This window comes from Diadema antillarum, unplaced genomic scaffold (genome assembly GCF_040938485.1).
Source record: "Diadema antillarum isolate AM-2024a unplaced genomic scaffold, OU_Dant_1.0 seq00000785_RagTag, whole genome shotgun sequence".
NCBI classification, from domain to species: Eukaryota; Metazoa; Echinodermata; class Echinoidea; order Diadematoida; family Diadematidae; genus Diadema; species Diadema antillarum.
The window spans coordinates 495,282-567,370 of record NW_027271673.1 but is presented as its reverse complement, the minus strand read 5'-3'; the positions used below and the strand labels follow the sequence as shown (position 1 = coordinate 567,370).

General features: G+C 40.2%; 1 protein-coding gene across 1 annotated transcript; it reads left to right on the top strand.

Annotated features, from left to right (window-relative positions):
• Nucleotides 1–29,959: 29,959 nt before the first annotated feature.
• Nucleotides 29,960–56,066, top strand: LOC139739172 (transforming growth factor-beta receptor-associated protein 1-like). Its single transcript, XM_071649787.1, has 18 exons — nt 29,960–30,048; nt 31,747–31,879; nt 33,552–33,604; nt 34,403–34,496; nt 35,971–36,069; nt 37,426–37,455; nt 38,612–38,668; nt 40,818–40,922; nt 41,568–41,702; nt 43,645–43,805; nt 44,699–44,831; nt 45,273–45,368; nt 46,172–46,276; nt 48,807–48,998; nt 49,928–50,121; nt 51,760–51,828; nt 54,156–54,228; nt 55,850–56,066. The coding sequence occupies exons 2-18, from the start codon at nt 31,802–31,804 to the stop codon at nt 55,994–55,996; spliced, it is 1,821 nt and encodes a 606-aa protein (XP_071505888.1). The 5' UTR covers nt 29,960–30,048; nt 31,747–31,801; the 3' UTR covers nt 55,997–56,066.
• Nucleotides 56,067–72,089: the final 16,023 nt, after the last annotated feature.

The following is a 72,089-nucleotide window of genomic DNA, read 5'->3' as shown; positions in this document are numbered from 1 at the left end:
AAAAGAATGCAAAAGCTCCATAAGGTGGGAGGGGGATACCTCCACCCACATCCTTCCCTCGAATCGTCTCCCTCCATCGATGGCTGACTTACGACACCTCTCTGATACAAATTTTGAGATATTCCTTCAAAAGTGCATGTGCGCCAGATCGTTGAATCTCATTTCTCAAAAGACAAGAGCTCTTTCGAATAGGAGTGGAATACCCTACCCTCTCCAACTCTGCCCTTGCTGGGTTCCCATCCATGTAGACTTGGTACACTTTGGCGATCCATGATTTTCCAAATATTCCACAAAAACTATGCATCAGATTCTAAAAATTGAAAAACTTCGTCTTCGAGAGAGAGAGGGGGGTGAGATGCGCCCACACCCCATTAACTTCTATATAAGTGATGACGCACACGTCAGACAAGAGCTGCACTAAATCACTGATTTCAGGTCTAAAACTGCAAAAATCTAATCCCCAACCTATACCCTCCCCCTCCGCTCCACTCTGCACCATGGACTTATGCTTACACATATTTTCCAAGCCTCCCAACCAATGAAAACAGATCGACACCCCTGTTCTGTGCACACACGATGTAGATAATCACCTGAAAAGTTCTGCGGAATGAGCAGCCACTTTTTTGGTCACAGAAATGCATGGTTTGTAAGCCCTACATTATAAACAATTAACTATTAACTATCGCAATATCAATATTAATATCCTCACATTTCATTTGAGGTCTTCGACCTTGCATGATTTTCATAGGTGAAAGGTAATGGCTCGTTAAATAAGCAGGGCCTACGAATGCTCTCTAGAACATCATCATGTTTACCATTAATCAATGATGCCAAACTATTCTGATATTTTGAGCTCTCGAGATCATCAGAGGTCAAAGGCAGAAACTCGTCTGTGTGCCTTGGAATATGAAGACAATGTCATTGTAAAACAAATACGCTTGTTTTGTACATCTTTACCATGTTTATCACCCACCAATGATGTCATAGTTCAATATTCTGATATTCTTAGGTCATTGACCTCTCAAGTTCATCAGAGGTCAAAGGTAGAAACCTGTCTGCTCTATAGAATATGAAGACAATTTCATTGTAAGAAAGATATGCTTGTTTTGTACATCTTAACAATGTTTACCATTAACCAATGAAATCACAGATCAATATTATATTTTGAGGTCAGTGACCTCTAAAGGTCATCAGAGGTCAAAGGTTCAAACCTGTCAATGCTCTGTGAAGTCAGAAAATAGTTTCCCTAAAGTATAGATGCATGTTTAGTGCGTCATAATCACATATATCATTTACAAATATATCAAAACATCGATATCCTGCTATTTAAAGTTCATCGACCTCTGGAGGTCATCAGAGGTCAAAGGTAAAAACATGTCAATGCTCTATTGAATCAGAAAATGATTTCTCTGCAGTATAAATGTATGTTTATTGCAACATAACCACACATTGTAACCTAACCACATCTATCTTTCACAAATGTCTCCAAACATCAATATTCTGATATCTTAAGTTCATTGACCTCTGGAGGTCATCAGAGGTCAAATCAGACTTACCTCCCGATCTTAAAATAAATCTTATGGTATGTACTAACACTGGTGAAAGTTTCATGCTTTAGTCAAATTTTGCACAATTCCCGTGATTTTGAGGGCTTAACCGCTCTACTATGATTTATTACCGTGGCCGAGACGACTACGGCAGGCCAATTGTGCACAAACGTAGATTACTAGTACATACACTGTATATAACACAACCAATACTGGCGCTTATTTCAGAAAAAATTCAGATTTGGGAGGACCTTAGGATTAAACTCAGAAAAATAACTCATAGACCCATTTTATAAAACAAATGATGCACAGGATTATTTCGTGGCATGCGCCTCGTGCATGTTGCACCATTGTCAATATACTCTCGAGTGCGCCGCACCTTCACTAACGCACTCTATCCTGTGCATCATTTGTATATTAAAAAATGGGTTCAAGAATGTAGCCAATTGGAAGCGCTGAAATGAGTCACGTGTGCTTGTATTAATTTCTCACTGACATGCACGGCCGACGTCACAATGTTTGCACTATCAGTGCGCACTCAATCAGTTGTTACAAGTGCGTCGCGCGCTAAAAAAAAAAAACAACAACAACAACAAAAAAACGCGCTGTCAATCCTGTAAACAACTTCTAGTTCGGGCTGCCGGCCGGCCTTTCTTGTGTGCATAACATGTGTATGGCGTACGTATACTCTTATACGTACAGTACTTATATGTGCGGGATTTCCGAGTGCGACGTGCGTAAATGTTTGGGACATCTTGATCCACAAAGATACGTGAAAAATGCTGTTAGTTTTCGACCCATTTTATAAAACAAATGATGTACATGATTATGTTTCAGACATCTTGATCCACAAAGATACGTGAAAAATGCTGTTAGTTTTCGACCCATTTTATAAAACAAATGATGTACATGATTATATCCTGTGCATCATTTGTATACTAGCGCTTGAACCTTGATATTAAGCAAGTCTCAGATCAAAGTTGTATATCTAACTGTTCGATCAGTTCAGATTTTAAAGTCCCCTAGTTATGCAGTGCAATAAAGAATTATGTATTTATTTACTAATTTACATAAATTCGAAGGAAATAGTCCCTTTTTCAGTCACCACGTTTCCAACTCAACGACAGAAACATGCAGCTCTCATGCGAGAGATTTTACCTGTAGACGTACATACGCACACGTATTAAGTATTCGCGCGCACACAAGCAGCGCGGGGCTACTGGAAAATGCTCGAAAATGCATTTTCTGAGTGCCTGCATGTTCAGAGTTTGGATTAAAAGTAAACATTTCTTCAAGAAAACTAGAAATAATATTGACGCATTCAATTAAAGAAGCATTTGTAGTTTTATAAAACATTAAATTACTTTTGGAAGATCATCTCATTAGCTTGGAAAAACAGACTTTGCAGAACGTTAATTAATCTGTGGATATTATTTCGAGAAAACAACACCCAAACATTTGAAAGCCCCATATATGGCTGTACAAAATGACTTTTTAAAATGCTTAGGAAACACATTTAAATTGCAATTTCATTAAAAGGGACAATTGAAACTCATGATCTTTCAAATATCAATTGATTGCAAGCAAAAAATAAAAATCGTGATTTTTGACATGCTTCTGAATTTTGTTCTAAAAATGACATTTTTCGGCAAAAAACGCGCTTGACATCCGGCCGTACGCTATTCCTTAGTATTTTTTGCAAGATTTTCAGCATGAGAACGGAGCATTAACCAAAAATGCCGTCGAATCTTTATATCTAGAGCCTTTTTTGAGGTTTGGCTGGTCTACTATATTGAAAAATTCAATATCCGAATTCAATGGAAAGAGGCATTTCAAATCGTCAGGGTGCACTCTATGAAAAATAGAGTCAACTTTGAACTTTTACCAGTGTTACATGGGAACATCTTTACTTGTATAACTTTGCACCTTTAAAGGTGAACTTTGCGTCTTTTGGTCTGATACTCTGAAACGGTGCCCAAGTTGAATGTTTTATTTCTTAGAGTGCGCGGAGGGATGGGTGTCAAACGCAAGATTTCACCAAAATGAGGGATATTTAATGAGGCTACGCTATTGAACCAATGATGAACACATTTAATTCTACCGTAGACAGTTCTGCAATCCTACACACAAACGTTTGAATGCTTTCTTATATTTCACAGGGGCCTGTCTGATCAGGGAAGCACGGAAAATTGAGATCTACCTGGCAAAAACAGAAGCGCGTTCATCACTCCAAGAGCTACTCCTATGTCCGTCGGGGTCGCCCCAAAACTGTGCCTCATGCCGGGGAAATAAACCCCAATCAACTTGTAAGTCCCAAGCAGATTGATACTGAACACAAACAGGAGAGTCGCACAGGCCACTCCGCCGATTCTCCAGCTGACATCCGCCATGTTGATAGTCACATGAGTGCTAATTTTCGCTTTTTACCACGCAATTCTAAAGGCGTTTGTGCTACCCATGCCGTTAGCTTTAAATGTTGCATTGGAGGACTTACCAAATGCCTCACTATTTGCGGTTGATCATCAGTCCACATGGATTCATTTTCCAGCTTCGTTATTTTGATTACAATGGGTAACGGCAGAGCTTCTATCCGCGCTTTGTTGTTTGGTGGCTGACTTTTTTCTCATTTTGATATAGGCTAGGTGAATTTCACTTTTGAGTGTGAGTATTTAACCGTCACAGAACACAATAACAGTTCGTGATCCATTATCCATCACGTTCCTGTCCACAGCCCCGGGTATAAAGCAGCTTGTATTTCAAAGCCATTGCCACGAAATAGCCCTGAAGTTAATGAGGGTCGAAGAAGGCTGTGAAGCAACATAAGCAAAGGAAAACAATTTTTTTGCACATACTGACATGAGTGTGTGCATGTTTGTGTGTATGTGTGTTTTGTTTATGCCCCTGTCACACTTTATTTGCCGGATAAGGGAAAGGTATGAGAATCGAATGTCGATTTTTGGCATCCGCTGTTCCTGAAAGGGTTGTACAGTTCTGGTTGAGGTGAGGATTTAGCTTTTAACGTTTTGCGAGATATTCAGAAACCACTCTGATGAGATGTCAAGGAGCATGCCATTCTAAGGGGTATCAAATGTTCATTTGATGAAAATCGGATTTGAAATGGCTGATATATCCAAAAACAAGGTGAAACAAAGAGATCCTAATAAAAGGTGTGGCCTGTCGCCTTTTATTATTATCACTTTGTGGATATCTCAGCCATTTGAAAAACAATTTTCTTCAAATAAACGTTGAATCCTTCTTAAAATTACATGCTCTTTCATATTTCATATGTTTCTCAATATCTCACTTAGGAATGTTCAAAACATGAATCCCCACCTCAACCAGTACTGTACAGTTCCTTTAAAATGTCTTTTTGTTCTTTCGATGGACGCTTATCTTCCGATGATTTCAGTCAGAGCGACCAAAAAACTTTGTGCATGCACAAAGTTGTTGTGTTTTTTTCCTCCCCAAAACGGTTAGCGCGCTCCGACCCTTGTCCGATAGTACCATGCATGTTTTCTCCTTTATCTCTATAAGTTTGTTGTTTTCCACACGTTTCCATCCGCTAGGCCTACTGTACAGTCCGTTGTTGCAATAGATGGAACGGCGGATGGAACGGCTATGTACAGCACATCAAACGCACACCCACGGAATAGCCACAGGACGACCTACCGGGCGACACGTTTGTAGTTACGAATAACAAATGGACAGGACGGCCATAAACGATGAGTTACAGCATAAAGACAGGATATCTAGCGTACATCCGCAGTATTAACAGAACAGTAACCTGAGGTTTAACGAGTAGGCTATGTAGCGGCCTTGCAACAACGGACTCCTGCAAGGACAAAGAAAAACGTCGTAGCACCTCGCACTTCTCATGTAATGCCCCTCTGTCGTGATGGACTGCCGCTGTCTGTATCATAGCTCCAAGCTAATGCATCGATACAGGGCAGCCATATACTGCAGGTAAATCTGATTCTGCGGAATGCCAACATGGCCCTCCCGAAGTATATTGCTGCCCGGAGGAGGCAGCTCAAGCCACGAAGGCAGGTTTAGTCCAAGAAGTACATTGCAGCTTATATTCTGTATTGGTCCTCAAATACGCGCATGTCTGTATGACCAATTATTGTCATAGACACAATTATATTTGATAAAGGCGAAACAAATTAGAACCCGTTTGCTAATTTGCCCCCAATTAATACAATGCAATACAATGCAATCGGAGGTTTCACAGCACTTAACAACAAAATTCAGTCACAGACTAGCATTAAAAAGGAAAGTCTTAAGATTCTTCTAGAAGACATCGAGGGATGGGGAAATATGGACGAACCGAGGAAGATCGTTCCACAATCGCGGCGCAGCCGTCACAAAAGCATTGCCATTAATCATACAAATGTTGTGTTTCAAGTGAAAATCAAGGTGAGATGCACATCACAGAGAAAGACAAGGCATCATGCTTCCAGGACCATCCTATAGGGAAGTAACCTTGTCTGGTGCACGTCACGAGACCGACACCCACGAGTCATACAGTCCACGAGTCACACAGCTCACAATTAAGTCATACAGCCCATGAGTCATACAGCCAATAGTTTCACACAAAGCTAACAAGGCCCACGAGACCGACACATTAAGCCCCGTGTCGTATCTGTCGAACTCGTGGGCTGTTTTTACCTATTAGAGTGTCGAACTCATGGGCTTTATTTGCCTAGTATCGAACTCATGGGCTGTATGACTCGTGAGCTGTATGACTCATGGACCTGTTTTCAATGTCGAACTCGTGGGTGTCGGTCTAGTGAGATATGACCCCACCTTGTCACCCCACTGTGACAGAATAACAAGTCCTTTGGGAGACAAGATTAAATTTAAAAAAAAAAAACTCAGTTTACAATCGCGGCTGGTGTAAGAATGTAAGAGGAACTGCAGAGATCTGAACAAATTTAAGTAAGTATCATTATCACCTTTAATACACTATAAAGTTGTATCACAAGAATAATGACAGCCCTGATCAGATTTGCTATCATAGGGAGATGACGCACATTGTTACAATCTGACTTGACATCGACTGAGATAAACTACTGGATACCCCATAGGTTAAAGGGAGAGAGCATCATTGCTCTGATGTCAGAAGTGGCGAACTTCGAGTTGAAATTGAAATATCAGAGGAACATTATGTCATCAAAATTAAAACCCATGATGACAAGGTTCGAAGAGCATTAGGAAATCTAAATGAGCCATCTTACTGTGAAGCGATTGATTTGATTTAGGCCCTATCACAGAAACTGAGAGAAAATAGAGACTGCTTCAAACGTTGAGTCCGTGTCCAACTTGAAAAACTTGAAAAATGTATTGCTGGCATTGATGTTCTGAAGGCAGTTAAAATGTTGTTTGACTTCAGGATATTCTAATACAATGGATGAATTCAATGAATCAGAATATGTGCTTTTTCATGAGGATATCAATGTTAACCAAAAAAGTTGTTAATCATCATAAAATCATCTGAAAAAAAAATCAGAATAAACTCAGATAAGTCTAAATTTCTGAAGTAAAAACCGGGCATGTGAGGAAGTGACTTTGTGTGATGTGATAAACTTTTAGATAAATCTTGTAAGTGATAATTTTGGGACCAAAATGAAGAAAGTGGTGTAAGGGTGTAGAAAAAGAACCCACCATATTGAGGGGAAAAACTCGGTCTTCAGTCCCTTTGGCATAATTGGTGGAGGCTGATATGTAGTCAGATATTAGAGGCAAAGTAAGTGGCTGAGTGGTGGACGCTCCAAGATGATCCAAGTATTATTTTTAGCCCGATAGCCGTCACGTGTATGGTTCTTTGACGTTCAATGTAGTTTATACCTGTACGTGTCATGCGTCACCCATTTGTTTTCGTGCTTTTTGTCCTGCGGGGTTGCGGTTCTTATTCGTTTTTCATGCCTTTGCGCACGTTCCACTCTCCTGTACACAATCACCCCGGGCACTTCGTTTGTTTCTTTAGACCGGCCCTAGACCGTGCATACCCCTCCAATATTACCTATTAAAAGTGCTGAGGTATACATACTTCATGTGGTATTTCTGTGGTACTCCTGTGACACAAATTTTTACATAGCTCATGAATATTCATGAAAAGCAATCGAAATCTTACAAAATACATAAAAGACATCTAAATTCAGAGTATTTATGATGGGACTTACTTTGAACTTTATTAGAAATTGTCTAATAATGTTATGTTATACCCATTGTCATAAACTTTTTATGGAAAGTTAATTTCATATCTTAATTATACAGTGTTATCTAGTCTGTAACCGTGCCTTAATGCATTACAAATATGTGACCTATATATATGCATTGATCCACCCGATGACTACCTAGGAATATGATGTCCATAATGATAGACATGGAATGGTACTTTATAGGTACATAGGACATGAGACTGTTGTTTGAGGTTTCGTATTGGGAGTAGGCTGGTTATTAGGTAGGGTCATGCATGTCCTGAAATCCATCATTCGCCTATCAGATAAATTTTGTGATATATGAATATTGATTGTACCAGATTTTTTACCGACTGGGGTTGATAACACAGTGTGAGAGACTGTGGTAGATAGCACAGTATGGGATGCTTCAGTTTGACATGCTGTGTTTCCTACCACCATCACAGTGTGATATTAAGTGTGGGCAGTACTACCTAGATGGGGATTATGTGAATGTGACACACTGTGACATTTTCAGATAATGTGATAATGACACCCGTAACCACAATATCCACCGTGTGATTTTCCACAGTGTGATAATAACACAGCATTACCACACGTCCCGATTTCACAGATAACCATGTATAGTGTGACATAACACACTGTGAATCACAGTGTGTTTTACTATGTGACAACACTATGACGGTACAATAAGGGTGTACTCTCCTCTAAAAAGGAAACTTCACACTGTGTCCACAAGACTGACGATTTGAACAACGCGGATGAGCACCTCGCCTCGCCCGTGTCTTGTATGGTGGGCCCATCGGCAAAGAGTGGCAGTGGATTATACATCCGCCACGAAGTGCATCCGGAGGCATTGGCCCGAATTAACGAAGGTGGTACAAATGAAACCATGGTTTAAACCATGGACAAAAACCATGGAGCGCCGAGTGTCGCACGGAATATTTCATTACGAAATTGCATGGTCATTTCGACATTTCGACAAAATGACCGTTTCGTTAACGAAATAATCATTTCGTGGACAAAATGTTCATTTAGTTCCAAAATGTTGCCATTTTGTTACACAATAATCAGTTCACTGACGAAATGATTGATTTCGTAACGAAATATTCCATGCTTCACTTGGTGCTCCATGGTTTTTGTCCATGGTTTAAACCATGGTTTCATTTACAGTACCACCTTCGTGAATTCGGGCCATTATGGCAGGACCCATTGGACCCAGTTTCCACGATGTTCAACCCACTTATCTCGAGGAGTGGTCCAATGGGTCCAACCAGGGAGGTCGAGGTCGAGACGCGTCGTCGTGTATCTAAAACTCGCTGATAAAACGGCACTCTTTCGCGTGTAACCGTTGTTTGTTGTTGTTGTTGTTGTTGTCGTCGTCGTCGTTGGTTTTTGTTGTTATTGTTCTTCTGGAAGTTTATGGCGATTTTATTTTTTAAGCATGCATTTGAATATCATTAGCGACAGCTGTTTTTTTAATTAACAATATTGTAAAAACTTCCCTACTGTGATATCGATGTGTGTGTGTGAGTGTGTGTGTGTGTGTGAGTGTGTGTGTGTGTGTGCGTTTGTTTGTTTGTTTGTTTGTTTTTCATTTACACATGGAGGGTTGTTAAAGTGGGCAAATTATCATTATAATTATTTCGGTAAACCTGTAGTTTAGGACTTTCAAAATATTTTCCCGTTTTTCACTTTCTCCTGTCCCTTGGCCTCGTCTACCACACCACAGACCATCAATGTATTTGGGACTAAAAATATATCTTATCAATGGAGTATAGGCCCTTTGATTATGTCAAAGTAAATTTCCTGTCCAGCCATATACACCGGGAAATTGAGACTAGGGCACAATTGCGTTTGAACTACACACACACACACACACACACACACACACGCACAAACAAACAAACAAACAAAACTGAAAATGTCATGTTATTTAATGGACAAGTTCACCTTCATTAACATGTGGATCGAGTGAATGCAGCAATGTTTTAGTAGAACACATTAGTGAGAGTTTGAGGAAAATCGGACAATCCAATGTCAAAGAAAAATTGGAAATTCTCTTTACAATTTCCTTGTATCGTTCTACGCATGTGACGTCACTCTGTAGTAGTCTTCTTATCCAGCAGTACAGTGACTGCATGCGCGGATACATGTAGGGCCCTACTTTGAATATATTCCTAACTACGTATCAGATTGTCTGATTTTTGCCAAACTTTTACTCGATTGTTCTACTAATATTGCTACATTCGACAAATCCACTTGTTTATGAAGGTGAACTTATCATTAAAGTCCGAACTACATCACGTGACTACTGTGACATGAGGTGATGACATCATCATTGTTGTGAGGCGGAAAAAAAAATGCGTGTATACTGTATATGCATGCACATGAAGCGGGTCTCCTTTGCAACCTTTCATCAAATAAGATATTTTTTGAATATTTCACTCAAAGTGTGCACCAGATCGTTGAATTTCAATTCAAAATATGCAAAATCTCTCGTGCTTGGGAGGGGGATACCCCCTCCCAAACCCTCCCCCTCTGTGCCTCTTTCCCTAGCTTAGTACACTTTTTAGATTTACAAAAAATTATGAATAATTCTGAGTGCACAAGACTTATCACTTATATTCCGAAAACTCAAGGTTCCCTCATGTATAAGGGGAATTTCCCCTTTTAATCGACTTTTTCCTCCCTCAGCCCCCCCCCCCCCATCAGTTTTTTGTGTGTATGTGTGTGTGATTTCCCAAATGTTGATTCCATCAAAAATGCGTAGATGAGATATCTCAATTTCAACCTTAAAAAGGCAAAAGCTCGATCGGAAGGGAAGGGTGGGGATAACACTCGCCCACGCCTTCTCCCTGCTCCCCCGCCCCTCCCCCCTTCCACCATGCATAAGAAGTATAGACTGTGGCTATATACCCAGATCGCTTTATTTCAATTCTAAAAACGCAAAAGCTCCGCGAGCGGGAGGAGGAATCCCCCTTCCTCTATATACCTCACTAGACTTTATACATACACACAGATGGTGCACATTCGGAATAAGAGCTAAATTCCGTGATTTTATCACTTCGATGAAAAAGTATTGCACCAAAAATTTGCAACAGATCGCTGAATTTCAGGTCTGAAAACGCAAAATCACCTTCGTGTGGGAGGGGATATGCCGGCCCTATGAGTTCTACACCCTCGTGTGCATGCTTTTTCTGTTTGACTGCTGAACAGACGGTGTTCATGATATTCAGTGTAAGAATTAATACAAGAAGATTATTTAAATGATACCATTTTATATTGAATTTTATTGAAATTGTTCAATAATAATATACACTAAATTATACTGCAACTTTAAACAAGTGGGACTGTTTCATCACGTTAAAACACGCAAAAAACATGCATCAAATTGCACCATTTGCAACATCAAAATGCAAAAAGTTCTCACCGTGGGAGGGGGTACACCCCCATCCCACACCCTCCCCTCTCCCCTCGCTCTCTCCGCTCTCTCGGGTTCAGTCGCGTTCATGATATTCAGTGAAAAGAAGTAATACAAGAAGCGTATTTAAATGATAGCATTTTATAGGCAAATAATTGTTCAATGATAATCTACATCAAAATATACTGCAACCTTAAACAAGTGGGACTGTTTCACGTCGATAAAACGCGCAAAAACATGCATCAAATTGCACCATTTGCAACATCGAAATGCAAAAAGTTCTCACCGTGGGAGGGGGGACACCCCCTCCCCTCCCCCCTCGCTCGCTCTGCTCGCTCGGGTTCAGTCGCGTTCATGATATTCAGTGAAAAGAATTGATACAAGAAGTGTATTCAAATTATACCAGTATATAGGCAAATTGTTCAATGATAATCTACATCAAAATATACTGCAACCTTAAACAAGTGGGACTGTTTCAACTCTTTAAAACACGCAAAAACATGCATCAAATTGCACCATTTGCAACATCAAAATGCAAAAAGTTCTTACCGTGGGAGGGGGACACCCCCTCCCACACCCTCCCCTCCCCCTTCACTCGCTCCACTCGCTCGGGTTCAGTCGCGTTCGTGATATTCAGTGAAAAGAATTAATACAAGAAGTGTATTTAACGTATGCCATTTTATATGCAAATTGTTCAATAATAATCTACACTAAAATATACTGCTACCTTAAACAAGTGGGACTGTTTCACGTCGATAAAACGCGCAAAAACATGCATCTAATTGCACCATTTGCAACATCAAAATGCAAAAAGTTCTTACCGTGGGAGGGGGACACCCCCTCCCACACCCTCCCCTCCCCCCTCCCTCGGTCCGCTCGCTCGGGTTCAGTCGCGTTCATGACATTCAGTGAAAAGAAGTAATACAAGAAGTGTATTTAAATCATACCATATTATAGGCAAATTATTCAATGATAATCTACATCAAAATATACTGCAACTTTAAACAAGTGGGACTGTTTCAACTCGTTAAAACGCGCAAAAACATGCATCAAATTGCACCATTTGCAACATCAAAATGCAAAAAGTTCTCACCGTGGGAGGGGCACACCCCCCTCCCACACCCTCCCCTCCCCCTTCACTCGCTCCGCTCTCTCGAGTTCAGTCCCGTTCATGATATTCAGTGAAAAGAGTTAATACAAGAAGTGTATTTAACTTATAGCATTTTAAAGGCAAATTGTTCAATAACAATCTACATCAAAATAAACTGCTACCTTAAACAAGTGGGACTGTTTCACGTCGATATAACGCGCAAAAACATGCATCAAATTGCACCATTTACAACATCAAAATGCAAAAAGTTCTTACCGTGGGAGGGGGGACACCCCCCTCCCACACCCTCCCCCCCTCGCTCGCTCCGCTCGCTCGGGCTCGGTCGCTTCGCTCCCTCGCAGACTAACCGCCCCCCCCCCCCCCCTAATCACTACCAGCACTAACCGTGGTACTTACGTGTTGAAAAAGCATACAGTTTTGCTGTAGGTTGGTACTGAAAAGGTTGTAAAAAAGTCGTAGTTTTGCCGTTGATTGATAGTAGACGATAATGAGCAAGACCTTTTGTTACTGTAATCCTTCCCTTTGTGCTTGCTCCATACAAATTCAAACAATAGGAACTATAGGCGATTTCCAGCAGAGGGGCAGACTCTGGTGTCCTAATTACCTTTTGTCTTGGTGCATCGACGTGTGCGTAAATTTCTAAAGATGATGGGAATAGGATTCACTATCGGTGTCACCAATTTTGTGGAGCCACGCTTCGCGGTCGCCGATCGGCGGGTTTGTTGAACAGCGCGAAAATCTCGTGTCTTTCGAATGCTGGTAGAACATAATTAATGTCTGTTAACGTCAAGAAAATAAAGTCGATAAGGCGTCGTATGTGATGACAGGTGGGCAGTTACAGCTTCCTTTCAAAACTTAGATATGTTTGCATCAGAAATAGGTTGAGGAATATCCCGATTTTGTAGTAAGATATATTTTCTTTGCGGGAAAATCGGCCACCAAAAAAAAGTCGGATGTTTGCCTTTACTTTTGGAAATGAACAGCGGTAACTATCGGCTCCGTAAGATGCTGAAATAAATGTCAGATGCTTGCTTTTAATTTTGGAAATGAACAACGGTAATATGCGACTCCGTATGATACTAAAATAGATGTCGGATGTTTGCTTATACCTTTGGAAATGAATAACGGTCAATATTCATGCAGCTCCGTACGGTGCTAAAATTAATGTCAGACTTGATTTTGCGTTCGGAAATGAATAAGGATAACATTCGGTTCCAGACGATGCTGAAATAAACGTCGAATGTTTGCTTTGACGTTCGGAAAAGAATAGTAGTAATATTCAACCCCGTACGATGATAAAATGAATGCCGGATGTTTGCTTTTACGTTCGAAAGTAGATAGCAGTAACATACAGCTCCGGAAGATGATAAAAAAAAATGTCGAATGATCCCTTTGACGTTCGGAAATGAATAAAATAATATTCAACTCCGTACGATGATTTAATAAAACATATCGGATGCGCTTTTACTTTCGAAAGTAAATACCAATAACATTCGACTCCGGAAGATGCTAAAATAAATGTCAGATGATTGCTATACGTTCGGAAGTGAATAACAGTAATATTCTGCTCCATACGAGGCTGAAATAACTGTCGGACGTTTGCTTTTACATTTTGAAATGAATAACAGTAACATTTACCTGCGTTCGATGGTAAAATTAATGTTTGATGTTTGCTTTGACGTTCGGAAATGAATAACAATAGTATTCAACTCCGTACGATGATAAAATAAATGCCAGATGTTTGTTTTTACGTTCGAAAGTAAATAGCAATAACATTCTGCTTCGGAAGATGCAAAAATTAATGTCGAATAATTCCTATGACGTTCGGAAATGAATAACCATAATATTCAACTCCGTACGATGATTAAAATCGGATATTTTCTTTTAATATCCTTTCGAAAGTAAATAGCAATAACATTCGGCTCCGGAAGATGCCAAAATAAACGTCAGATGATTGATTTTACGTTTGGAAGTGAATAGCAGTAACATTCTGCTCCATATTCATGATGCTAAAATGTCAGATATTTGCTCTTATAATATACAGTTCGAAATGTAACATTCAGTAACATTCAGCTGCGTTTTATGGCCAAGTTAATGTCTGATGTCTGCCCTTACGTAACATTCGGTTCTGCACACGATGCTAAAATAATTGTCAGATTATTCATTTCACTTTCGGAAGTGGACAGCAATAACATTCGGCTCCTTGAGATAATAAAATAAATGTCGGATATTTGCTTTTAAATTTGGAAATGAATAACGGTAATATTTTGCTCCGTACGATGCTAACATGAAAAACAGATTGTTGTTTTTACATTTGGAAATTATTAATGGTATCAATCGGCTCAGTTAAATGCTGAAATAAATAGCGGATGTTTTCTTTCACGTTCGGAAATGAATAAGGATAGCATTTCGCTCCGTAAGATGCTAAAATGAATGTCGGTTAATACATTTGAAAATGAGGAACGGTAACATTCGGCTCCGTTAGGTGTTAAAATACAAATGTTGGATGGTTGCTTTTACAATCAGAAATGAATAACAGTAACTTTCGGCTCTTTACAATGCTAAATCAAATGTCTGATGTTTAAAAACGTCTGCAAATGCTCCCACTTTCTCATTTCAAACGTAAGTTTTGACCACCTAAATATAGGCACAATTTTTATAATGATCAATAAGCCTATACTTGAAGAGTTTGTTTGCAAAAACCGATAAGTCCATTTTTGAAGATTTTGAAGTACGGCCTCTGTCATAAAGTACAAAATAATACCTTTTAAATGATATATTGGTCAATACATATAAAGGTATAATTTTGAAGTTATGGTCAAAAGAAGCAAAAAATTTCTTTTTATTCTCTTTATTTTTCTTGACCTTTAATCTCAAATATCTCCATTTCGCAAATATGGACTTATCGGTTTTTGCTAACAAACTCTTCACTTGCTAAATCTTAGAACTCAGAATATCGGTAAGATGATTGAATGTTCTATTCATTTATTTTAGACATGGGTACCTGTATCACTTCAGTAATACTTAATATGCATTTGTCTGTGTTAAGTGGGACCGATTTCGTTTTTCTTATGATATGTTTTTCTTTATTTTTTTTCGTTCCACAAGAATTTTCTTTCGGGCCACCGAAAGATAAAAATCAATGATTTTTGTGACGAAAGTCGGATAACGAAATTGTCACTGCATGCGTGTTTAGAATGAGATTAGAAAATGCCATCAATTACTAGACTTTGACCATAATCGTCTAAAATGGATATCAAAAGACATAAGATGCCCTACATTTTTCCCCCTCCGTTCGGCCTATTCAAAATATGAACATAACTGACAAAAAGATGTGATGTTTGAGTTTTCTGCAAAAACGTGTGACTGAAACTATCGAATCGTTTTACTAGATTGAAAACAGCAAAAACAACGTTTTTATGTCTCTTTCCACCACTCTTACATATGTTTTTGATTCAAAAGTGACCAAAAAAAAAGGGGGTTCGCATGCCACCGATGTCCGTTTTTACCTTTACGATTTTACTTTACGATTTACAAGCTATCGCAGCCATCAGGCATTATGCCATATACATTGCGTCTTGCATGAACTTCAAATGGTTGGATATCTGTTCCTGATGCCCTTCCTCCTAGCTATAGGTATAAGTATACCACCATCAACTATTTTTGAACTTTCTAACAACGACTTCATTCACTCATTATTTGTGGCACTTTTCTGACAATGGCCACCCTGGTTCGAATTGAGTGTTGTTGCGTCGGACAGACTCTGGAAAGCGGCCCATTGTCGTACGTGTTGTCTCTCCGTATAAAGGTCATCTTTCTTTTAGCGGTCAAACCTTTCATCCCATCGAACGGTCCTGACCTGGACCCTAATCTTGCCGGTGCTTATACGCACATAGAGGAGAAAAAATTCCTTTGTCCTTAATTCGTGCCGATTTCTGTGGTGATGATGAGCCAAACACGAGCCAGGCCTGTAGGCCTAATAGGTCCTATTATAATAAAGACAGCAAGCAATTACGATGTCTGTAGCATACATCCGCTCTTTCTTGCCATTCTTAAGTTTGAATTCTTTTGTTTAGTTCAATTGCCCAAGCTAGTGACTCATGCTAAGGAGATTTAAACTTTGATGGTTACTCATCTTCTCCTTTATCTGCATGTTTTCAAACTCTTGAAATTATAAGCATATATCGTAATAAGGTGAAACATGGCTGTAGGCCTATACCATTCCTCTATATATCGTGACACTACACGTGGGGAAAGAAACTCAGCTTTTAATTTTTTTTCACAGAAAGCATTTTATTTATTTATTTTTTGGTTTGTTTCAGAGACGTTTTATCCTACGTACTGAAATCTGTCTGGGGAAATATAGGGCCTAGCCGTTATCGCGCTGTTGCTGTGCGTGAAATGTTCGCAAACACGTGCTTCCACTTTTCACCGCGCCACGTGTTGGCTTCGTTGCCAATATTGCGACGGACGCTACTTCATTTTTCGTATGCGTTCGATAAGGAAGGAAATCAAGTCCTCTGCCGAAATCGTAAATAGCGATGGCCTACTTGAATAGTGTTGTGATTAATACTGCAAGGTTGCAAGTTCGAATTTCTTTCAGTTTTCAGAAGTAATATACATTTTGTTTTTGTTTTGTTGTTGTTTTTCTGAGCATTAGATTACAAGAGAGTTGCATTGCCACGATCATGCCGTGTAAAGTAGTTGGCAGAATTCACCTATCTGCCGCAGAGCCGCTGTCTACCACCTGAAACATTCAGCATGTTTCCACAGAGAATCCGATTTGGTTTGCTTGCGCGCCATGCCTTGTGTATTTAGCACAACAGCAGCGTCGCTAAGCTACATTTGCCTATAAGAAGCATACGGCCACGTGTATTTTCGTTGGTCATGTGGAATGTAGTTACATGCTAGTCTTTTTGCAGGGGTAGATTGATATGATTATGTGTGATGAATTATTGGCTACCGGTATTCGCTGGTTTATGTTACAAACGTAAAAGAAAGGAGAATAGAATAATTTCGTATTGCAATGCCCGAGGCCTTTGACTCGAGACTAGCTGGGAAGACTGTTCATTCCTCCGCTGTTTCCCAGGCTGTTTTGTCAAAGAATGATAATTATGCGCGCGTGTTCTTCTGTTTGAACGCCCCCCCCCCCCCCCGTGTTCGTAAGAAATGTCCAGTACACCTGTATCTTTTTTTTTTCTCTCTCTCTCTCTGCTTGCCTATAGATGAATGTACAAAGTGTATTAATTGTGAGTACTTCACATCGAACCTCGGTGTTATTCTTGCGTTAGCCAGCGCGCTTCGTCCTCGTCTGTACCAGTATAAGGGCCTTTACAAAAAAAAAAAAAAAAAGGGGGGGTGGTAGTTGTCGAACCTTCAAAACTACGATTAGCATTATCGACCTACAAATAGGGCATATAGAAATGAGTACAACTTTCTTGAAATTACTGCAGCAAAATGGAAAAAAAATTACGAATATGAACACAGAACACTCGTAATAACGATTTTACTTTGAAGTGGACAGGAAAAAGATTAAACGCAATAAAGAAAGAAATCAATGATGATGATGATGATGACGATGATGATGATCAACAGCATTTGTATGGCGCCATATATCTTTTATAGAAACATTCAAACGCGCAGACTCCTTAGCAATTGAATGCCTGGTTAAAAAAAAAAAAAAAAAAAAAAATCAGAGGCTTTGAGGCGATCCAGTTAGTCAATTTCACGTAGAAAAGATGGGAGGGAGTTCCATATCACACATAGGCGAGGAGCACTATCTTAAGGAAAATGCCCGGTCTCACCAAAAGACGTATATACTACGTTGTTTTTTTTTTTTCATACAGTTTTCTCAATATTTTAGATCAATTTCGTTATGTATAAGCATTTTGTTTTTGGTTGTATTTAATTTGTTCTGATAAGTTATCGTATTTGATTATTTTATGGTTGTATTATACGGTATACTAGCAGCACCCGTGGAAATCCACGGGTCTGAGGGGTTTTATTTTTTTTCTCATAATACGATTTTGCACATTTTATTGAAGAAATAAAAAGAAAAGTCTTCTCATTCTTTCGTTAATTGTGCTGTCTTCTAAATGACCACCCTTCCCAGAAATTTTATAATACATTTTTGTAGTATATGCCCGGCGATCCGGTCCATTGGTAGGGATCATTCCCGCCACTACTTGCTTTTATTATAGAACTTGAGTTTCGAGGGGTTATTTGCACCCGTTGAAGTCCAACAGTTGTCTTGTTGCCCCTCACCCCTCCCCCCCCCCTCACGCACACACACATTTCCACCTCCGCAGGGCAAAAAAAAAAAAAAAAAAATTCAGGGAAAAATTACCAAAAACGCAAATGAGATTCCCCGAAAGTTCTGCCCACAGGTTGTTCCCGTCGAAACGGGAAGATATTAACACAATGACTTTGATTACCCCCTGCTCTTGCATCCACGCGGGCACCCGCGGGAATCCACGGCTGGTCTCAAGGCCTCGGTTTGTTTTGTGGTTTTTTTTTTCATGTTTCTTTTCCCCACGTTATGAGAGAAAAATAAGATATTTTCGTCTTCATAATTTTGCTCCCTCCTTTTTGTTTTTGATCACCAAAACTTGGCTTGAACTACATCTGCTTCAGACTGTACATTATCATAATCAATATTAGGCCTACAATTATTGCTCCTATTATAGTTATTATTATATTATTATTATCATTATCCTTATTATTATTATTATTATTATTATTATTATTATTATTATTATTATCATTATTATTATTATCATTGTTATTATTTGGGGAGGGGGAGATCATAGTCATCAGGTTTCAATAGGCACCCGTGGGAGTAGGGTCTCACGACCTCGTATTTTTTTTCTTTAATATTTTTCCCGTGTTATTGAAGAAAGAAGAATATATACATCACTGCATTCGTCTTCATTTGCTCCCTCTTTTTTTTTGTCACCAAAACTTGGTTTGATAGACCATAGAACCACACATTCTATTTCCACTTGCAATTTTAAAAATAGGCGGTCGGCAAAGCGAGGTTTTCCTCTACGTCCGCTCATCTTATGAATATGTATGATTACAGCAGCTCTGCAGTAAACGAATGGACACAGCTGCGCGTGTAATCTGATATGGAAGGGTACGATCGGCAAATATATTTAGCCGCGTCCTAAACAGTCTGCGTACAATGACATCGGACTTGAGAGCAAACGGCGAGCAAACTAAATGATGTACCTGAGCTGCATATAGTATTCTACAGTTGTGCAAAATACAATTACATAACAACGTTCGTTGTTTTCATTTGGGGACGCCAATAATGGCGAACTGTACGTAAATGCCCTTGTAGTCCATATCACGCACACACAGATTCGTGTAACCATCGTCAATACATTCAGTACACGTAACAGGCGGAGGCAAAGGTACATCACAGAACTATACACACAGTGTAGAGTGTGTAGAGTTCTGCGAGGTACATTGTGTGTGTGCGTGCGCGTCCGCCGGAAGATGTCAGAGATTTCGCTGCACCATCATCTTTAGTATCCCCCAATGTCTCTGCAAGCTAAAAGATGGAAGATCGAGAAAGCAGGAGGCCAGCGCAGGTTCCGTGAATATTGAAACGCTCGGCTCTTTCGTCACGCACAAAAATGCATTATGCATGTAGCTAATTAATTTTTCTTTTTCGTCCTCGACGTCGACACGGAGGCGGAGAGGGGACGAAACCCGCGCCATTCGATGTAGGATACTCTCCTGCGGCCGACGGCACCGGTCGCAGCTGCCCGGAGCCGACGGCTCGGGAGGAGATAGACAAACCAGCAACGCCGAAATAAAACAGGAAATACATAAGGCCGCGACAACAACAACAACTTCGAGTATTATAGTAGTAGACTAGCAGCACCCGTGGAAATCCACGGGTCTGAGGGGTTTTATTTTTTTTTCTCATAATACGATTTTGCACATTTTTATTGAAGAAATAAAAAGAAGAGTCTTCTCATTCTTTCGTTAATTGTGCTGTCTTCTAAATGACCACCCTTCCCAGAAATTTTATAATACATTTTTGTAGTATATGGCAGGCGATCCGGTCCATTAATTGGTAGGGATCATTCCCGCCACTACTTGCTTTTATTATAGAACTTGAGTTTCGAGGGGTTATTTGCACCCGTTGAAGTCCAACAGTTGTCTTGTTGCCCCTCACCCCTCCCCCCTCACGCACACACACATTTCCACCTCCGCAGGGCAAAAAACAAAAACATTCAGGGAAAAATTACCAAAAACGCAAATGAGATTCCCCGAAAGTTCTGCCCACAGGTTGTTCCCGTCGAAACGGGAAGATATTATGACTTTGATTACCCCCTGCTCTTGCATCCACGCGGGCACCCGCGGGAATCCACGGCTGGTCTCAAGGCCTCGGTTTGTTTTGTGTTTTTTTTTTTCATGTTTCTTTTCCCCACGTTATGAGAGAAAAATAAGATATTTTCGTCTTCATAATTTTGCTCCCTCCTTGTTGTTTTTAATCACCAAAACTTGGCTTGATATATCATATTAATATAGAACTACATCTGCTTCAGATTGTACATTATCATAATTAATATTAGGCCTACAATTATTGCTCCTATTATTGTTATTATTATATCATTATTATCATTATCCTTATCATTATTATTATTATTATTATTATTATTATTATTATTATTATTATTATCATTGTTGTTATTTGGGGAGGGGGAGATCATAGTCATCAGGTTTAATAGGCACCCGTGGGAGTAGGTTCTCACGACCTTGTATTTTTTTTCTTTAATATTTTTCCCATGTTATGGAAGAAAGAAGAATATATACATCACTGCATTCGTCTTCATTTGCTCCCTCTTTTTTTTGTCACCAAAACTTGGTTTGATAGACCATAGAACCACACATTCTATTTCCACTTGCAATTTTAAAAATAGGCGGTCGGCAAAGCGAGGTTTTCCTCTACGTCCGCTCATCTTATGAATATGTATGATTACTGCAGCTCTGCAGTAAACGAATGGACACAGCTGCGCGTGTAATCTGATATGTAAGGGTACGATCGGCAAATATATTTAGCCGCGTCCTAAACAGTCTGCGTACAATGACACCGGACTTGAGAGCAAACGGCGAGCAAACTAAATGACGTACCTGAGCTGCATATAGTATTCTGCAGTTGTGCAAAATACAATTACATAACAACGTTCGTTGTTTTCATTTGGGGACGCCAATAATGGCGAACTGTACGTAAATGCCCTTGTAGTCCATATCACGCACACACAGATTCGTGTAACCATCGTCAATACAGTACACGTAACAGGCGGAGGCAAAGGTACATCACAGAACTATATACACACAGTGTAGAGTGTGTATAGAGTTCTGCGAGGTACATTGTGTGTGTGCGTGCGCGTCCGCCCGAAGATGTCAGAGATTTCGCTGCACCATCATCTTTAGTATCCCCCAGTGTCTCTGCAAGCTAAAAGATGGAAGATCGAGAAAGCAGGAGGCCAGCGCAGGTTCCGTGAATATTGAAACGCTCGGCTCTTTCGTCACGCACAAAAATGCATTATGCATGTAGCTAATTAATTTTTCTTTTTCGTCCTCGACGTCGACACGGAGGCGGAGAGGGGACGAAACCCACGCCATTCGATGTAGGATACTCTCCTGCGGCCGACGGCACCGGTCGCAACTGCCCGGAGCCGACGGCTCGGGAGGAGATAGAGAAACCAGCAACGCCGAAATAAAACAGGAAATACATAAGGCCGCGACAACAACAACAACTTCGAGTATTATAGTATAGGACTAGCAGCACCCGTGGAAATCCACGGGTCTGAGGGGATTTATTTTTTTTTCTCATAATACGATTTTGCACATTTTTATTGAAGAAATAAAAAGAAAAGTCTTCTCATTCTTTCGTTAATTGTGCTGTCTTCTAAATGACCACCCACATTTTTGTAGTATATGCCCGGCGATCCGGTCCATTGGTAGGGATCATTCCCGCCACTACTTGCTTTTATTATAGAACTTGAGTTTCGAGGGGTTATTTGCACCCGTTGAAGTCCAACAGTTGTCTTGTTGCCCCTCACCACTCCCCCCTCACGCACACACACATTTCCACCTCCGCAGGGCAAAAAACAAAAACATTCAGGGAAAAATTACCAAAAACGCAAATGAGATTCCCGGAAAGTTCTGCCCACAGGTTGTTCCCGTCGAAACAGGAAGATATTAACACTATGACTTTGATTACCCCCTGCTCTTGCATCCACGCGGGCACCCGCGGGAATCCACGGCTGGTCTCAAGGCCTCGGTTTGTTTTGTGTTTTTTTTTTCATGTTTCTTTTCCCCACGTTATGAGAGAAAAATAAGATATTTTCGTCTTCATAATTTTGCTCCCTCCTTTTTGTTTTTAATCACCAAAACTTGGCTTGATATATCATATAGAACTACATCTGCTTCAGACTGTACATTATCATAATCAATATTAGGCCTACAATTATTGCTCCTATTATAGTTATTATTATATTATTATTATCAGTATCCTTATTATTACTATTATTATTATTATTATTATTATTATCATTGTTATTATTTGGGGAGGGGGAGATCATAGTCATCAGGTTTAATAGGCACCCGTGGGAGTAGGGTCTCACGACCTCGTATTTTTAATCTTTAATATTTTTCCCATGTTATGGAAGAAAGAAGAATATATACATCACTGCATTCGTCTTCATTTGCTCCCTCTTTTTTTGTCACCAAAACTTGGTTTGATAGACCATAGAACCACACATTCTATTTCCACTTGCAATTTTAAAAATAGGCGGTCGGCAAAGCGAGGTTTTCCTCTACGTCCGCTCATCTTATGAATATGTATGATTACAGCAGCTCTGCAGTAAACGAATGGACACAGCTGCGCGTGTAATCTGATATGGAAGGGTACGATCGGCAAATATATTTAGCTGCGTCCTAAACTGTTAAACAGTCTGCGTACAATGACATCGAACTTGAGAGCAAACGGCGAGCAAACTAAATGACGTACCTGAGCTGCATATAGTATTCTGCAGTTGTGCAAAATACAATTACATAACAACGTTCTTTGTTTTCATTTGGGGACGCCAATAATGGCGAACTGTACGTAAATGCCCTTGCAGTCCATATCATGACGCACACACAGATTCGTGTAACCATCGTCAATACATTTAGTACACGTAACAGGCGGAGGCAAAGGTACATCACAGAACTATACACACAGTGTAGAGTGTGTAGAGTTCTGCGAGGTACATTGTGTGTGTGCGTGCGCGTCCGCCGGAAGATGTCAGAGATTTCGCTGCACCATCATCTTTAGTATTTCCCAGTGTCTCTGCAAGCTAAAAGATGGAAGATCGAGAAAGCAGGAGGCCAGCGCAGGTTCCGTGAATATTGAAACGCTCGGCTCTTTCGTCACGCACAAAAATGCATTATGCATGTTGCTAATTAATTTTTCTTTTTCGTCCTCGACGTCGACACGGAGGCGGAGAGGGGACGAAACCCGCGCCATTCGATGTAGGATACTCTCCTGCGGCCGACGGCACCGGTCGCAGCTGCCCGGAGCCGACGGCTCGGGAGGAGATAGACAAACCAGCAACGCCGAAATAAAACAGGAAATACATAAGGCCGCGACAACAACAACAACTTCGAGTATTATAGTATAGGACTGTTCATGCTGGTTATGTAACAGCGCCATGAGCATCATTCTTGATGGACTTCAGTGTATTGTAAGAGGCCACTATTATTATTTTTTTTAATCATTAGTATCATTATCATTACTGTAAAAAAAAAAACACTGTAAAACAAAAGTCGAGTGATTTGATTTTCATTCATTTTTCAACAATAGGTCAGTTTGGCCGATTTCTGTTCGCGCATTCCCGTAGGCTTGTATTATGTAGGCCTACAGCTCATCTTTTTGAAGCAAGGGATGGCAAAAAGATGTTTCATCGTACGGAGTAGGCCTATATAGGCCTACTAGTATACAATGTACACTGTATCTCACTTGGCGGTGACTGTTTACAAACGTATAACTAATTTAAGGTTTAGTCAAGGTTCGTAAACAGTTGCAATTCGAAATTGTATATACGCAAACGATTTTCATCGTCTTAAACAGTGTTTTCTTTTCGTCTTGCTGCAAAGACGTTTGGTCATATACGAGTAGGTCTACAAAATTTCTTGGCGACATGCACGACAATGCAAGCCATATATCTTAGAATTTGATTGCAACTGTTTTTGAATCCTGCAGACGAAACTTTAAATTCACAATGTTCGCAAACGTTCGCAGCTCAGTGAGAGACTCTTGAGACTAGCCCAGCTTGGATAAGTGTATTCGATAATCCCCGTAAGGAAATGTATTGTGTGCAGCTTCAGTGGCGGATCCAGGCGGAGGCATACCGGGTGCCCCCTCCCCCTTATTTTGGTTTAAAAAAAAAGAAATAAAAAGAAAAATGGAGTTGGCGCGTTCGTCCCCCGACACATTCTAATTTTGTAAAGGCGTCCCTCTTTGCGGAATTCCTGGATCCGCCCCTGAGCTTTATCACTCATCTCTGCATGAGGTGAGTATTAACTCATTAACCAATTCTCCGTTTAATGAGTTCACAACAGCAGAATAACTATGTCGACGAAGGTATACCACCGTGCATACGCTTCGATGCACATGCCGACAGGTGTAATCTTTGTTCATCTCTACATCTTCCCTGAGAACAAAAGGAGAATAGTTTCCTTTCAAGGTAGAGCCGTGTGGCTTACACCGACCAGGGAAGGTGGCCCGAGAAGAAGAAACAACTCTCCTTTGAAGTCATGCTCGACACCATAGAACGTTACGCGTTCAACACTTCGTGTAGCCATGTGCTTTGACAAGAGAGAGTGCATCATGCGGTAAGCAGGTCTTGAATTGGAGTAGAGAATCAAAATGCAGTGTAAAACTGTCGATTTTGACGCCAAAGAGTTTTAAAAACACGCTAGAACATACTTCGGCGGAACACTTTCTTTGAAAAATCACAACATACAGATATGATAAACAATCAAAAATTACATGTAAGCAAAAAGTTTGCATCATGGATAAATATAAATGTCTAAACAAATCTAGTTTTAATGGCATTTCGAAGAAACTAGAAATACATGTTTATGAATTCCAAATAGAGCATTTCATTTAAGATTTTCCGGTAAAATATAGCTTGTAATTCAATGAAATTCGAAGCGCGTTTTTCGTCTCACAGAGAGGTGTCGGGCATGACTTCATTAACGTAGCCTATGAATGTTGGACATCTTATATGGTATAAAAATGCATTGAATATGCATTGTGTTTGTCCGAATTACACGAAGAGTTGCTACTCCGTCTACACCCCCAGCTGCACAGACCAAAGAGGACACACAGCTCTAAAATTTTCTCACAGAGATGATTGTGTTTTCCTATGAAATTTGAAAAAAAAAATCCATTATAACGAACCCCTCCTTTATGATAATAATTTATATAAGCTTTTCCGACTATGATCAATTCATCGACGACATTAATTGTTTATGAAAATATTTGATATTATACTTTGATGAATAATATTCTGAAAACTGACTTCATGACACAGGAGACAGCAAAATGTTCTCGAAATCCAGTTGGAACTAAACTTGAAGGGGATGTAGAGATGAAATGACAATGTGTACAGGCAAACATGAATTAAAAACGCATTCATTCATTTTCCACTGGACCCTCAAAGATTTGTGCCCGACAAGATACACATTTTCGAACTGATGATTGAAATCGTAGACTGTTTGCCCCTCGCGCTATACGACTGGTAGAAATCATATTTGGAACGCGTGTCTCTCAAAATAGTCGACATATTCCAAACTCATCCATTATAGTCATGGAGCTGTTAAAAAAAAGCTGAAGAAAAAATGATGTATATTAAACAGTTTACTCGCGTAGTTGACATTCGTCACTGATAAGGGGATAACCGCATCAGGTATAGAAGTCGCATATAAGATCTCGAAAAAAAAAAGAAAAAAAGGGAGAAAGTAAGTGTCAGAGATGTCTGAGGGGAATCATTCTGCTAATCGTGGATTGTATAAGAAAACGTGGAAATAACCGCGGGACAATCGGTGGCTGCTTTTACATTTCGATTGAATCTATAATTAATGTAAAAAAATGTAAAAAATTTTATGGTGTGCATGAATTATACAATTCTCTGAAGAGCTCATGTTTAAGCGTGTGACGTTCACTCCTGTTGCAATGGAGAGGGTTACGATATTTTGCGATAACGAAGTAATTCATAATTAAAGTTGCCAAATTTGTCGACATTAAAAACAATTGTGTGAAATTATTACGAACACTTTCGTAAGAACACGGTTACAGCAAAATTTTTGTTGAAACAAAGTCATTTCCGAGCGTCATTGGCAAAGAACAAAAGAAACATGCTCCGTTCCAATGAGATGCCACTCCTCGCTTTCCTACATTGTACAAGAAGAAATTCATGGAGACTGCATGAGCGAACGCTTGTTATTTTTATTCGTTCACTTTTCCCCGTGGATAACTTGCATTGTATTAATCGAAAGTGAATATTAGGGATCGTTATCACGAACATTATCTTATGGCGTTTGTCCAAAGGTTCGTCATTCGTATACGGTTCATCACTGCGAAAATGAAATCAGGTTTTTTAATCCGAAAATGATAAGAATCTTCGTTATTCCAAAGATTCGCCGATAGGAATATGAATTAAGATTCGTGAATCCAAACGTGAAAAAAAAAAGGAGTCCACAGACACAATTTTGGAATTACAAATCTAAATCATCGTCTTCGTTTCTATAGCAAAGTTACGCCTTTCAGAACCTTATTTCATTTTCGGATTAACCAAGCTTTTGAATTACGAATCCTGGGAATATCGAATCTTCGGAACGATCCTCCGAAATAAGTCGGGAATAATGAACGTTCGTAAACGTTCGTAATCGAAGAACTTTGGAATAACGAATCAGGCCTATGAACACATTCCTAACCATCACTTCACTTTTTTATATTTTTTTTTTTCAAACTAAGCATGAAAGTACAAACTATACTCTGTTTGAAATCTGTTTCAAATTGCCTTTTCATCCAGTGCAGCGTATTTGATATGACCAAATATTACTAAGCATTGAATTACGCATCATACGTATCGTTGCCGTCTTTTTTTTTCTTCATAACATACTCAGAACTGTATTCGTCGATGAGACGAAATGCCGTTATACTTTTTTTATGAAATTGCCGATCCCTAGGACTTCGATTATTTATAACTGGAATGCAGTGTATACAAAATAGGCACGGTCAGACTGGCAAAAGATCGAGAAGGTTAACATCGCGATCTTTATAAGATCTCGAAGTTTTGCCCGTCTGACGTTTCCCTGGGTGAGATTCGACCACCGCTGAATTCTCACGTGACTACTAGTACCCCCGTTTATGGATGCACAACGTGCGTTGTTGCCTTGACACACGAAGAGGAAAAATGGACTGTCACACGTGCGCACCGTGTGTATACGACGGACCATATACGGTACATGTAATTTATCAGGTGCATCAGCGCTATGAATGTATGCAGTCTGTACTTCGATCGACTGCACAAACGGTTGCGGTATACTAATACAATTAACAGTTGTAACAGCTCGTTTAGCTGACCAGATGAGCTCGAACTGTAGGTATACGACCGCAAAAAGAAATCTATTCTTCTCCGTCAGATTTGCTCGAACTTGGCCCCATTTCGTACTCGTTTGAGGCGCGGCCACGATTAGTAAAAAGCTGAGAGCTATTCCCCTATACTAGCTAGCCGCAATAACGAAGCCACATTGTGTGCGCGAATGGATTTTACCTGCCGATGCATTGATGGCTAGAACAATACTAGTAGTCCAGAGAATCATTTAAGCCGATAATTAAGTCATGAAATAGTAGTTGGGTGTTCGTAGAAAAGTCGTAGTTTTGAGGGAACTGCCCTTGAGGAAAATAGAAGTGGTATCAAAAGACGGATTATCGCCGTGAATAGCTAGTGGTCTATTGTCCGATTTTCACACTGCATAACAAAAGACGGCGTTCTCGGTCGCGAGAGCGGAGATGCGGAAGTCGTCTTTTGTGATGTGGCAAAACTACGACTTTCGTACGACTAAATCCTCACTAATCCACCCCTGATCTACAACCACTTAACAATTTATCTACGCCTCTTTCACTTCTTAACAACGACGCATTCAACACTAAGGCACGAACACAAAGAACCACGGCAAAACTACGACTTTCTTACTACTTTTTCAGTAGCAATCTACAGCAAAACTGTGTGCCTTTTCAACACGTAAGTACCACGGTTAGTGCTGGTAGTGAAGATGAAATCCTGGCTACGCCGTTGTCCTCAAGCTACATGCTTATTTAATTGACGACAGCCTTCTGCATCCACACTCCCAATACATGTGCCATAATTCAGTCAGATTACTTGATTTACTTTATCCCGAGTGGTTCCCAATTGACGTGTTCTCTTATTCTTTTCTTTCTGTACACGTATATTATTTCAGTTTTATATTCGGATGTACACACTGTATGTTCTATTGTCTTGAAAACGAAAAGAAATGACTGTATTTCATTTGTAACATTCGATGCAGAAAATTCCAAATAAAGTCATTTGAACTGAAAAGATTGAAAAAAAAGACAATGTTTTTTTGAACAGCTAAATTCTGTTTTGTTAGCGGTAATCTCGGAAGTTCATATAAAAAACTCAGAGGTTTTACTTTTAGCCTACATCATTGGTAATGTGTAGACTTGGTATAATCTTTTATTGGGCCCCATTTCATACTAAGATGTCAGGATAGCAATTCTTTCTGGAATGTCGATGGCAAATTCCCATAGCAACAACCAATCAGGAAACTGGGTTCTTGACGTTACCTATAATCATTGTCGTTCCAGCAAGTCAAGTTGCTGTCAAGCCAACTTTTTATGAAATGACCGCTGGTCGATGATATTGGAAAGCAACATAACTGTTATCAGGGTTCATACCTGTAAATATAATGGAATATCCCTGACCGCATGACAAAATCGTACCAAAATGACTAAAGTAAATGAAGAAAAATAAAATGATTGAAAATCAGAAACGCAGTTTGGCAAAAAAAGAAAAAGAAAAGAAAAAGAGAATAGCTGCAGACATTGAGTATTAATTCCTGTACAAACTGCACTTTGATAGGAAGATGAAAGTTAGTTTTTTCTTCATGGGATTTGAGAGGACTATCATTTCATTGGGTGCATATTTTTTTAGTAAAAAGAACTGGGGTATGGCTTTGCGAACCCTTTTAGTTGAAGAACTCCCCTTAGAAATGTGATGGATGAAAGGGTATACCTCACTTTTTCAAAATACCGAAGATGAAACACCTCATTTTTCCAAGCTATTTTACACATTTTTTTTTTTTTTTTAATTTGAATGCTAACACACGTCTCTTTGGGGAACATTTACCCATGTGAGCCCTCCAGTAGTCAGTGCCGTTAAAATGGCACAAAAAAAGAAAAAGAAAAAGAAAAAAAAAGATCCTAGTGTGGAGTGTACAAAGAGCTTTTCCCCCTAATGAGGAGAAAAATCTCTTCCAGGGAGTTATAGGATCTTTGATAATCAGTCGTGTGATCATAAAACCTATTAGAGCGCCACCATACGACTGTCTTGTGTCAGGCCGTCCCAACTCCAACTCTGTCATATCACTGAGCGTCGAACTCTATTTACAAGGATTTCGAGAAAATCAAGACAACGGATCAGAGAGTCTGGGGTATGTTCTTTCTGATCAGTACCGCTTTTGTGCTTCTTTGTAAAGGACAAATATCTGCAGAGTTCTCATAGCATACAGAGCAAACTCATTTTCATAGCATAAATGCCTCCCACACAGAGGGCCAGTCCCATTCATATGATTTCATGCTGTAACAGTACTAGTCAGTAGTCTGCTATAATTATACCAATTGGTAGTCTAACTGTTAGTTAGACATGAACGTCATGGACGGGACATGACATGATGAAGTTTTTGGACCACGCATAACACTGCACTACCCCTTGCTGCTACAAATTTCCCTCACGACCGTTTTATAACCTTTGCTATCATGAAATGTATACTATTGAGAGTGCTTTTAATGCTGCAATTATTTTTTGCAGCCCGGATTTTTTTTTTTTTTTTTTTTTTTTTTTTTTGGGGGGGGGGGGGGGCACATTATTACGCAGTGTCGTTCTTCTTCCAGGTTTCAGCATCCTCAAAAGATTGCATGATTTATGGTAAGTTATAGTAGAACCTAAAAGTATAAATAGCTAATTGACACATTATTGGTGTTTACAGTGCAGTGTACAACTATTGTCGTGATTGTAGATGTCAAGATCTAGTTAAAGCAAGCCACCTGTAATTCGACCACAACGCCTTCCAAAATTTGACTGCCTGCCTCGCTATGTCATGTGTAGAAACCTAATTTAAATTTATATGCTTTTGGCTTGCGCACAGTCAAACCTTGGCACGGGAGGTCAAACCTTGGTGCGGGTGCTGGTACCAATACTATAAATGTTCTGTAGTTTTTGGATTTTCCTTTGAAAGAATTAGTATTTCACATGTTGGATATGATTCAACCTGAGATTTTCAACCAGAGAAATAATCCTTGATCTAGATCTCGGCCTAATTTTTGACTGTAGATCTACAATGAAAAATTCTGCAATGTTGTTTGGCCAGCCACAAGTACAGAATAGGATATTATTAGCCTATACACAGTGTGTGTTTTGATCAGTTGCTTTGTGTCTTGTGCCATGGGGCAAATTAATACCAAAATATTGACTACAAATCATGCAGATGTTTTGGTGAGTTGTGGATTTCTTGCATGCCAAAAATAGCTGGCAATCTGGAACACGGTGAATTGGAATAAAGAGAACATTTCCAATACATGAGAGTAAGATGCACTTAAGTGTTCATTACTTGATAAATAAGTATTTGGGTGTGCAATCGATAGAAGCTGTATAGATTTTCTAAAATTTCATCAGGGTTACATTCTTCTTTTCTTATGTCCCTTTCCCTTGTGTCGTCTTCATATTGTCCTTTTTCATTCTCTTCATGTTCTTCTTGATCTACTTACAGTGTACACTACTACTTCCTTCTTCACCTTTCCCTCCCCTATTCCATTTCCTTAAACTCCTCTCTAACTTCCATCTTCTTATTCTTTCCTTCCTACTATTCCTCTGCTTTTCTTTTCTCCACCTTCTACTCCCATTCTTGCCCTTCTCCTCTCCTTCTCCCCCTCCTCCTCTTCCTCTTTCTTCTTGTGATCCTACATCCCTCTGACGAAGAGACCTTTTATTCTCCAGGGTTATTTTTTATTGAAAGTTGCATTGTGATCCTCAAACTGACTTTCAAAACAGCAGACCGATCAGTGGCCTCTCAAGTGAATTAGAACAAATCGAGTAAATTAACTTTTGAACACCTGTCTCTTTGCTACAAAAGTGTTCAGATGGAAGGATCCTCATTCAAAGCTTAAGAAGGTCCCTCATTGTCCACCATGAGTATCAAGGCTTTTGAGCTGGTCCCTGCCGTGGAACGGCTGAAGCTACTTGGAGAACGTACAAGCAAAACATCTGTAAGTAATGCCTTAGTATGCCTTGTGCCAGTCTAATGCTATTATTTTTTATGTTGTAGTTATATGTAGTCAGTATTCTGAGTTATTCATGAATCTGTTCCTTTCTTTCTTTTTTAATAATTGATTAATTTGGCATCATTCAAAATATTCTGGAAGTTAAAAAAGAATTTTCATTGACTATTTATGTGGGTTTAGTTAATGCGGCAATATTAGTGGAACACACAAGAAGGTTGAGGAAATTCTTCAATCCGTTCAAAAGTTGTTAATTTTTATACTTCAAATGTTGCCATGGCGGGATAAGAAGGCTACAACAGTTTGTGATATAATAATAGTGGAATACATAACAGTGTAGAATGAAGGACAATATTAAGAGAACTCCACATACCAGGTTGTTAACTTTTGTAGCGTAATGGAAGGATACTTGACTTATACTCCCTTCAGAAGGTAGGGGGAATAATATTGTCTTTAACCTGTGATAGTAAATTCAAGGGAATGTGTGGTTTTCACTGAAAAAAAGTTTGTCCTGTTCTCTTGATATATTCTTTTGAATACACAGTTCCTCTTCTGTGACATCAGGGATTATTTTATTTTTATCCACTGGTGATGGCACAGAGACTAAATCAAAACCTTGAAAATTCTTAACTTTCGAATGGATTGTCCAAGTTTCCTCAAACATCACTGATTTGGTCTTCCGTAGTTACTGAATTGATATTAAAGTGAAAACTACAATTGTTTCGGTAAGTGCTTGAGAAGCCGTCTAGCACCATTTCATTTTTGCTTGCAATATATCGAAAGAGTCCACTAAGAAACTTACCTGGCTGACGCGGTTTGCCGGAATGATGAGTCGGTTTGGAGTATTTTGAGAAAAATAATAATAGTAGGAAAACCGACTTTTATTCCAGAAGGCTCCAGACTAACTCGGTCTCGGGAAAAATTCGACCCTACTTCAGACAATTCACACGCAGTAAGTGATCGCCATATTCTACTGGCCACTGCATAATACCAAATGAGGCCTAACTGAATGGACAGGAAAGTGCGTGCTAACGTAATCCTGTACAAAACAAAACAAAAATGACAAAAAACTCCAAAGACCGCGCGTCTCAGCAACTGAGGACCGCGCAGTCTTTGGACTTTTTGTTGTTGTTTATCATGCGCCTTTGATTGTTTTAGAGGTGCTTGATAGGCGCACTCTAATTTTGCATGCGCGCAAAAGAGGTTTTTGATGCGCGCGTTGTAATAACTCGGACCATTACTGCGACTAGCCAGAACACGAAGCGCTAGTTTATACAGGCCGCTCCCATAGGACAACACTGTACAATCAGAGGGACAACCATTACAACTCATCCCGCCGTCAAAGCGAAGCCGAGTTATCCCCGAGTCCGAGTTTAGCCTGACCCCGTTCGGGTAAGTACTGAGACTGAACCTTTTTGGTTAATATTTTGCATTTTCGTCGTTACCCATCGAACATCTTATAATAACATCGTTATCCTGCACATTTCCTAAGCATACGTTCACATTTGGGAGCGAAATTTGACAACTTTTGCAGGCGTACCAGAACTTTGTTTGAGCGTTAATATCTTCTGGACTTGTACACGTTTATATAATTATGGTTCAAATGATGTTGTCACGATTTTGTGTTTTTCTTTTTTCTCTCTTTCATCCGTTGTCCCAGATCGAGTGCATTGAATGCTGTGGAAAGAACCTTTATATTGGCACAAGTGACTGGTGAGAAAGTCTAATTGTTCATTTTCAGGAATTAACCTGCACCACATGTGAAGCCTCACTTACCCAATAGACAGTATTATTGAATTTAGTAATCATAGTGGGGAAAAGTGATGCTGATAGTGTATTAAAAGTATGGATAGTAATGATAACAGCAGTATGCCATAATACCAAAATCTGTAACGCTGGGGATGGGGGACAGGTAGAGCAGTCTCTATACTGTAGGCAAACATCCTTCAGAGAAAGCTTTATTTACACCCATTTATACGGGACATTTAGTGCTCTCCATGGGCGTTCCTGAACCTGTCTGAGCTCTGTATGAACAGACAGTCCAGACCTGAAGCTCTCTAAAAGTTATGACCCTCTCGAGTTTAGGCTCAGGAGCGCTCCTTGACTCTGTATAAACTGTCCCCAACGTTAGGAGAGCTCTGGAAGTTGTATATGGTGTGGGCTGTGCATACAGTGTACAGTTCTAGGTTCCAGTGCACCCAAAGGTCACAGCAAGCAGTGATTCTCTATAAACAGAACAGAGGGGCTTCAGGAGCTCTCCTAGGTCCAGCTGTGTGTATGAATGCGGTACAACTTGTTCTAATGTTTGATAATGGTGGTCACTGAAGCAGGTTTGACTGCAATGTGTGACATCAATTTGATAATGGTAATCTTTTAATCATGCTGCAGGATTTATCATACTGCAAGTTGTTTCTAATCATGACAAAAGTGTTTATCGTGATAAGAAATGAGATAGAGTTCATATTGAAATCAAGTGTATTATGGGTGTTACATTGTTATTATCATTCTCAGCTTTGTGATTCACTACCTGATTGAGGAGCAAGCCCAGTCTAATGGCAAGATTACGTTCTTCTCTGAGAAGCAGTCTCACAAGTACCTTGCTCTGGTGAGTATTTGTGACCCGCTACAGCAAAAGGATCCTAAAGTCGCTGACGGCTGAGCCAAGAAAATTGAGTTTGAAGTCACATCATCAAAATTGGTCAAAACAATCGAATTTCTGTTTTTGGCATAATTTTGTAGTCTAATGTTTTGTCTATCATCTGCCAAAATTTCGAAGCTAAATGATGAAAGGAAAGGCAAGAAATCAGTGTTATTCTGGGCCATGATTTTCCGACTTTCAATGTAACAGAACGTGTCCGAAGATTTGGATTAAGCGCCGCAGCTAGACTCTTTCCCCTAGCAACGAGGGAGTGATCTTATTGGTCAGTGTGTGGCATCCTGATGAATGATTGGTCTTGCGTAGACTGCTCGCACTAAGCTTGAATGAACGTCGTGGAGGTCGCTATAAGAGCATGCATTCTATTGTCAAGCGGTGAAAACTGTCTCACCTCCCCTTGATCATGATAGCGTCGGAAGGAAAACTTTGAAGGCATTTTTCTCGAAACTCTGATTTCCTCAGCCACTTGACATGCGCTAATCAAATCATTGATATCTCCGCAACCGAGTACTTTTATAAGTTGGGCTATGTATGAAAGTAAAGTAGAAGAGTAAGGGAATAATGTCATGCCATTTTCAGAAAATTGTCCTCCCCGACTTTAGGATCCTTTTGTTGTAACGGGTCACATTTATGTCAACACCTCCACCACTCCCCCCCCCCCCCCCCCCCCCCCCCCCCCTCCCACATGCTCACTTTGACAATTCACAAATGGACAAATTTTTTCCCTAAATATGAATTTTGTATCAAGCATATGTTCTATGTGAGTCATGCATCCTGCAATTACCAATGAATGGGATATTTACTGGATGCATGGCCAGTCATCTCTTGCTATAAATTGGGCAAATGCTTGGCCACAAGTGCCACAAACTTGTACTGCAGGTGAATGATAGCATGTTGACAGTGGCAATGGTCATTAAAGGCATAATTTACCATTTGCAGATGAAACAAAAAGCTAGCATTAGTAGTTCTAAAATTTGTGTTAGGGATAGAAACAACCACTGTAAAATTTGAATCGAGAAAATCAATGTTAAGTATTTTTGAGTATACAAAATGTGAACAATAGTTATGATAGAAATGTTTCCATACCAAACCTTGTACAGAACATTACGGTTTATTGAGAAAAATACAGATATCTCCTTGTATCTTAGGCTTTATCGGGAAAATTTTATATGATGGGATGTTTTGTAGTACAACAGACCTACAGTGTGCACATATGCATTGAATGTCATATCTGAAAAAAAAAGATTTAAATCATCGTTACCAAAGGTATACAGGACCTTTAACCATAATCAATATTTCGTATTGAATGCGTGACCAGTAAATATCAACACACAGCTGTCGACCAGTGAGATTGTAGAGTTTTCTTGACCCGTTCTCTAATCGATTATGATTGGCTGTTCATTGTTGTTCCACTCTGTGACAGAAAAAGCCGATCCAGCAGCTGCAGGCAGCTTCAGCCCTAACGAGGATCCTAGTTCTCTGCGACAATGTCCTGACTCTCCTCCACATGTTCAACCTGGAGGTGAGTCCTGGGTGGAGCAGTCCATGCCCAGTTCGTCATTTGAACTCTTTCTTAAAGGTGCATAGTCCCGATGGGTAAGAGGGCGCTGTTGATGATACTGCCGATCACCGTTAGCATTAATACGAAGATTACCGAAGTTGAGCTGTCATCAAGAGTAAAGTGCGTAGGTGTTGCTAAGTAACATTGCCTTCATTGTCTTCTCTGCGCATCACGCAGTCTGTAGTAATGCTAGGAAGCGTGCTTATGTGCTTCTTTGTATGACGTCACAAAAGAAGTTTGCTAAAGCTGTCATCCCCCTCAGCCGAATCATGAGCCGAACTGTGATCGAACTACTGACTACAGTGGATCAGAATTCTTCAGACCAAGGGAAATGGGTCAAAGCGTAAGCGCTTAAGAGGAGTCGATAGCGTAGGTCTCTATAGGAAACTTGCGCCGTGCGCCCGCATACGCATTCGACTAAACCACCGGGACCATGTGCCTTTAAAAAACTCTCTTTGGATACTCTCTCATGAAAACCCAAGCAAAACATCCTTAGTAACATCTTGCAGAGTGATGTGCTCTTCAGCTCTTTCATTAGGAGCAACATTGCAGGGATGACAGCTGTTCCTTTTTTTCCTTTTGCAGTATTGTGTAACGTTTTACCCCTAAATTACTGCAGATTTTTGTGGAAGATACTTTCTACACCAAAGTGTGTTGTTACACATGGCTATTGTAGGAAGGGCGAAAGTACATATGTACTGTTTTCCATGAAAAATACATCTCTTCAGCCTCATTATGTGTTTAAATATCACAGTGAAACCTGGTTATAATGAGTTCTAATGGAGCAAGATGCCAATAAATCATGACATAATTTTGCAGGTCCCATTCCCTTTATAGATATTACTTTTTTTTATCTCCGATATATGTGATACTCGATATGACAAGGAAATTTCAGGAGTCCCAAACAGCTTATTATAATGAGAATCCCTGTCCCATTCAATGCTCTTTAGATAAGAAAGAAAAACAGTATGAATCGTATCACATGATAACCTGATGGACAATGAAGCATCAATCCGACACTTGTGGCTGGGCTCGGTGCATGCAGGGACAGCAATGTATTGCTCTATGATGTGTTATTATGGTGCATCGACCCGACAAAAGAATGCACAGATATTGTACTTTCGTGGAGTCAATAGGAATTTTTGAGATAAAAATAGTTGTGCTATGAATGGTGGTGTGTCTGTTATACACTGTAGCACACCCTAGTCCTCGCCCAACTGTACCCTTTGACATACATCATGTAATTATACAATATTATTGTACGTACATATGTATTTTGCCTAATATGTGTTCTCCTCTTTCTTGTTTCACTTGCAGCCCATACTAAGTGGAGCAAAAATCAAAGGAGTGAGTACTTTTCTAGATCTCCCATCATGTACCCTAGTGTAACTTTCAGACTGATGTTGTTAGCATATCCAAAACATTGTTCACAGAACATACAATGACTGATTGAAAGCATTGATTTGTTATTTCTATTTTCTACAACCATCTGGAAATGACAAAAACATGCCTTGGTCTCATGACTAAACCAAAAAAAAGGGGGGGGGGGGGGTTATTGGACACATCCTGTTGGAAGATTTGTACACAAACAAATGGCTGCAATCATATCAGTCCAAATCCAACTCCAAATCTCAATGCAAATGCAAATGGCAGATGCAAAAAAGCATATCCAAATTCAAATGCAGATGCAACTAAAAATACAATGCAAACCAAACTAAAGACAATTGTGATAGATAATTAGGGCCACATGGAGGTAATGCTACATGTTGCTTACTAACAGTACAATAGTAGAATCGGTAATATAATTTGAGTTCTTCAAATGCCATGACATGATGCAAAAGCTTTCTTATAAGAAGTAGGTATAGTTAGGGGTCGTTCACAATTATCAACATTTTCACAAGTGTACAAACCATACACTTTTCAAGACCCCTCCCCTTCCCCCATTAAAGTGTACGAAAAAAAATTGTGATTTTTTTTTCCCGTATTATTTTCGCTGTGTTCAGTTCTTGCTTGGTCTGCCTTTTTTCAGTTTGTGTCCCTCCTCATCCTGGTGCTTCAGCAGTCAATATTAAGTGGGATATTTCTGGTCACACACTTGGCGGTCACTAGTTCTATTGTCCGCCATCTTTGACATTGTTTCCACGCGCCTATTTTTGTTCTACTTCTTGCATTGTGGGTGCGCGGGCATACTAGCGCAAGCGAGCCAGACGAGAGGCCGTGATCAGACGGGATGGGCGCGAGAATATGGATCAACATTTTTCTAATTTGGAAAGCGTACGCCGGGTGTTGACCCCCTCCCCCCAGCGTACGGTTTGTACGCTTGCGAAAATGTTGATAATTGTGAACGGCCCCTTATGCTAATATCATTATTAACATTGTATTGTTATCTTTATCATCATCACATTGTCCGTATCTTGTAATGCATCATTTGCATGACTGTAAAACTTGCTAAATGTTCTTTTCAGTATTACCTTCGTCATTATACACTTTGTTTATCTATCAGGTGACATCTTTCTGCGTCAATGAGAACCCCAGAAGTGGCAGCCCTTTCAGTGTGGAGGTATGATCATGTGTCAAGTGTTTTCAGTCCCCTTGAAATAGTCCTCATAATTATGATTCACCACCTGTGTCTCATGCACATTGCATTCATCTCACATAGACACAAGTGTTGCCCCAGGGACAATTTTGCCAGTGGAACAATTCTCCCTTATCACCTGTAGCCGATATCAAGCGATATCACCTCACGATACCGATATCTGATCGATCGCTCGTGGGACGTACACGTCCGGTTTTGCGGTCTACCCATGTCATGTCCTTCGTCTATGGATATTTTCCATAATTTTGTCGTTTTGCATCATTGGCCCAGCACTGGGCGGCTTCGCAGAAGAATCCCATTTATCAAATGTGAAGTTGCAGATTAGAAAATAACTCTATTAATCAACAGATTATAAGACAGAATTTGTTACGTTCTGTGAATGCTAGTACTTTGGCTTTCAGTGTACATAAAAGCGTTCATGTACACATTGCACGTTCATAACTGGAAGTTTATATTTCGAGAATTAAAGGTAAAAAAAAAATTAAAGCACCACACGTGTTTAGATTTGGAGAGGTATGTGTGATAGGGAGAATTACTGGTTGTTAAAGATACTGTGTATGTGTTTTGAGTATCCTACTGTTCACAGTGTGGCATTTTGGAAATAGGGCAATATTTCTGTGAGGACAGTATCCCCTTAGACAACATTTTACCCTCTCTCGGATAGTATAGCTAATGGGATGACAGGGCCTATGGTGCCCGGGCAATATGGCCTTCAGACAATTCCCCCTGGAAAATATTGCCCTGTGGAGGGTAACACCCATGAAAATATTGCCCTGTGGAGTGTAATACCCATGAGAATATTGCCCTGTGGAGTGTAACACCCATGAGAATATTGCCCTGTGGAGTGTAACACCCATGAGAATATTGCCCTGTGGAGGATAACACCCATGAGAATATTGCCTTGTGGAGGGTAACACCCATGGGAGTATTGTCCTGTGGAGGGTAGCACCCATGAGAATATTGCCCTGTGGAGGGTAACACCCATGGGAATATTGCCCTGTGGAGGGTAGCACCCATGAGAATATTGCCCTGTGGAGGGTAACACCCATGAGACTACTACCTTCAGGGCATAATCACAGTGGAACTGTGCAACCTTTGATGAGTTTTCCAACAGACACATTACTCCAGCGTGGACACTTAATGTCTCTTATATTGCAGTTTTTGCAGAGAGTGGGGTATTAAAAAGTAATCTCTTGACAACTTTCTCCGAGAGAAGCTTTCCTTGGGGACAACAATTGCCGGGATGAATTGTGCAGAGGACTATTTCCACTAGTGAAGAATGTCTTTTAGTCGGTGCCAATCTAAACTGAGGGATTTTGGGTAGTTTTTGTGTGTACACTTTGATGTTGTCAATTTTTTTTCATGTGAAGCATTAATTTGGTATTCTTATGCAAAGAGAACAAGCGCCTAGCTTTGCGATAAAATCCTTAAGTCTACAGCAACCTCCAGGTGTGTAGTACACATTTACACATTATTTTGTCATGTCCAATACTGTCCTCCACTAATGTACAGTGTAGCACACTTTACAAATCTTTTTGTGGCATCCAAATCCAGAGTGTCATCAGAGATTACTCTTATAAGCACTGCTGTATTTTTTTTTCTCCTTCAGAAAAAAACAAAATAAAAATGAAGGAAAATTGTCTTGCATCCTGAAAGTCTGCGGGCATCGTTGTAATCACAAACAGATGCTGATATGTGCTTTAGTAGTGTATCTTCCTTAAAATCATACGGCTTGGGTTTGAATCCCAGTTAAGTCTTACTGATCAATGTTGTGTGCTATCATGCCGTCCTCTCTAGTAAGAAGCAAAATACACTGTCCCTTGAACAGGACATGAAATGGAGGTCCCATGTGTAAGAGAGTCACAACAGATGCATTTAATAAATAATCATGTTTTATTCAGTCATTGCAAAGAGCAGGGTGCATAAACTGGCAATGTGGTCTTCCTCAAAGACACACAGTGTCCATGACAAACCTGTGGCACTATAATAGTGCAGCTGAATACGGGCTATCTCACCATCTTGTCTTGTCCAGATCAAATTCTGAATCTTATATATTCTGAAGCTCATGTACAGGGTCATCACTCCACTCTTTTCCTCTCTATCACTGATACAGATCGCCGTGGCGACGAGGAGAAGGCTTATCCAGGTGTACTCAGTGACAGAGGACAAGGTGGTCCTGGTGAAAGACGTGTCCCTCCCGGACACACCCGTCAACCTGGTAAGTCTACCCACAATCATCTCAAAGAAGCAAATTGATATTAAACCAGTAGGCTCATTTATGAACACTAGAAATGCACAAGTCAGATTTGCAAATTTTTTGTGACTGTGGAATTGTCCCCTGAAAATGCCAAAAAAATAATAGTAATGATTATGATATGCAGGAACAGAGAAGCACTGAAACATCAATGAGTAATACAAATAAAGCATTCATACTTTACCGTATGTGGGGGGGGGGGGGGGGGGGTGGGGGGCTTATTATCTCTTTATGCGCGTCAATGTTAAATCCTTGCGTGTGACATTATTCTGAGATTGCAAAGTGGGCATGCTTTGTGAAAACATTTAGTTTGTTTTGGTTTTTTCAGCATCCATGTAACTTTTTGCAGATTTTTGTTAACCTGATATTAAAGGGGGGCGCACCTGCCCCCCATTTTTTCTTTTAATTTCTTTTGTTTTAGCAAAAAAATAAAGAGGGGGCGTGTGCCCTCCTCTGGATCCGCCACTGCATTTCGTCGGTTGAGAATGATAAGGGCGTTAAGTTGCCACAAAACCCATAGTGTTCGAGACAACTTAAAGCCCTTCTCATTCTCAACAGACGATTTTATCATTATCATTATTATTTGTATGTGTATTTTCTTCTTCCCAGGGTCTAGATTCGTATTGTATCTGCGTCGCCCTGCCCAACATGTACATCCTGGTGAACTACGATACGGGTCAGGTGACCGACTTGTTTCCCGTGGAGACGGAACACACCACGCCCATCATCAAGCGGGTTGGCAGGGTGAGGAAAAGAGTCAATTTTGGCCTTGAGTGGCTCGGTCCACCCAGTGCTACATGGGATAAGGCTCTGTTGGGAACCAAAGATGTTGTTAATATAGTGTGGATGTGGATTATTTAGCAATGTGATGTCTGTTATGATATTGTGTGTGTGCAACACATACTGTATGTGACCCGCTACAACAAAAGGATCCGAAAGTCGGACGAAGACAATCTTCTGAAAATGGCATGACATTATTCCCTTACTCTTCTGCTTTAATTTCATATATAGCACAACTCATAAAAGTACTTGGTTGCGGAGATATCAATTATTTTATTAGCGCATGTCAAGTGGTTGAGGAAATCAGAGTTTCGAGAAAAACGCCTTCAGAGTTTTCCTTCCGAAGCTGTCATGATCAAAGGGAGGTGAGACGGTTTTCAACGCTTGACAATAGAAGGTATGCTCCTAGCGACCTCCGCGATGTTCATTCAAGCTTAGCGCACGACCAATCAGTAATCAGGATGCCACGCACTGACCAATAAGATCGCTCCCTCATTGCTAGGGGCAGAGTCTAGCTGCAGCACTAAATCCAAATATTCGGACACGTTTCTGTTTCGTTGAAAGTCGGAAAATTATGGCCCAGAAAAATGCTGATTTCTTGCCTTTCCTATGATTATTTAGCTTCGAAATTTCGGCAGATGATAGACAAAACATTACACTACAAAATTATGCCAAAAACAGAAATCCAATTGTTTTCACCAATTTTGATGATGTGACTTCAAACTCAGCTCAGCCGTCAGCAACTTTAGGATCCTTTTGTTTTAGCGGGTCACATATAGCTTCTACTAGCATAAAGAAACTGCAAACGTTTTGTTCGCTTCATATTTGAGTGTACTGTGTATGTTTGTGTGTAGGAGATTTATGTGTGTTGGTGTGTGATATCCTTTTTATATGTGTTTGAAGCAAATTTTCCTGTAAATATAATCAATATTTTTTTTTTTTGATGGTTGATGTAAGTTTCTCTAAAAATGAAATCAATGATGTCTTCAGAAATTATCTTAAGAAATGTATCAAATCCTGATAGTCCTTCCCATTAGCCAAGCCATTGCCAGACAGTGTTAGGGTTAGTGTATAGCATTCCTGTAGAAAGTGAATGGTAAATTATAGATGATCCTTTACTGTAGTGATGCCCATGTAGGCCTTTACGGTAACTCAATTTAACAAAAGACGTACACGTAGATACCCATTGGAGTGGCCATATTCATGTCAAATGTTTGCCCTTTGAGGACGGACTGATTTTGCTAGAACATGTACATAATGTATTTCCCATAGACACCTGCCCATAGGGCAAGTAGTCTCAGAACTAGTCTTCAACAGGTTAAGTGTAGTACATTATGCAGAACTGCCAAATAGGATGCTTTGCTCTCCTCCCCCCCCCCAAAAAAAAAAAAAGAATAATAATGAATAAGTAAATAGATATATAGAAATAAATCAAAATGAGGTGTGGTTTTTTTTTTGTAAAATAAAACATAATTCGTTGCTTGGGTGACAAAATCAGATAATCAGTAATATGTGTAAGTAATGTCCTGTCCAAGTCCTAGCTGTCTTACCCCAAAAATGAAGCCACCACGGCATGTCATTTAAGGAAAGGCTATCCCATTGGATATAGTGCTTTGGCTGCCATGTTTTTTTGCTCTCCTGAACATTTGACATTTTGTAGATCTATACGAGATCTTGTTGCCCCAAGGACGATAGATCTTTCTGAGATTCTATACAACATGCTGAGTGTGTGCTCTATCCCCAGTTTCGAACCAAAATATGGGTTCACTTTCAAAATGTTTGACTGTGGGTCCAGTTTTCTTTGTTTGCGATCTTCACAGGTTTGCCACCGTACAAGGTACATGTACCAGTAATGCATACCATTTCAACTTATCCGTTACTTTCGTGATGTTGTGTCCATCTTTAGGAGGAATTCCTGCTGACTGGTCCTGGGGCTCTGGGCATGTTTGTTACCTCGGCCGGCATGTCACAGCGCCCCCCACTCAAATGGGCGGAGTCGGTGTCCGCCGTAAGTTACACCTTCCCGTATGTCGTGGCATTGGACGACGAGTTTCTCACCGTGCACAGGTAGGTCTCATGTAGCCATTCATTTGACTGTATGTTCTTCAATTCATTCATGTATTCATATATTCATTCATGTATGTGTCCATTTTCAATATTTACATACTATATGTGCTTGTGTTCATTTGTAATATTCATTTATTCGTATATTCAGGCATGAATTGATTTGTTTCCACTCTTCAGTGCTAAATTGTCCATGTATTTGTTCCATCAACTATGAAATGAAACACAAGATTAAAAAAAAAAAAATGAAGTGACTCTATTCTTACATACTAGTCAGATCTGATTAAATGAACAATTCCATGGAATACGCACTGATTATAGTGCACTGTCCTGCAGCCCATAATGTGCTATGTACGTATGATGCACATTATATTATTAAACACGTACGTAAAGTGAATTGTAGATCTCCCTATCTCAGTGATGACAATGATGACGATGACGACGACGATGATGATAGCGATGAATAAGACAATGAGTACGATGACAATAAACATCAATATCATTATATTCAAATTCATGAAATTCTTCCGTCGAGATTTTTTTTCATTGTAAATGATAGGTTCAAGTCCTGCTCAAGTACATATGCCCATGATTTTTTTTTTGTCATGGCAACTACTAAATTTTTGTAGGTTATTTAAGTCGATGTTTCAGTCGATGTAGAGCAATTTGTCAATCAGTTGCAATCATTATATATGTAGTAGTTGTATCATCATTATGATTATTATTATCATCATTATTAGTAGCAGTACATTGCTGTACTACTAGTAGTAGAAGTAGTTGTGGAAGAAGTAGCTAGTAGTAGTAGTAGTTGGAGTAGTAGTAGTAATAGCAACGATATGTCACCCCTCCCACTGAGTAGAATAGTCTTATTACTTTTGCCTCACCCCATTGGACAGTGTGCTGGACCAGCAGCAGAAGCAGACCATTCCATTCCAGGGAGGGAAGCTCCTGGGCGACTTTGAGGGAAAGATGTTTGTGGCGTCCGCCAAAGAAGTTTACGCCCTGGTTCCACTTCCCGTTGAAAAACAAGTAAGAGTCTGTCCCCAGAGGCTATCAATTAACAGGAATTCTTGCTTTCACATATGAATGTAAAAACTAGTGGCGATGGCACAATTTCATTTTTCATAATTATATATTGACTTATACTTTGTGTGTACAGCATGCACGGTGGGCACTTTGTTTGGTCATAACTCTGAAAATGAAAAGCGTTTAGCACTATCTCAGTCTTGAAACTACCATTAGGCATATAATTCTGGAGATTTAAAAGAAAAATATCAACTGTAAGCTCTGAAAATATATCTCTTTTATTGCCAAGTGACAATGTTTTCATATTGATAAAAAAGGGAAAAATTAGATGCCATTTCTTGATGCATTGTGCGGCTGAGTCAGGAAAACGAAGAGTTAACTAAACCCTTTTACAATTAGGTTCAACTTGGTGAAATAATCTTGCTCATGTTCTCACTGTGACAGGTGCAAGCGTTGCTTGCTGACAAGCGAGTGGAGGAGGCTCTCAACCTTGCCAAGAATTACAGGAAAGCGGGACTCGGCAAAGAGAAATTCATGAAGGTAATATCTCTAGACTTGATAATATGTAATGTGCCATGTGGTCTCTTGAGTTAATCATTCTTTTTTTCTTTTTGTTTTTTTATTCTATATCTCTGTTAATTTGGATATGAATATTTTTCTATGTATTTATTTTTATTCAATTTTTTTTAATGTGTATGCATTTAGAGATATTCCATTCTTATCCAGTTCATTTACTGTATCCCATAGCAACTGAGTTGTCAGGGGGACATTTTGGATTCAGTTGCGTTACACCACCAACACCTCACGTTTGACTGTGTGCTCTACTGGCCACGTTTCTGGTTAGACGCCATTCAAATCTGGTATGGAGGTGTATCATGGGAAATTTCTTGGCCGTCTATCGTTGTTGTTTTGTGTGATGGTGCCCTCTCTACTCAAAGTATTGATGGCTAGTGTGAGACTAGTGTGAGGCATAATTCGTGATGATTTATTTTTTGATTGCCTGTATATGTGTGATCTTGAGTGAAAAAAAAGAAGAAGAGAGATTTGACTTGCCAGTCATGTACCGATTGAAATCATGCTTTTTCAATGCGCAGTGGCAGATCCAGAGGGAGGGGGGGGGGGGGGGGGGGGGGGGGCGCACCGGGCGTGCGCACCCTCTTTATTTTTGTTGAAACAAAAGAAATAAAAACCAAAAAAATGGGGAGGGGCACGTGTGCCCTCCTTTGAATGTTGTAAAGGCGCCTCCCCTTTACAGAATTCCTGGATCCGCCCCTGAATGCGTGAATGAGCTTTCATGACATAATGTCTGTAACTCACTCTCCTCCTCGTCCCTCCCATACTAGATGTACAACAGGATCCAGCAGCAGGCGGGGTTCATCCAGCTCGCCCAGTTCAACTTCCGGGAGGCCGGTCAGCTCTTCCAGGAGGCCAAGCTGGACGTCAGGGAGGTGAGACGGACCTTTTGACCGCTGGGATGTGACCAGTGTCTCTGCTTCTTTGCCTCTTAATTTCTTGTTTTTCCAAATTTGATTGAATTCAATTCATTGATGTTGTAAAGAGTTTACTAGTAACCCATTCCTCCCGCAATTCTCTGAGCACCTTTAATATCCCCAAATATGATTCTTTTTGGAAGGCGACAGAGAACGCCATCTTCTGGCTGTATCAAGTTAAAAAAAATGCCTTCTTTCTCATAATCTTTTTCAAACTGTTTCACTCATAGATGTATTTGATTTGTCTGATATGTAAGAGACATGATGTACATGGAACAGATTTCTCCCCTAAACCCACCACATTATTGAGAAATGATATTAAGTCCTCTTATCAAAGCCGAGTGTAGATTTAAAGGCAAAATACACTGTTATTATAATAATAGCATCAAGGTACAAAGGAAAGGCAAGGCAACTTCATGATTTCAGTGATATGTACTGGTTGATGTCCTTTTGAAGATGACTTTGGTTTGACAAGTTTCTTCTCTCTGTTTTTTTTTTTCCTAGTCATAAAAGATCACCACTCAGGATACTAAAGAAACTGTGGGTAGGGCTGGTTTGTAAAGTAAACAGACCAAAGCAAACAAATGCAAATTTTGTAACCCGCAGCAAGCATTTCACAGATGTCATGCATTTTACATGCTCTGTCATGCGCAGTGAATTGTTTGGGAAAAGAAATCTCCTTTTAATAGTTGTGTTTAACATTACCCACACCTTTCTCAAGCTGTTAGGCCTCCCCATCCTGTTTGTTTAAAGGGGAATGAAACCCAAAGATGTGTTATATGAATTGGGTGAACGCGGAAATGTTTAATAGTAGAATGTACGTCAATGAAGTTTGAGAAAAATTGTGCTAACCATTATCCACTTTTAATGTGTGTGTGCTGCTACCACTGGAATGAATGAATGAATGAATGAATGAATGAATGAATGAATGAATGAATGAATGAATGAATGAATGAATGAATGAACGAACGAACGAACGAACGAACGAACGAACGAACGAACGAACGAACGAACGAACGAACGAACGAACGAACGAACGAACGAACGAACGAACGAACGAACGAACGAACGAACGAACGAACGAACAGCCTAAGATGTAAGAAGATATTCCTATTTTTCTCAATAAACTACAACTGTAGATGATTTAGTCGAGAAACATTTTTATTATACTTATTGTTCACATTTTGTACATTTAACAATACGTAACATTGATTATACTGATTAAAATGTTTACATTGGTTGTTTCTATCCCTGACTCACATTGTAGAAGTATTTTGAAGCAGTAAAGCTGGGTTTTTGTTTCATCTGCAAATGGTGAATAATGCCTTAAAATGCTGTAATCCTCCTTGATCTGTGATCACCCTTGATTTCCTACCATCCTTGATCTCAGATTGCCCATGATCTTTTGAACGCAGTTCAGGCATTAAGGAACATTTTTTTAAAGAAAACTTTGTAGCTCATCAAAGCAAGAAACCATGAAACCATTGGACCGGCAAAGGCCATGCGACACTAAATAAAACATTGATGGGTTGACGATTAGTATTTGAATACTGTTGAAAAGGCAATGATTTAGTCAATTCATTTACAAAGTAACATCCACGAAGTATCTGACAGTATTTGTGTGTTTGTATGTGGGTGTCTGTGTGAAAAGAAGAGGTCACATCACCTTTTGCCATCAATGTCGAAAGTCTTTATATTCACCCACAATACAAGCTTTTTGTAGGGACGTGTACTTCCTACACTCAAACTTATGACAAAGATTGAATGGTACCCCCTCTCTCCACACAGACAGACAGACAGGCAGACAGACACAGACACACACATTCACATGTTTTGGTGCCACGTGTGGCATAAGTATAAAAAAATAATAGTCCCCCTTTGTGAAGTCTTCTTAGTTGTGGGCAATCTTGTTTGTGGGTACAAATTGATTTTAACCCCTTGAGGATGAGTGCCAAGTATACTCGCGCAAGTTCCTATGGGAAATGCGTGTTGTAGCAAAATCAAACCGTCCTCAACGGGTTAAAGATAAGTTATACACTATTCTCTCTGAGAACTATCTAATTGCCCTAAAATTATCTGACAAGGCATCAACAGCTTTAAGGAATACCAGACTTCCCACTATATCACCTTAAACCCAGAAGGTAACTGCAACATTTTTAGTTTTTGATCGTTTGCATTTTTTTTCCAAAGGCAGAATACGCGTAGGTTGAATAATTTGCACTAGATTCATTCTGTGGAGGATTGATGAAATGTTAAAGAAAACGTTTATCCCGCATCACCAACCCCAACTTTTGCTGCAGGATCACAAACAGTTCAACTCCGCAAGTAATGTCTAAGTTTTGCATAAGCACATTACAGTGTTTTAAGCCTTCAGTTATAACTGTTATTTGTGTTTTCTATGTCACTGTGGTGAGGATGTGACATTTAAAAGACCTTTGAACTTTGACCTAACCTCTGATGTTGTTTTTGTATTGACTCTCATCCACAGCTCATCTGTCTCTTCCCCAACCTCCTCCCCTCATCCTCAAACTTCCACCGAGCCATCCCACCCCTCCACGATTTCGCCGACATCAGCCAGGTGGTGCGGGGGGACGCGGCGCGGCTGGGGGCATGTAGGACCTTCCTCAGGGATTTCCTGGCTGCCGTGAGGGGTACGGACCAGGCCGTTGGCATCAAAGGGGTGAGTGTTGAGGGCACGCCCAGATTTGGGTGTGTCCACTTGATTGATGCCCATTGGAATGAAGAGTAGATATTTCATACTTAAATCACTTTTACTAGCCGCAGTAAAGGCATTTTGCATCATAGTATTGTGTGACCCTGTGTGACTGCATTATGTACATACACTTCAGTGTGTTTGTACAGGTCTATGTGTCTGAATGTGTATATGTGTGTGTGTGTGTGTGTGTGTGTGTGTGTGCGTGTGTGCACGTATGGTACATGTGTGTATGTGTGTAGTTCTGTTTGTGTATCTATTTAATACAATCTGTTTTGTAAATGTGTTTGTGTGTGTATGTAACAACAGATACAACAGCATGATTGCTATCTCTGTCACGTAATGTGTGTGTGCTGCCACCTGTTGGTGAAACTGGGACAGTGGGTCTCAAGTGGCTTCTCTGTTTTATAGGTGATTGGATGACTGGATGCTGATGAAAAAGTGTGTCAAATTAATCCATTGAGGATGGGCTGATTTTTCTATAACACACGTTTCCCATAGACACCTGCCCTTGTATTCTCTGTACCAGTCTCCAATGGGTCAAGCTATATGCTTGGGCACATGAAAGACATCAGCGAAAGAAAATATTTGACATTTTTCCTGTCATTCGTTTACGACATTCACTCTAAGATATTCGCGATGGAATCCCATTTTCTTTGCTCAAATGTCCACTAACATATTTCCAAAAGGATTGATGTATGAACAAATCTGTGTGTTGCAACTGGTTGTCAAATTGCCCTACATCAAAGTAAATCAACACCCACATTCAGTGTTATGATAGAATCCATGATGAAAAAAATTGTGGGCGTACATATTTACAAATTAAAACATGGGTTGGACAACTCAATGCAAGAATCATTAAGTGTGTGTGCTTTGCCAATTTGAAACCTTATCAGGAAGTTGACACTGCTCTGCTGAAGCTGTATGCCGAGGCAGATCCGGACCAACTCATTGCGCTGATCTCCGGCGAGAATGCTTGTGACGCAGAGGACAGCTACGAGACGCTGTCGAAATTTGGCCGTCATCACGCCCTCGCCCTGCTGCATCGCTACCACGGCGATAATGAGCAGGCCATGGCAATATGGGCCAGGTGAGATGATACTTTTCTTTCTCTTTTTTTGTTGTTAATGATTTTCGTTGTGTTTTGTATTGTGTTGTCTGGGGATGTGGAGGTTCAGTGGTTGCCATGCCTGTCTTGTTACTATCATGTCCATGGGTCAAATCTAGGCTGCAATTCTAATGTCCCTGATCAGGTAGCAATCTTGTGTGCAATCTTGCCATCCCCTCTAGTAAGAGGCAAAAACACTCTGTCCTGTGGATAAGACAGAAAATTGCAGGTCCTATGTATGATGGAGCAAGAACTCTTGCATGTTAAAAAAAAAGGGCAATTGAACTTTTTTTTCTCATTACAAAGAGCAGGATGCTAACCAGGTGAAGTGATCCAGCCCCGTGCCCACACCAGAAAATGGGTAAATGATGCCAACCCCTCGTGGTTTGCCCCAGATGACCAGTAATAGTCAGCAAACTGTATCAACAGGGCACATTCTCTCATTCAAAGAAAAAGATAAGATAAAGATTGTTTTAGGTTTTAGATCCATTTACACTGCATGTGAAGCATGAATCAAAGAAAATTTGTTGTAGCAACCAAAAACTTTACCCTATATCACTGTTTTGGGGATAAAACCTTGTATCTCAAATATGTCCAATGTTCAGGAGAGTGAACAAGCAAGTCAAAGGGTCAAAGCGTAGTAACAAATGGGATAGGAAAAAGCTTGGTTACTAATTACGAAATGGGATAGCCTTTCCTTTGGCATGCTGTGGTGGCTTCATTTTGGGGGTAAGACAGGTAGGATTTAGACAGGACATCACTTACAACTGTAACTGATTGCTGTAAATGAGAAATGTTCGTGTGTATTTTAATTTTGACTTCTTGGCAAGAGCCAAGATTTGCAAAATTAAAATTCACACAAAAATTCTTGTCTACACTTAATGCAATGGAATGCTGGTGGCATTTCATGATGGTTTCGTGCCGCAAAACATGCTGTCGGCTCCAATTCGCAAAAAATTTAATGCCATGAAAATATCTTGCTTTACAGTATTTGACGATTAATCCAAAAAGGTGCTTTTCATCAACTTTAAGATACAAGTTTTTGCCAAGCCACTAATGATACGAATGGAACATAAGTTTTGGATAAGTGAACTCTGCAACATTAATGGTAAAAAGCAGTGATGGTTGTTTTACAGTGCATTATGTTGTTTGAGAAAATGACTTTGCCATTTCATAATGCTTGTTGCAACTATTATAAGTTGCAGTAGAATGCAGTTGCTATGGCAGCAGCCATGCAGCAACCAATCAGATGCGAGCATTTGAGTCATTACCAGGGTAACTGCAATTACAGCAGCATTCATGTGTAATCAATCATTGCAAAAATCCTTTATGAAATGGGCACCTGTAGTGCAGCGACCATCGGAGCTTACATCATTGAGTATGGGTAGAAGACTACTTTCCCGTGGTGAGAGTAAAAGCCTGTAATGGTAATAATAGAACATACTTCTCACTAAGAAATTACCGGAAATAACCGGTACGGTACGCAATTTAAACTATACCGATTTAAACTGTACTGATTGGAATATGAGTGTCTAATCATATCCATTTTGACTGTATTATGCAAATATTTGATTTTGCTTTTCAAATGATAACCACCATGACTTTTGTCAATCCTTACAGATTGGTGGATGGCGACATCGTAGACGACACCTTTTCTGGAAAGGACTTCGTCATTGACTTCCTATCAGGGTGAGCTAATTGACATTGTCTGCCTTTGACAAACACTGTATGCCAAGGTCAAAAAGTGTTAATTGTATCATATATTTAGTGCCCCATTATAACAAATTCCTTTTAGGGCTGGTAGTTTTCTTTTGTTATATCAAAATTCCATTACAGCCGAACAGTACAGTATGTACACATTACAGATGATAATTTTGGGACATGAATTTTACCTTTGTTGTATATCTGTGTATTGTGTTTTTTGGAAGTATTATGTCTCGGATTGAAATGGACATAATTCAAAAGTATTGCTTTTTTTTTCAGAACAAAAACAAAGGTTGAATAAAAAGAAGAAATGATTAGAAGGAAATGCCCTCACTGCTGCAGGAGTCATCTTTCTAAACATGATTAACTCTTAATGTGCCAGGCCCAAAACCCCTAACGTGCCAGAGGATTTTACCTAACGCCAGAATGTTTCGAAACTGGACTAACAATGAAATTTAAAATCGCCATATCTCTGAAACTATTGACTTTCTTGAATTGAGTTCTACACAACATATATCAAGAAATGTTTGTTCTTTCGTGTCATGCAGTCAGTTTGCCACAATATCTATCTTCTATCTGAACCTGAAATATTGCAGAAATAATTGATACATCAAAAAAATTATTAGAAATTTTTGTGTAGTATGGAAAAAAAGAGTCAATCATGTTTTTTCTTCAATGGAACGCTCCCTTGACTCTGTGAGAAAGTTTTAGAGCAACTTCTCCTCTTTCAAGTGATAACAAAATTGTCTTCTAGAATTGTATGATTCCAGAGATACTAGCAGTTTATTTTGTCTTGGCAATTTCTCTTTCTGCCTCAGTAATTCATTCCCAAATCTGAGTCCTTTAGTCCCAGATCCTGTATTTGAAACTAAAGTAATTGTCCCGGGCCCTGGCATAATGTCTTTTGTCCACCTGAGAAGGAAGAACCTGCTAATCCTCCTTTTGACTAAGCAGACTGCGGGCGGGCGTACTCTATTGAAATCGGCAGGCCTTTGTCCACGCGCAGTTCCTATGCTAGCGTGGGGACGATTAGTTACATTCACCAAAACAAAAGGATGAAAGACTTGACCGATGAACGAAAGCTGACTCTCTTTGAGGGACAAAATCAAAGCAGCTTCCCGCAGGACAGTATCCAAGCAGAACAATGCGAGTGGAACCGCATAGACATTACACGCAGATTCAATAGCATACACACGCGTGGTTTACCTATGAGACTTTTTGATCCATACACATCTCGCAGAGGGTGCGCCCGCTGCGGATTTTCCCGACGCGAAAAAAATACATCCAGCTGAAAAATCGTGTATTTACTCAAAATTTTCCAATGTAAGCATGCTCATATTTTTAGTGGAAACGATGGCTGTGCTAATCAGCTACCAGTACATATCATTGGCAGTTGCTTGGTGTAACACATTACGGTACCACAAGAACTTAAATGATCAATGCTTTTCTTGCTCTTCTTAGTCGCCGATCGGCGACCATGGCACGTCAGGACTAAGGTCGCCGTTCGGCGACCATGGCATGTTAAGAGTTAACCCTTTGAGGACGGGCTGATTTTGTTACAATATGCATTTCCTATACACACCTGCCCGAGTATACTCGGAACTTGTCTTCAACGGGTTAAGGACTTGTCATTGTACAGAATACGGAAGATCAAAGAGGAACAAGAATGAGCAAAAAAAAATGTTTCAAATTGCATCTACCTCCCTTTGTCACATGAATCAGATGTGTAATTGAGTATATGAATATAAGAACGACCCAAGTCCAATTTTTGGCCAAATTCAGTTTGACATGGGAAATTGTAGCTTATGCATGGACTCATCTTGTGTATAAATGATAAATCCTAATTACCCCCGCAAGTGCCTGAAATAAATGAGTTAAATCTTATATGAATGTAAGAATGAAGGACTTGGGTCATTCTTACATTCATATTATAGCGCCCGCTCTCGTCCTTCTCTCATCTCTATAGCAGAATATCATGTATATGAATCAAAGAACGACCCAAGTCCATCACACAAAATGGCCTCTCCACAATTAATGTTAATGTTAATTGTCATAATAATATATGTTCTAATTTGTATATACAATGTTGCCATCCCATCACAGTTAAATAGAATATTATTGTACAAACAAAAAAGATATGAAGTTTTTTTTAGTTTACTCGATATGGTCTTCCATGGACTTGGGTCGTTCTTATATTCATGTACTCAGTTGTTCAGGGAATGAAACTTGTTAATACTGTCAATCATTATGTTGAAGTATTGTGATTTTTTTTTCTTTCTTTCCCCCTATGATTGACTTGCTACGTTGCCTAGGTTAATGGACCACGAACTGGTGTGGCGATACGTTGACTGGGCCATGAAGAAAGATCCTGAGCTGGCTGCCAAGGTATTGTGCATGTTAAAGTGTATCTGTACACAGAAATTTAGTTTCCTGACATTGTAGGTTATTGTTCTGGTAATATACAGCATGAAATATAAGAGTGCAACGTTACTCACATACAGAGATATAGCAATATATTAAGAGACACAGAGCAATCTCTAAAATGCCAAAAATTACATGCGCCTTGATCTAAGAATAGTCTTCTGGCCTTATCGACTGCATTCGATTGCGTAGTTCGATAATTTTCTGTATGATCAGTTTACTACGATACTCTCAAAACACGCAAACGCGCGCAAATGTCCACGTACGCAGCTAGGTTGGTGCTACCGCGCCGCGCCGGGCCACTGACCAGGCAGTCCCGGCAGCCTCTACTCATGCGGATGCATACAATAGCTTGATGAGGTGATACCGATAAGACAGTATTCAATATAGCCGTGTGCAGACGAAGGCGAACGAAGGAAACGTGCACACTACGATGGTCTACGCGTGGCTACTATTTTCAGATCAGGTTGCCATTGCAGCGCGCACTAGTGCGTGCTGATTTAATTTTAAAATTAATATTTCACAGTTTGGGACATTTTTTGTGATGGGATAGAATTTTCTCTAGAGTTCTTAGGACATGCTCTCACACCTCTCAAATCTAAATTTTTGGGGAGAGATTCCCTTTAAACTCATCCCTGCCTCATCTTGTTTGTGTATAGACAAGTTTCTGTGACGTCAAAATATGCATTACGTGAGGGGCAAAACAGAGTAAGCGCATAGCCTCTAGCTAGTTCTAGCGTGCAGTAGGCGTACAGCACACCAGCTTGCCTTGCTGGCCTGATAAGATTGTGCATGATGATAGGACATGGGATGTAATGCATTTGTCCAGTCCACTGATCTCTATAAAGGAGGTATCTTCTGTAATGATCAGTGGTCTAGCTAGCCTGGCTAGCGTGTACGGGTGTCGTCGACCCATATCCCAGAAAGCAATGTGCTGTGAAATGGACTGTCCCATTTGAAGTGAACGAGAGCTCATGGATTGCGAAATGCGAGAATTCTAAAAATCCACACATTGTCACTGAATACAGTCGGACCCCTCATATCCAGACATGTCGGGACTGGCGCTCGTCGAGATTTCAGGGATTTGGCTGGATACGGGAGAATCAATGTATAATATACGCAGCTGCCTACCCAGTGGTAGCCTGACCATATGACAGGGCTGTTTATAGTTAACCCAATGGTAGCTACATGTGACCTACCATAGATAGCATACTCTGGAATTCTTTCTTTGCTAGAATGCATGTTATTTCGATGAAAATACAATGTGAGTGTATGTTCATTATGTTGGGAATGATATCCAATTCATGCGAGTTTGTTTGGGAGTTTTGTTTGCGTTTGAAATCTCCCTTTTCCCCGTAATTCTTAGATTGAAAATGAAAAATCACGGCAAGTAGATTGCACCCGGGTTATAAAGAGATCCGGATAAAGGAAGGTCGGATACGAGAGGTAGAACTGTACTCGCATGTTGGAAAAGGCGATGATGTCATCACCTCACAAGACCATCTTTGCTTTGCAGACAAAAATTTTCTTTCCTCTGATTGCCTCTCATCTCAAAAATCATCTCTCCTCCTCCGATACCTGCCAGATTTTCACCGACCGACCCGAAAACGAGCCGAGCACAGAGAGGATGAGGCCAGACATGATCATCGATTACCTCCATGCCTACCCCAAGGCTGTCATCCGATACCTGGAGCATCTCGTCTTCGTCAAGAAGATGGAGGTAAGGGGATGACTAATTATCTGTTGTCATGGAAACAGGTGTGCCGTAAACTAAGTCTATCAGGAAGTAAAGACGCGGCTGCGTGGGGATACCATGAAGTGGAATGACTGTCCCAGCTCTGAGGTATTTGAGAAACCCAATATCGAACTGTGGACAGCTTTGCTACTGATCTCTGTGTATAAAGTTTTTAATGAGCATATTGCTGGCCAGTGCTATTGGTAAAACTTTTCGGATGTACCCCGGTGGGCAGCAATTGAATTACATTGACCACCCATGAATCCCCTGTGCTAATGGGTCTTCAACATATCTGTGAGGGAAAGGGTTAAAAGTCTTATCTTTTCTCTCTTTTTTTTCATCACCTTGCTTTCTACCTATCATAAACTTTCTGTGAATTTTTTTCTCTCTGTATGTCTGTTTATCTATGTTTGTCTGTCCATCTGTCTGTCTTTACCTATCTGCCTCTTGCTCTCTGTACATTTACCCTTTTGTCAGTCTATTTGTCTTTATTTCTTCCTTTCTTTTTTGTTTAGATGCATATATCGAAAAGACCATGTCATGCCTACAGAATACTGTCTTTTTTTTTACAAATATGTATGATAAATAATTTATTTGTGGAAAAATGAGCAAAGAAGATGGGATTCCATCGGGATTCGAACCCGAGACCTCTAGATTGTTAGCCCGGTACTCTACCGACTGAGCGATAGAAAGCCATAGTTTAGAGTTCGTCCCCAGAAATCCTTGATTCTCAGTGCTCGGATGGTCAGAAGCTATAGCACTGTGTTCGTGTGTGACACCATGACGCAAATCTCTCGTTTGACGAGGCTACACCCCAGTAAATAATGCCAGTGCATATCTTGGCAATCAATGACTTAAAGTCAAAGATATAAAACACCTGTTTCTTGACCCTGGCCTAATCTAAGCATCAGTCATCGCCACAGCGCCACAGGAGGGGGGGGGGGGGCACCGCGAGAGGAGGAGATTGTTTTGGTTTTGGCATGGGCCATGTAGCTCCATGGTGCGTGTGTGTGTGTGTACGTGTGTGTGTGTGAGTGTAGACATTCAGCGTATGCAGACAGAGCATGCCTGTACTGTAGTGACCGGAACTATTGTCATTCCATTTTGCTCTCCCCTTCTCCCTCCCCCATCTCTCCCCCCTCTCCCTCCCTCTCTCCCCCTCGCTCTCCCTCTCTCTCTCTCTCCCTCTCTCTCTCTTTCTCAATGATCCAGTCAGCAGGCTGATTGTAACCAGGGAGGTAGTCTCACCTCCCCGTTGTAACTCACTGCCAAATAGCACATTGTCAGCACCGGCAAACTGGCAATGCTCTCCTTCTTATTCCTGTATTTTCGTTATTTACGGGTCAATTTTTTTCGTTCGAAATGTAAAATGGATGACCATAGAATTTCTCAATAGAATATAAAATTGAAAACTTTAGAAAGGATAGAGAAAATTGAGTTCACTTTGAATGGTCTGCCACAGGCAGATATCCTTATCATGCTCTTACGTAATACGACAGCTGCTGGAGTCATCAAACCCTGGCTTGGCCTCCAGGTTTGTCACGCCTGAGCAGAAAGTTTATTTGCAATGGACAAGCAGGGCCGTTTCTTCCACCTCCCTGGGACAAGTACTTCGACTCCCAACTCCCAAACGACAAATATACGCACCCCACTTTGGGTACACCCCGGTTGGGGACTCGCCTCAAACGAGGGATTGACGGCATGCACACGCACACACTTGAACCTGGCACTACATGTCAAATATGTGACCCTGCATCTCAAAACAAACAAAAAGTCGCCAGACATGAAGTTTTAGTTAAGACCATATTCTGAAAGAGCAGACTTCAAGCTTTAAAATGATGTATAACTCAAATCAAATGGACTCTCCTAACCTATCTAAATATTGGAAAGAAAGCACAAACTCAGGAAAATGTGAACTGAGAAAAGAGGCTCAGAAGTACAGTGTCTATTCAAGCACTTAATCTTTACCAAACCGTGCTGGCTGTGCGATGAATGGGACAAAAAACAGGAAGTAAACCACCAGAGTAACAACAATGAAGGGATTATTAGATTAAACTGAAATTAAGCATGCCATTAACACATTCTGTCCATAATTAATGCCAACTTACAAAGCAGTAGCATTATCCTTTCAACAGTTATTAGAGTTGAAAGTGAAGAGTGTGGACAAGATTTTTCAGAAATGAAAAAGGGATTCTAAAGACACACCTAATCACACTATTCTACCAAAAATGTTCAAGATAAACTGCTGAAAAAACACACTACCCTGCCTGTTTTATGATACCAAATTTTAGCATAATGTAAAAGAAGACCCACTCTTTCAGAAAATATGAAAAAGTCAAGTTCGGCCAGGTTGACCCATTTCACTTATTTTCAGCCCTCACGCAAAATCAGTGTGTGCGACTTTATGTTCGTTTTGAGGTGCACGGTCACATATGAACAAGGTGACTTCAAAGCATTTTCATAAACAGGTGTTGATCATATTCATTGATATTAAATGGGTTAGTCAAATACCGGTTAGTGATTAGCTAAACACAGTCACGTGATGGAGGTACATTCGTTATGTTCGCCCATGGGCGAACATTCTTGTTATGTTCTCCCATGGGAAAACATTTTCACGTAACAAATACCCGCGCGCACAGTAAATTTGGCTCTGCGCGAGCTAGCGCGATCGAATGCGTTGTGCGCGTGCTGGACCTTTACGCCAAGCATACCATGATATCAATGAGGTACGGTGCCGGTGTATGGTTTGATGCGCCACTGCACTTTCAGAGCGTGAAATCAATTGATAATGATGGTATTTGACTAACCCATATAATATAACAGATGATGACTTTTGTTGTCGGGAACATACCAAACGTTCGACCCTCAGGGTTTCAAATGCTATTTTTGGAGGCTATGAGTCCCTCGACTTCATCTCGGGACTTATAACCTCCCTCAGTAGTATTTCAAACCCTTCGCGTGAAACATTCGGTATGTTCCCTTCCCCGCCAGTCATCATCTATATAATGTTTACTACCTTCTTAAGTGTTTTGCTGTAAGCCTCGTACAGACTTACATCACTGAAAGAAGACTTGATTTGCATCTCTCTCAGTTTGTACCTCGATCTTTTCCCATCAATAGTGAGCTTTAGATCTGTGCAGTGATTGCTAAAATGATGCTATTAGGCTGAAATGGTGTCCTGCACATGTGTGAGGCAGCTGTGTCCATTGTTCAACCCTGGAGGCTGCGTCGTCTTAGTGTTAGCATTGCAGATCTAAAGCTCAGAATTGATTAAAGCTAAAACATAATTCTCAGAAAGGCTCATCGTTCAACTTCCATCATTTGGAATTTGCGTGAAATACATTTAAAGGGTCTGCCAAGATATTTGTCTAATCTGCCAGGGGAATGAGTTGTTTGAAAGTATTTTGAGATAAAAAATGCAATACAATTTTGATCACATTCATACGCCATTTTATTTCTGAAGCGCCTTCCACGTTCAGTAGTGGGTTGGTAGAATTTTACCTGATGAGTGACCATGCCCCAACAAATGTATTTCCAAACAAGCAGCCTGCGATTCACCGTAAGACAGAAGATCTGTGGATACTGTTTTGGCCCGATTTATGGATTATCGATAATAGATTATAATGAAAAAATGTATAGCAACCACGACTGCATATGCTCTGATATTCTAGTACTTCTGGCGAACCATTTTGGATGATATTTCACATTTTCATCATTACCCAACTGATATTGTGTTCTTGTCATAGCTGTATTTCACAGATTTCGTATGCTTAAGTGTACATTTCTGGGCAAAAATCAACAGTTTTGCAAGCGCACGAGAACTACATTTTCCCTTTAAATGATATCTCATCTTTACATTACATTACATTCCTTCTTACTCTCTATGAAATTAATGTTTGACTTGTGAAGTATGTAAAGGAAAGCAAAAATGTTTCTGGAGTTAACTGCGAGTCCTGCAAGCGTAACCTATAAACTTTGAAAGAAATTGATTTGCCATTAAGTCAACATTAACTTGTAACATCCCAGTCTCAAACTTTGTCATCTAAAAAAAACACCGAGTTATTTGCGCCGTGAGCTTGATGATGATGAAAGGGGCATCCAGCCGTAACGCTCACATCCTGGTAGAACAGAAGGGGCACATTTAACAGCCACACCTACGCCTCCCCGTCTTGTGCCGATCCACTGAAGCTCGGTAGAGCGGAAACCATGGAGCAATTTGTTGGGCCTTGTCAAAGATGTAGTCAAATGCTTTTCTGAGACGTATGAGTAGTAGAGCATGTGCAGGAGGTGTTGAGCCAAGATTTGCCCAAGTATGGGATAGGGGTGTAGGGGGGGGGGGGGGAACTTTCCCCACCTGCGTCCTACTTGGCTATCTTTACGGGTAATTCCAACATGAGTTCCCTGCATGCACAGAAGTGTGCCCTTTTGACCTCTCCTGCCCTTAAGAATCTGTGACATAATTGTTTCTGGTTGTTGCTTTTATTTTCTTCAAACCATTTCTTAATACACAAACTGTAGGCATGTCTTACATTATCCTCCTGTGTGGATTAGATTCTGTCTACAATGTAACTTCTCTGTCCAATTTGATTTGGTGTACCAAGCAGAACTATGTGGCAATATGTGGCAATATCTAAATGTTCATGTTACCCCCTGTTCAGACACAAGCCAGTTTTTACCAAAACTCGATAAAGAAACGGCGTATGGAGAATCATCGTATAGTCGACTGACCGTTCAGACACTAATCTCGACCGTTCTGGAAAACATCGTATGTAGATGTGCAGTTTCCCACTGCGCATGCTGCTATGGTCATGAATGACATCTATTGGGGTCACTTTTTGTGCAGGCTCCCACTAAGCCCCGCCCAGTTATACCGTTCTGTAGTCGCCGTACGTTCAGACGCACAATGACACGATGGAATGCTGATTCATTATCAAGCTCTGGTTCGAAACGATGCTCTGACCGTCGTTTCGTTAGTCAGCGTTCAGACGTATATAAATTCATTGTATAGCTATACCGTTCTGTTATAGCTATACCGTTTTAGTATAAATTTTTTGCGTCTGAACACCCAGTTACCTCTGCCAAGGAGGTTTTTGTTGATGTTTGTTTCTTAGTTACTTTGTCTGTCTGTTTGCGAAACAGCTCAAAACGGTATGAATGGATTTTGCTGAGATGTTTAGGGAACGTTGACAATGTCACGAGTAATAGATGGTTAAATTTTGGTTGCGATCTGGATTACTGCCTGGATGTAGGGCTGCAGGGTGGAAATCACAACGTGTTTGGGGAAATGAGATACATGGTGGAGGTCTGAGCTTCTCGGAGTGCCTGTCTAGTTCCACATGAATTCTTCTTGAGCATATCTTCTGGTACAAAATATCAAGGGTCATATTTAAAAAAAAACGGATTTGTGCCCCCTTTGGGCCACCACAATTAGACAACGCAGATTGCAAATGGATTGTTGTGTTTCATTTCATTTCGGGTTAATACATTTCTCTTTTTACCCCCCAGAATTTCATATCTAGAAGTGTTTAGTGGCCCAAGTGGACCGCCAGAGAAAAATATGGATGTCAAACCCTGATGTATGTATGTTTGTTTGTATGTATATACGTATGTGTATGTACGTTTGTATGTATGTGTGTATCAATACTGAATAGAAACAAGCACACTTGTAGCAAACTAATACTCCTCTCATACAGGCCTACTGTGGTAAAGAACAATGACAAAATACTGAATAGATATTTCAATTCTGGAGATGAATTCCGTCACACCAAATGCAGTCAGGTACAACCAGCGTGGAATGTTTTGTCCGATTTGCCCGATGGCGCAGACACCAAGAGGCTTTTGTTTTGCCGTAGAAGGAAGTGACACGATAAAATCTGTGCTCAAAAACAGGTGTGCAAAATTAGCAGCTGCGTTCAGCGGTTTATGCAAAATGCGACCTTCAACTTGAACATGTTGGATGTGTTTGTAGAGGTTGCACTATTATCATATCTACTCTTTTTCCTTTTCTTTTCTTTTTTCTTTTTTTGGCATGTAATGAGCCTGTGTGTTTGTTTTTCAAACAAGGTTAGTTCAGAGTGCGCTCCGTGTAGATTAATGAGTTGTTATTGTCAACTCTAAAATATTAGAAATCTGTTTAGTTGTGAAGTTGTTTCTTTTTTTTGATAAAGCTAATTTTGTAACATTTCTATTCAAAGAAAAGAGGAAATGCTCTATTGGCCTACAATTCTTTAGATGGGATCTGTTTTAGTTCCCTGTAATCTTGTATACTACGGCCTTTTTCATTTAATTTCATATTTAGATTCACTTTTGAGGGCACATATAGATTTCCTTACTGCAAAACCAGAAGCATTCACATTCATTTTAATTTCCCAAATTTTGCAAGATCCAAGGTTTTACAAAATTAGAATGCACTCAAAATTTCTTGTCTTCACTGAATGCACTGAATGCTAGCTACACTGTAGTAGCAATTCATGCCGCAAAAATGGTTGTCGGCTCCAATGAATTCACAAAAATTTCATTCCACAAAAATGTCTTGCTCTATAGTATGTAGTGGTACTTCATGTGATGCATTTTAAAATAGCCTTCTTCTACATTGATGGTGCTAAAAAAGAAGAAGAAGAAAAAAAAAACAGAGCCCAGAAACTGAAGGAAGTGTTTTTAGGGGAATTAATCATGGGGAGACTTTAAATCAAATTTTGTTCTTAAGTCAAAATCATGGGAAAAGGGAGGCATCATCTGTGCAATGTTCACAAAAATAATTATCTGTTTGATATTCAAATTAAATGAATATCTTTTTCTCCTTTTTTTTCGGGGGGGGGGGGGGGTGGGAGGAGGGGAGGGTGGATTCTTTTTTTTTTTCTAATTGTATAGAAACACCAAAAACTGCAGTTTAAATCAAGCAAAATCAAGCAAAGTATCATGCCCTTTGGATGTAATACCCCTTCATTCCAGTTCACCTCATGAACGTCGATGGTCAAACTGTGTTGGGCAAATATCCGTATGCAGGCTTATTTCTGATATGGTATATAAGTTTGTGTGTGAGCAATCAACCATAGAATGATATCATGCTATACAGCTCTGGGTACTTGCTTTGTGGAGTTTGTAAGATCACCACAGGATGCAGTCATGTTTAGTTCATTTGGGAACAACACATCCAAGTGAGATAGAGAACTGATAGATAGATATATAGATAGATAGATAGATAGATAGATAGATAGATAGATAGATAGATTATAGATAGATAGATAGATAGATAGATACAATAAATAGATCAATAGATGGATAGATAGATTTATGGATAGATAGATAGACTTATAAATAGACAGATAGATAGATAGATGGATAGATAGATAGATAGATATGTACATAAGAAAGGCAGACAGATAATAGATTGATGGATAGATACATTAATGAATAGGTAGATAAAAAGATATGTGACCCGCTACAACAAAAGGGTCCTAAAGTCGCGCACGGTCGAAGCCGTGAAAATTAAGTTTGAAGTCAGAGCATCAAAATTGGTCAAAACTTACAATTTTCTTATTTTGACATATTATTGTAGTCTGACATATCTTCTATCATCTGTCGCAATTTTGAAGCAAAATGGTGAAAGGAAAGACCAAAAAATAGCGTTTTTCTGGGCCATGTTTTTTGGCGTGTCAACGAAGCAGAAACTGGTTCCAAAATTTGGATTGAGCGCCACAGATAGACTCCGCCCCTAACAACGACCAGAGTGATCTCATTGGTCAGTTTGCTGCTTGTCGCTAACTGAAGCGTGAAGCTCGCACACTGCCCAGTCGACTGGTGCGTGCAGGCGGGGTGCACTATGCCCAGCTGCTTCTCCTGGCATCCTGGTCACTGATTGGTCGGAGAGGAGACCGCCGACGCTGTGCTTGAATGAGCATTTCGGGAGTTGCTAGGGCTTGCCTTCTATTGTCCGGAGTTGAAAACTGACTTGTGTGTCCCTTGATCGTGATTGCGTCGCAAGGAAAACTTTTAGGGTGCTTTTCTCGAAACAGTGATTTCCCAGACGTCTCGACATGCTCTCTTTTAAACATCGATATCTCCGCAGCCGATTAGTTTTATAAGATGTGTTATATATCAATTTAAAGCAGAAAGATTAGGAAATTATGCCATGCAATTTTCAAATAATTGACCTCGCCCGACTTTAGGATCATTTTGTTGTAGCGGGTCACATATAGATTACTAGATAGGTAGATAGATAGACAGGTAGATGTAAAAGTAGCTGGCTAAATGTTAATAAACAGATTAATATATGGATAGAATGATATAGCTCCAGAAATAGATAGAGAAAGATATCAAATTGTTGGGTGAATAGATTGATATAAGATTGATAGATACAAGACATAGAGGGCCAGAAAAAGATAAATAGATCGCTGTACAGATGATGGATAGATAGATAGATTGAAATAGAAGAATAGAGAGATTGATAGAGTTAAATGAAAGAATATAGCTCTTCTTAGACTTATGGATAGAGAGAAAAATACACAGATCCATAGATTTGAATGGACACTTCAGTCTTAACTACACGTAAATGTCACTGTATCTGACTTTACTTGCATGCAAAATTACTGTATCAGCTGTTATTTTTGCGAGGGTTTAATTTTCGCGAATTTCGCGAATCACAGTTGGATCGCGAATTTAACGACACGAGAAAATGTCTCAATGCACTTTAATAGTGCGTTAACGTTAGCGTCGGTGTTGATTCGCGAAAACAATATCTCACAGAAATATCTGTACGCGAAAATAACAGCGTATACAGTATTCAGTTCAACTTTGAATGCTGGCAAATGCAAAAACCCAGTGTTTTCATTTCAACTTTCACCAACCCACTGTGGATGACTCAAATGAAATGTTCCAATGCATGACTGTTCCTCAGTTGATGAGGGAATGTAAAATTAAATATTGTCACTTGCATGAATGATGAAACTGCCGTGAATGTCACAAGAAGCTGCGATGTGTGGAAGCAAAATGCGTGTGAAAGGTGTGGTGTTGTTGTTTTTTTCTACACAAGCTAATATAAAATGTTGATATGTTAATAACTTTTTCCATGGTCGGCAGTTCATTCCATATAAAAAGCTGTCTGCTCCTATTTGCGAAAGTTTCATACTGCAAATGTTTGTTTACTTTGTTTGTATTTGATTGTTTTTTGTTTTGGGGGTCTTTTTTTGGAGGGAGCGTGGAGGTTACAGTACATATAAAATGCATGTTAGTTTGAGGGATTCTGTTTAACGGAAAATAGCCATGTGAGCTTGCATTGCTAGTAGTGAAAGCGACGAACATGTGCCGTCCCATGGAGTCGTTACTACATATCTAGAGTTCAGGTTTCTCATGATAAAACAGATTGGCAAGTTTTGTCAATTTCTTTCTGGTTTTGCAGAGATCTGATGAATTTAAATGTAAACAATTTCACCAAATCTTTCTGCTGTGTGAGATGATGTAGTGAAATTCAAAGGCGGCAATTTAATGATTAGCAAGATGATGATTTACATATATGTGGCAAAAATCCACGCAGAATGTGATGCATTAAAATGTTCAATGGTGATTATCACATCATTGTTATCAGTTCTGATGTGTATGAAATAAGTTTTTATTGATTCTTTTTACTCCTGATTTCAAGATAACAAGGTGGGCTGTGCATCAAACCCCCCCCCCCAAAAAAAAAAGAATTTTTATCATTTTTTTCTCATTTCATTCACCATTGATAGTCAAGAGTCTATTCAAGCATGACGATACCTAATCTGTCTGCACAGTGTTGAAAAGAGCTGATTTTGTGCCATTAACCCGTTGAAGACCAGTCTTGAATATACTCGGGCAGGTGCCTGGGAGAAATGTGTGTTATAGCAAAACCAGGCTGTCCTCAATGGGTTAAAGAGTGTTGCCAACTTTGGCTGTCGGAGGAGGCATAATTGTGCCGTTGCAGCACCAAGTCTCGCCCGACTGATTTTTATCGTTTGTGCGTCGGCTCTCGGAGCAATCCGCAAGGTCACTGGCAACGCAAATCCTGCCCACAACATCACTGTCCCCCCTTTTCTGTTTTGTTTTGCTGTGCATTGTCTTTTCTTGTCTTTTTTTTTTCTTTTTTCATGGGGAGGGGGGTGGGCTTGTTTATCTCTATCAATAGGAATTCTTTCCTCTTGCTGCTCATGGAATTTTCAATTTTCATACCTAGCTAAATGTGGGTAAAAAATGGAAAGAGAATAAAAAAAAAATACAATGAATGAATGACTTGTGACTCTTCTGTGCCAAAAGAGGCACAGGTCACAAACTGTGCTAATTTGAAGTTGGAGGGAACTACAATGTATTGTAATTACATATGCATCCATTGGTAGACGTAACAGCCAGGCGCAGTTTGTGCCCTTCTAAAAGTAAAAGGACAAAGCTAAAACAAAATCAAAGAACAAATTTTGTTACCTACCTGTCATGAGTTTAAGATTGGAAAATGCAATTGAAATTCCCCAAGAGGGCTTTTTGATTATTGCATAATTACATGCCTTTGATGGTTTGTGGTTTTGTTTTTGCCAATTTTATGACTCGACTGATATTTATGAACATCAAAACATGCAATGAAATCTTTGCACCACATGACGCAAATGCAACATATTATCTTGAAGGTACAGGTGCATGTAGGATATCATTACCTTTGTGCTTTTTGAAAGCTCAGGGGTTTAATACATAAACTTACCCAGTATTTCTCATACTGCAACTGCAGATCTCCCTAGCCGTTTTAACCATTAAAGCCAAAACATAGTTTTGGTGTGCCTGCAAAAGTTGTAAAATTTCACTCTCAAATGTGCACGTATGCCTAAGAAATGTGTGGAATAGCACTGTAACAACAAGATATTCGGTTGTTAACGACAAAAATGCGAAATAATAACCAAAAAGATTCGCCAGAGTCGCAGTCTCAGAACTTACCCGATCGGGGTCAGGCTAAACTTGGACTCAGGGACAACTCGGCCTCGCTTTGATGACAGGACAAGTTGTCCCTCTGGATTGTACTGCGTTGTACTATGGGAGCGGCCTGTAGCACTTCGCGTTCTGGCTAGTCACAGTTATGGTCCGAGTTGATACCAAAGACGCTTAACTGAAAAGATAGGAAAGTGCGCGCTAATCCTGTACAAAACAAATGGACAGCGCGCGGTCCTCAAGCACGAAATGGTGCCAGACGGGTTCTCAAACTCTTACCAAAACTATGTTTTCACTTTAACATAATTGTTATAGTACAAGTGTCCACTGGCAATCTTTCATTTTCAAATATACAATATGTATAATGCCAGGTGGGCACAGTGCTACATTAAAATATGGATGCCTAACTCTGTGGATACAATGATTCCATGACTGAGGACTTGTGGGTACATTTTGAATGTAGTCGCATATAACATAGTGACCATATAGTCCCTGTAGTGTAGAGGGCGCTGTTGATGATGCTGCCGATCACCGTTAGCATTGATACGAAGATTACCGAAGTTGAGCTGTCATCAAGAGTAAAGTGCGTAGGTGTTGCTAAGTAATGTTGCCTTCGTTGTCTTCTCTGCGCATCGCGCAATCTGTAGTAATGCCAGGGTGCGTGCATATATGTGCTCGTTATTATGACATCACAAAAGAAGTTTGCTAAAGCTGTCATCCCCCTCAGCCGAATCATGAGCCGAACTGTGATCGGACCACTGACTACGGTGGATCGGACTTCTTCGGACTCGGGGGAAGTGGGCCAAAGCGGAAGTGCTAAAGAGGAGTCGATAGCGTAGGTCTCTATAGGAAACTTGCGCCGTGCGCCCACGTACGCATTTGACTAAAACACCGGGACCATGCACCTTTAACAACAGTATCCATGATGCCCCAATTTAAGTATTACACCTGAGGACTGTCCTTTGATGGATTCTGGGCGGTGAGTTAGATCAGTCGGTAGTGCGTCTGCCTCCAAATCCAATGGACCCAGGGTCGGTTCCCAAGTGTTACTGAGCAGTGTTGTGTGTAATCATACCGTCCCCTCCAGTAAGAGGCAAAACACTCTGTCCCTCGGATAGAACATAAAATGGAGGTCCTGTGTGTGAGAGTCACAACTCATGCATGTAAAAGATCCCGCTCTATTCATTCATCGCAAAGAGCAGGGTGCATAACCCGGTGGAGTGGTCCCGCCTCACACCCCAACTGAATGCCATGGAAGACCAGCTCGTACATGTACAACCGTAGCTGAATATGGGCTATCCAGCCATCTCCTCAGATGGAAAAACGAAACAAACAAACAGGACTATAAAGACACTTCTTGCGCTCCCAAATTCTCTGGCTAGATGACCAAAGTCCAGTGGTTAGTAGAGATGATGAAAGTCCATCATCCAGAGGATAGCAGAGATTTTGAAAGTCCTTCGTCCAGCTGGGAGTGGGGATGAGGTGTTGAGTGACTGGTAGTGACCAATAGGAGCCACTGCAGGGCTTTTCAATCATCACCTGCAATGCCCTCCCTATTGGACTATACCAGCAATCAACCAGGGAGAAAGCCAGGTGGTATCCGTTGCCGTCGGTAACAGTGGTGGAATCCTGAGATGCCCTCTATTAATCCATCTGTGTGTGTGTGTCTTTGTGTATGTGTCTGTTCTTGCTTATTGCCTGCAGTATCCCACCTAATGATGTGTACTTGCAATCAACAAGGGCAGAAGGCAGTTTCAGTTTGTTTTAGTTTCAGTTTGAGCTTGTTTCTGCATTTTTCCATGAAAATTGATTAATTCACATTAATTAACAGTACAGTGTACATGTATTTGCACAAAAGAAAACTCTACATTCAAGTTCACAGTATAGTGATCAAGATGATATTTAGAATATCTGAACAAATTTACAATTTAATGAAAGAAGTCAAGGGTATTTTATTTCCAGTTTGAAGAAGAGAGAAAAAATACAGGAGTCTACCATCATAAGCCAGTCCAACAGTGCTTGACAGTAAGGGTAGTCTCTGCTACCTGTATCCGTTGCCGTCGGTAACAGTTGTGGCATCCTGAGATAAGCCCTCTTCCTCCATCAAAAGGGGTTACACAATAGTTGGTACAAATATTTCCAAAAAGTTTCAGGAAAATGCGGCCTTGCCAAGATACAAATTTCTATTATGTCAAATAAACAAAAACAAGCAAACGTCCACAGCCAAGCCACTGACCTGTCGTGGTACATTGTAAATAAATGCAGCTACCCTCTGAGGGTACATGTGGAGATGCAATCACTGAATCATACATCATTAATCTGCCATGACCTATTCCGTAGCCATGCTGCTTCAAAACAACTTGTTGTTTGCTGCTGAGTCGAGAGATATGAAGTTAACAGTGCATTCCAGTAGTATTTGTGTTCATATCTCACTTCAATGGCATTTCATTTTTTCCGTGGCACCACCCACAGATATAGTCAATCTCTTTTACAAAACGGTCATACAGTTATTTTGATAGACAGACTTGTGAAAAAGCTTAGTGAGATACAAAACCTCAACTATTTTAACTTCATTTAACAAAAAAACAAAAAAAGAAGAGAAAATGGCATTAAAAACTATATCTTTTGTGGCCATACATTTTTGGGGCCATCATATGTGACCCGCTACAACAAAAGGGTCCTAAAGTCGCGCACGGTCGAAGCAGTGAAAATCGAGTTTGAAGTCGGAGCATCAAAATTGGTCAAAACTTACGATTTTCTGATTTTGACATATTATTGTAGTCTGACATATCTTCTATCATCTGTCGAAATTTTGAAGCAAAATGGTGAAAGGAAAGACCAAAAAATAGCGTTTTCTGGGCCATGTTTTTTGGCGTTTCAACAAAGCAGAAACTGGTTCCAAAATTTGGATTGAGCGCCACAGATAGGCTCCGCCCCTAACAACGAAAAGAGTGATCTCATTGGTCAGTTTGCTGCTTGCCGCTAACCGAAGCGTGAAGCTCACACACTGCCCAGTCGACTGGTGCGTGCAGGCAGGGTGCGCTATGCCCAGCCGCTTCTCCTGGCATCCTGGTCACTGATTGGTCGGAGAGGAGACCGCCGACGCTGTGCTTGAATGATCATTTCGGGAGTTGCTAGGGCTTGCCTTCTATTGTCCGGAGGTGAAAACTGACTTGCGTGTCCCTTGATTGCGATTGCGTCGCAAGGAAAAGTTTTAGGGTGCTTTTCTCGAAACAGTGATTTCCCAGACGTCTTGACATGCTTTCTTTTAAACATCGATATCTCTGCAGCCGATTATTTTTATAAGATGTGTTGTATATCAATTTAAAGCAGAAAGATTAGAAAATTATGCCATGCAATTTTCAAATAATTGACCTCCCCCGACTTTAGGATCATTTTGTTGTAGCGGGTCACATATGTGGTACAGAAACCGATGGTGTAGAGTGGTATATTTACCTGAAGTGTAACATTCACTCAGCAGCATTTTGCAGCATATTACATAATTTTCCAGCCTGCCCACTCAAAGTTCTTAGATTACTGTAAAACCAGAAATGTTTGTGTTGCATTTTAATTTCACATATTTGGCGAGAGCCAAGATTCATAAAATTAAAATGCACACAAAAGTTCTTGCCTACAGTATACACACGGAATGCCAGTAGCAGTTTGTGAAAATTTCAATCTGCGAAAAAGGCCATCGGCTCCAATTTGCGAAAATTTCTTTCCACAAAAATATCATGCTTTGCAGTATCTCTATAGCTGTCTCCATCAGTGACATCCTTCTCCTGTCTTCTGTCTCTCTTTTTTCTCTTCTGTCCTTCTCTATCTTCTACAGCATCGTTTGAGTTTATAAAAAAATGGTTTGAAAAGTAAAGTTAGATGAAGTTAAACACATCAGCTGGGTGAGTGTAAAGAGATTGGCTGTAGGGGTGTGTGAGTGCACCCACTGGTGTAACGTGAGGTGTGGCCAAGAGAGCGTCTGGCGTCGGCAGGTGTCTTTTTCATCATTAGTCAGCCATGACAACACAGAACCTGGAAGGTGTATGTGTGTGTGTGTGTGTGTATGTTTGTCTGTCTGTCAGTTTGTCAGTCAGTGTGTGCAGGGCACACTTGTTTTCTGAGCTTGGGCACGTTGTCTGGAGGCAACCAAGCGAGGGCCTCCTACCCACATCCTCCCTGCATTTTTCTCCCTTATTCTTAATGCGCAAACATGTTGAAGTCAAATAGAAATAATACCCACCACATGCACACCTGCCCCCCCCCCCCCCCCCCGCCCCCACCACCAATTTGCTCTTAGCAGTAGACTCACTGACAAAACATCAAATCATTTTTTGCTGTTATTATTGTTTCAGCAATGGAACTTGTTTTCAGAGCACACCTGCAGAAGAAAAAAAGACTAGTTACTCCAGGCAGTTAGTCTTTACAGACATGTTTATCAATATGTTAAAGATTCTGATGGTAACAAATAGAGAGGAAGAAAGGGAGGTGGGGGATAATAGATGAGGGGGAAGAGGGGAAGGAGGAGGATGAGGAGGAAGAAGAGGAGGAGAGCTCAGGAGAGTCTTGCATCATCCACCGGCCCAACCCGGACAGGGATTGCCATTTGGGCGTCGACGTCTCCTGGTCTGCCGGTCCAATTTTGGAAGAGTTTCCGCGCTGCGCCTCTCCCAGCTCCCTAACAGCCGCCCCCTTTTACCCCACAGCCTTGGCATGAGCAAATATTGGTTTTCCCTGTCCTTCCACCCATGTGGATCAATGCCTGGTGGTAAGCGTTCTATCAGTCATGCTCCGTTGGTAAGGATTAAAAGAAGGCAAAGATCAGAATTATCTTTCTCTCTCTTTTATTTTCCGTGAAGTAGGAGTTCCATGCGGTATACCGTAGTTTTCGCTTTGCAACATGAGAGATTTTGGAATGTTTTTCACATCCTTCTGTCACTCCGTCTCTTTCTTTTTTTCATCCTCTGCTATTTTTCATTCTTCTCTTTCCTATTACCACTTAGGAGGATGGTAGTTTTCACCCAAGCCTTGTGTGATACAATATATACATTTCTCTATTTTATCTACCCTCCCTTTTCTGTAAGATTTATTCTTTTACCCAGTCTATTTCTCTGTTTGTCTGCCTATCCGTCTGTATGTTTAGCTAAGATTTGCATGTGTCTGATATTCTCTG

Bases quoted from the DNA above. Each gene is read 5' to 3' on its own strand.
- LOC139739172 (XM_071649787.1), top strand. From the start codon at position 31,802: ATGAGTATCAAGGCTTTTGAGCTGGTCCCTGCCGTGGAACGGCTGAAG. The intron at 40,923-41,567 runs GTAAGTCTACCC...TCTTCTTCCCAG, and splicing joins CGGACACACCCGTCAACCTG to GGTCTAGATTCGTATTGTAT. The intron at 54,229-55,849 runs GTATTGTGCATG...GATACCTGCCAG, and splicing joins ATCCTGAGCTGGCTGCCAAG to ATTTTCACCGACCGACCCGA.